At 40.8% G+C, this 64,065-nt stretch overlaps 7 protein-coding genes across 7 annotated transcripts; 1 reads left to right on the forward strand and 6 right to left on the reverse strand.

Moving 5' to 3' along the window:
* Positions 1–8,532: 8,532 nt before the first annotated feature.
* On the reverse strand, positions 8,533–15,686 carry LOC135476958 (glycine N-acyltransferase-like protein 3). The gene is made up of 5 exons (XM_064757105.1): positions 15,609–15,686; positions 14,199–14,303; positions 12,457–12,568; positions 11,949–12,072; positions 8,533–10,238 (listed from the first exon to the last, which is right to left on the reverse strand). Exons 1-5 carry the CDS (start codon positions 15,684–15,686, stop codon positions 9,791–9,793), a joined length of 867 nt encoding a protein of 288 aa, XP_064613175.1. The 3' UTR covers positions 8,533–9,790.
* Positions 15,687–22,052: 6,366 nt separating this feature from the next.
* Positions 22,053–28,861, forward strand: LOC135476960 (glycine N-acyltransferase-like). The gene is made up of 4 exons (XM_064757106.1): positions 22,053–22,133; positions 26,648–26,759; positions 27,277–27,400; positions 28,441–28,861. Exons 1-4 carry the CDS (start codon positions 22,053–22,055, stop codon positions 28,859–28,861), a joined length of 738 nt encoding a protein of 245 aa, XP_064613176.1.
* A 1,731-nt stretch (positions 28,862–30,592) lies between these two features.
* On the reverse strand, positions 30,593–33,162 carry LOC135476961 (potassium voltage-gated channel subfamily D member 1-like). Its single transcript, XM_064757107.1, has 2 exons — positions 32,674–33,162; positions 30,593–31,600 (listed from the first exon to the last, which is right to left on the reverse strand). Exons 1-2 carry the CDS (start codon positions 33,160–33,162, stop codon positions 30,593–30,595), a joined length of 1,497 nt encoding a protein of 498 aa, XP_064613177.1.
* A 6,264-nt stretch (positions 33,163–39,426) lies between these two features.
* LOC135476272 (heat shock protein 70 B2-like) lies at positions 39,427–41,975 on the reverse strand. The gene has a single exon (XM_064756253.1). It carries the CDS (start codon positions 41,765–41,767, stop codon positions 39,854–39,856), a length of 1,914 nt encoding a protein of 637 aa, XP_064612323.1. The 5' UTR covers positions 41,768–41,975; the 3' UTR covers positions 39,427–39,853.
* Positions 41,976–44,886: 2,911 nt separating this feature from the next.
* LOC135476273 (heat shock protein 70 B2-like) lies at positions 44,887–47,345 on the reverse strand. Its single transcript, XM_064756254.1, has one exon. It carries the CDS (start codon positions 47,244–47,246, stop codon positions 45,333–45,335), a length of 1,914 nt encoding a protein of 637 aa, XP_064612324.1. The 5' UTR covers positions 47,247–47,345; the 3' UTR covers positions 44,887–45,332.
* Positions 47,346–50,336: 2,991 nt separating this feature from the next.
* Positions 50,337–52,856, reverse strand: LOC135476553 (heat shock protein 70 B2-like). The gene has a single exon (XM_064756608.1). The coding sequence runs from the start codon at positions 52,703–52,705 to the stop codon at positions 50,792–50,794; it is 1,914 nt and encodes a 637-aa protein (XP_064612678.1). The 5' UTR covers positions 52,706–52,856; the 3' UTR covers positions 50,337–50,791.
* A 4,985-nt stretch (positions 52,857–57,841) lies between these two features.
* LOC135476962 (uncharacterized) lies at positions 57,842–63,286 on the reverse strand. The gene is made up of 6 exons (XM_064757108.1): positions 63,243–63,286; positions 62,901–62,984; positions 62,392–62,592; positions 61,202–61,330; positions 60,599–60,790; positions 57,842–59,475 (listed from the first exon to the last, which is right to left on the reverse strand). The coding sequence occupies exons 1-6, from the start codon at positions 63,284–63,286 to the stop codon at positions 59,406–59,408; spliced, it is 720 nt and encodes a 239-aa protein (XP_064613178.1). The 3' UTR covers positions 57,842–59,405.
* Positions 63,287–64,065: the final 779 nt, after the last annotated feature.

Raw genomic sequence — 64,065 nt, forward strand, 5'->3', positions numbered from 1 at the left:
AACGACGATAAAAGAATACGGTGCTAACAGGATTTTCATTTTCCCAACGACGATAAACAAATACGGTGCTAAAAGGATTTTCATTTTTCCAACGACGATAAACGAATACGGTGCTAACAGGATTTTCATTATTCCAACGACGATAAACGAATACGGTGCTAACAGGATTTTCATTTTTCCAACGACGATAAACGAATACGGTGCTAACAGGATTTTCATTATTCCAACGACGATAAACGAATACGGTGTTAACAGGATTTTCATTATTCCAACCACGATAAACGAATATGGTGCAAGGTTCTATAGCCATCAAGTCAATGAAGAACCGAATAACGAAAAACGTCGTGACAGAATATTTGAGTAAATTTCTTATAGGGCATCTGAATAATGAATAACGTGCCAGCGCCAGAATCGAACCAGCAAGTTTCAGGAGATATAAATTCAGTTAAGGAATCTTCTGCTGAATTCTGTACGTCCAGCAGGGTTAATCATCAATCATCAAAATGGTCAGGGACATTTCCGGTCTAAACAAGTCGGTCTCCAAGCTGGTTAAAAACGCATCATTTTCTCCAGTAATGCTGTAACAGGTAACTTGTGAAGTACATCTTTATTCGAGCTACACAGAAAGTGTGGCGAGCACTGTGTCCCTTATTGATACTGAATTACTCAAAACCACGCGGTCTGCCCTATGTCCATCACGGTTCCTGTCCCTTATCCACGGAGTCTGTCGCGTATCCAAGGGGTCTAGCCGTTATCCAAGCTGTCTGGCAGCAATCTGCCTTCTGGAAGCCGGCCTTGTGAAGCTCGATGGAGGCCCTGTTGAAGCTCTCCAAATAGGCGAATGGCCTTTTCCCCATGGTCAGAAGTGTGTTGGCCAGAGTTGAAACGACATAACTGCCGTAACCTTTTCTCCTATGTTCAGGAAGCACATACAGGCTACCAAGGGCACCGTTCTGCAACTTATTTGAAGGCAACCAGGTCTCCTTGGTCAGTGAATAACCCCAGACTTGGATAAGTGTCGACGAGATGCATAACGTACGGAAAACATCCCGGACTCGTTTTCAATTTCCCGGAACATGTGACTAACTGCACATGCGCTGAGGACAATTTGGCAGTTTTCGTGCCGTCAGGAAGGTCTCTGAAATGTATAAGTCAAAAATGTCAAGTATACATATAGAGTGTTAATTAAACTGGGTTAGCCTGTGCACGAACATGCTCCGTGTTACAGATGGGAAGCCTTATAGCCCCATGCAAAAACACTCAGAATAAAACCTAAGTGAAATATATTAGAAAATACCGGTACGCTTTGTTTTTAAATCAATTGAGTATGATCGTATAAAACTTACACTATTTTCAAATTTTCTTTCTTCACGAAATAGATATTGGACCAGATAGCTTCACGCGTTTCCAGGTGGCAGCCATGTTTGTTAGCAACCTCTTCAATTATGGGGAGCTGGTCTGCAAATGTGCTTGTTTGAACTGCAACCGCAAATCAAAAACATTTTTATTAACGACAGATAATGATAAAATATATTTCCATATTCTCACAAAAAAAGCACAGCTAACAATTTATACAATTTTCAAACTTCAATGTAACCATATAATGTCGATAATTTTTCTTGTGTTTCCATATTTCCATATACAGTATTTTCTTGTGATTTTTTATCGAATGATGGAATGGCATTATCACAGCAAATCACTCATTTGCAGTTTTCTCTTAAGTTATTAAATTTATAAAAATAAAATAAAACAACTCAAAACAGAGAAAATGTCACCAGACACAAGTAAATGCCACCAACTTATATTAAACATTTATGGAAAAGTCCATTACACTAAAATATAAGCGGTGTGTGCCAGTCAACAATTCCGTCTGTGTCCAATAGATTCCCCAAAGCCGATTGGTCTAATCCAAACACGTCATATCTGTTAGCTAGATAATCGTACAACTGTCGCAAGGTACCATCATGTATAACAGACACGTATACAGCAAAATCCTGTGTATTAACAGACACAAATACAGCACCATGCTGTATAACCTACATATATACAGCACCATCCTGTATATTAACAGACACATATACAGCACCATCCTGTATATTAACAGACATATATACAGCACCATCCTGTATAACAGACACGTATACAGCACCTTCCTGTATAACAGACACGTATACATCACCACCCTGTATAACAGACACGTACACATCATCATCCTGTATGAAAGACACATATACAGCACCATCCTGTATAACAAACATATACAACACCATCCTGTATAACAGACATATATACAGCACCATCCTGTATATTAACAGACACATACACAGCACCATCGTGTATAACAGACACGTATCCATCACCATCCTGTATAACAGACACACATACAGCACCATCCTGTATAACAGACACATATACAGCATCATGCTGTATAAGGCACATATACAGAACCATCCTGTATAACAGACACATATACAGTACCATGCTGTATAACATACACATGTACAGTACCATCCTGTATAAGACACATATATAGCGCTATCCTGTATAACAGACACATATACAGCATCATGCTGTATAGTACACACATATACAGCACCATGCTGTGTTTGATAAACACGCATACAACACGATCCTATGTATAACAAACACGTATACAGCACCATCCTGTATAACATAGACGTATACAGTGCCATCCTGTATAACAGACACATATATACAGTGCTATCCTGCATAAGACACATATATATGATACATATACAGTACAATTCTGCATATGATAAACACTCATACAACACTATCCTATGTATAATAAACCCGTATACAGTACCATCTTGTATATAATAAACACGTATACATCACGATCCTGTATATAACAAACACGTATACAGCACCATCCTGTATATAACAAACACGTATACAGCACCATCCTGTATATAACAAACACGTATAAAGCACTATTCTGTATAACAGACACGTAAACAGCACTACCCTGTATAAGAGACACATATACAGCACCATCCTGTATAACAGACATGTATACAGCACCATCCTATGTATAATAAACACGTATACAGCTCCATCCTGTATAACCAACATGTATATAGCACCATCCTGTATATAACAAACTCGTATATGCATCATCCTGTATAACCAACATGTATGCAGCACCATCCTGTATATAACAAACACGTATACAGCACCATCCTGTATAACATACTGGTATACAACACCATCCTCTGTATAACAGATGTGTGTATAGCGTAACATAACAAAACGAACATTTTTTTCCACAAATTTTCTGAAATTGGCATTGTAAAGATATAAGGCTTATTGTTCATGGAATACCTCGTTGCCCATATCGTTGCTTGAATTTCTCATTATCACAGCACATCGCACATTTCCACTGGTCTCATAAAACAATTCAAAATAGGGGGAAAATGTCACAAGACACAATTAAAATGTCTCCAGCCGATAAGGTTATATTTATATTTACCTTATTTATTTTTTTTTCACTTCTCGCAATAAAATCATGCGTTGTCTACTGAAATAAACAAAGTTAAAATTTCACCAGTATGAGGTTACACAGCCGTTGAAACGTTGAATTATCAAGTCACAAGAATCTCACTACTCCTTTTTAATATGACAAAACTCTCGGACAGGGAATTTGTGGATACCATCACTGGGGCCTGGGGCCAGGGGCCTGGGGTCTGCTGGGTGACAATAAGCAGGCAATGACGCTTGTGTGAACTTTGGCACGTTCATTGAAGACCACTTTCTCTTCCGCCAATAATGTGTGCATATCTGTACGCCGCAAGTGGAAACGATCGTCAGTAGCTTGCCGAAGGTCTGAGGTTTACCCCGGGGTCACTTTGGTTATTCTCCATCCATAGAAAGGCCCACCATATTATAAGTGAAACATTCTTGAGTATACGGCGTTAAACAACAATCAAATAAATACATAAGTGTATAAATAGATAGAAAACTATAAACAGTCTCCACATGCCAGGGGGTGCATGTCGAAAGCAATCCACACTGACGTAACCCTGCAGTATCAACCGAACATTCTCTTTTCGATTCCTATTAAAAAAAAACAGGGCTCATCAAATTCATTGACTGGAGGCTGACATTATGACGTCATGTCGTCACAACTTGACAAAAATTAGTGCTTGACAAAATGTTTGGGACAAGCTGTTCGATAGTGCATTAAATTTAAACCAGCCTTAAATCATAACACCAGTCTTATCACAACACAAAATAAATGTCGCTTTAGTTTGGACTTGAGTTCATACCGGGCCAAGTTCTAATACAGTGTTGAACACCCGGGCGTTGTGTGCTAAGCATGCAGTGTGGTTACCAACGGATTCAACCTGAAACACTAGTGGAGCAGAGACAGTTTATACGTCACATTATATTCCATCTGGGTATGACACAGTATCAACCACCCTTACCTCTACCTTTCCCCCCGACACATTCTTAGCAAGGAAGGCTTGGGGATCGGGCCAGGTATCCACCCAGAACTCCTGCCGATATTTACCATCAATGACATTCAGTGCATTGTCATACAGCTGAAAGAGAAGAAAATGTCAAAAATAACCGTCAAGACGAGTCTAGGAAATTAGTGGTGCTGATGGCTAAACTTTTTCTAAATGGGGGTGAAGCAAATTAACATTTGCCCCAACTACAAGAGTAGTTAAAACGTTTCCCTTGTACAGCCAAAGATCCAGGTTCAGTTCCTACAGAATTCTGTGACAACATCGAAAACAACCATAATTTGACATCATTAATTCCTCGTTAAGTCTTAACGACGTGGTACATATTACAAGTCCAGGAATTTGAAACAATAGCTCGCTGTTTAAAGTTCATGCAGACGCAATTTATGGGGTACGGCTCGTTTACATGGCAAAGTCCCTGTTCATGTAGTACAGACACTGTCTATGTGGTACAGACGCTGGTTATGTGGTATAAGCATTGTCTATGTGGTACAATCGCTTTATATCGGGTAGAGCCACTCCACGTGAGGTACAGCTGCTGCTTGTATGACACACCCGTTGCTTATGTGGTACAGCCGATACTGGCGTGGCACAGCCGATATTCATCTAGTACATCCGCTGCATGTCTGTTGAAGCCGAGGTAAATGTGGTACAAACAATGCTTACGCGTTTCAGGCGGTGCTTATGTGGTACAGTCGGTGTTTATGTGGTACAATCGTTGGTTATAATGTACAACCTATTTGTGTGTTTGATACAGCCGATGTATACGAGGTGTAACCGCTTTATATGTGGTACAACCGTTGATTACGTAGTACTGTCAATGTATATGTTGGGGACAGCCGCTTGGATAACACGGCAAACATGAGATCACACTCGAAGTCGGGGAACCCCGGGACTAAAGACTTCAAAATGGTAGACCTACTTGCTGTTGCCTGGCTGGGCGCTCAGTACAGAGAGGTTACAGCAAGGAAGCGTGACTGTAATGTGGCTGGGTGGGATGTCATGCCTGGTGTCTTCGGCATGAAACGTATGTGGCGGCAGCACTTTGGCGGCATGAACTCGCTCTGCCGCAAGGAGACACAATATATGCACTGACACCTAATGACTCCTCGTCATATGACTGAAAACTTGTTACGTACGAGGTTAAACCCCAAGTATACATACATATGACCATGCAGTACACTCTAAATGTGGAGTGGAGGCTTAACAAGCATCTTTGACGCCTGAAAAAGTTTGACATGTCACACAATGTATCAAGATGCTAAACGCGTTTAGCAAATACCCCCCGAAGTATGTTTTATAATGTTTAATTGCTAAACACGATTAATGTAAACAAGTATTTGTCGCTTATTGACCACAGAGCATTTGTATGAGCATATCCGAACTAAACACAAAGTTGACACAAAACTAGGCACTTATCTACCTGAAAATGTGCAACTGCTTCACGCAAAAGTTAACACATTATTAAGAACACACGTAACAGCTAAATGTCTACATGATGATTTTTATGGCGCTATTATTAAGTTCAATTGTCAACTGAACGTGTTTAGTGCAAACGTGTGTAGGCCTCCACACGTTCCAATTGCGCATGATCGCCATAGTACACGAGATCTTGTTGAAAACGAGGCTGGTAGTCTGCTCATTTTTGGAAGAGATGTCAAGAAGTGTCTCTGTATTTGGCGCTGCGGTACTGTTGCGTACTTTTTATACGTGCGATGTTGTTGTAGGCCTAGTTGTAAGTTACATGCGGATTTTCTATTCTGTGCAGTTTCTCGTGGTAAACCTGTCATCTTTGACAATACGTAGGCCATACATCCGTAAGCTATCGCGTGGTAAACCTACTATTCCATACCATCACATGTACCTTGCACTTTTCTTTATAACAAATATCGAAAATTCAATCTAACACGACGGCCACTTTTTTCACTATTAGTATCACTTCCGCTCACAGGAACACGGTAACTCGAGGCCTGTATGCACTGGGTACTTCTCTACATTATAATATAGTCTAGATTTAATACAGTGTTTAGGCAAACAAGTCCCGATTGCTAGTCTTACCGCGTGCTAGTGTTACCGTGTGCTAGTGTTACCATGTGCAAGTGTTACCGTGTGTCTGTGTAACTGCTACTTGTGCCAGCCTAGCAGTTATCATCCATGATCATGATCATCTCTGTAGGAGTGGGTAATAAACTCTGGACAAACAGTTTCCAATTTTGTTCAAATCAGGCAAAAAGCTGATATATTTTAAACTTTAAACTGTCATCAATATGCAGCCACATGCGGCGTAAAGTTGAATTGAAGAGAAATCCTAGCTACAATGTAGAATGTAACAACATACATTAAATGCTGTTTGTTCATATTAACATACATTAACTGAATGCCATTTCAAAGTTATATGTAACATATTGCGCACTCTTGGGCGAACATGAATTATCCCATGCAGGGGATGTAAAACCTGACTAATGGTAGGTACAGGGCATCCTAGATACATTCACAAGTGCTATATATTACTTTGATTTTTATATAATATATACATTTATATGTTTATTTATTATTTTCTTTTCGTTTCTAAAGGCGTGAAGTGACATTTTGCGCATGGATAATATAAATATAGGTATAAAATGGATGTAAACCATTCAGTTTATGTATGCCTGTTTATGTAGGTGCACACTTACAAAAGTTCAGTTTCAGAAAATTACATCTGACGTCTAAACCAGTTCCACTGTTTGAAAATAAATGAACTCACTAATTTGTGTTTCAGATGAACTGATGTTAATGAATGCCTGGAGAAGACAAAGTGGAGAAGTCCAACAAACTTCTCCCACTTATGACCATTGTGCAGGTAATACAGATTGACATATTATATTGCCCTTATACAATTGTATATCATTATGACTCATTGCGTTTCTTCTTTGAAAAGAATATTTCATGAGTGAAAGAGAGTTAAGGAAAGAAACATTCAACATGTTAAATTCTAATGCTGGTAACTGGCTCAGTATATGTCTACAGCATAATGTAATTACTGACAAAATTCATTATACTTTTATCTTGTTTACATTGACAGTACTTTAGCACAAGCATTGCGCTGCAAATTTTTAAGGTTATACTCCTTCATCTGTTCAGGGTCGACTCCGGCATCATCCGTGGTGGGGGTGGGGGGTGGGGCTGGGGGGTCATGGCTCTGTGGCACTGTTGGTTAGCGCGCTAGCGCAGCGTAATGACCCTGGAGTCTCTCACCAATGCGGTCGAGTCCAGCTCCAGCAAGTAATACGTGGAGGTTTTCAGCTGCTTTGTGCATAAGTATTCAACATGTTTAGTATACCACGTGTTTTGGAGGTAAACATTGAATTGAACTGAATTGAATTGAATCTGAATTGAATGTTTATTCACCATACGTAAATATATGTATAAGTACATATCTCGTAAATGGCCGGAACAAAGTTCGTGGGAATTGTTCTATCCCTAAGTCATTATTATCAAATAACAACAATACATGCTTGATGAGGAGCGATAATTACTGAACAACTGTATTAACAAAAAAAAATTTACTTGAGAAAAAACGAACATAGAAATGTGAGTTTTCCTACAAAAACCTAACTTAACTATACAATAGTGTGAATAACATTTTGTGTGACACCTTCTGTCTCGTAGATTGTATGACTAATATGAATCAAGTATTGTTAATTAAAAAATCTTTTAACCGGGATGTGAATAAAGACATGACATTGATTACTTTGAGATGGAGGAAGCCTACCCTTGGGGCTGATGATCTGATGAAATGTGTGGATAGATTTGAAGTCAGAAAAGGTACATGGAGATTGAAAGAATAGGACCTGGTTGGGTAATTGTGAACGTTAGATTGTCTTTTGAACAGCTGTTCAAATTTGTGAAACATGTTTAGGATTCCCAGTCAAACAATAGCTTGTGCCCTCCACACGTTAAATGCCTCCACATTTCGACCTAAACACCTTTTTTCAATACATGTTTAGCAAACCATGTGCTCAAAAATTGAAAGCGAGAATGTGTGGAGCTTTGTGTTCAGGTTCTAAACACATATCTTGGTCTTTCTCTCTGTGTGAATACCAAGTAGCGCACCAAGTACCAACCGTTTGCAGTTTCAAAGGTCTGAGTATGATCATATTCAGACTTGAACCCGGGTCTCGACTACCGCCGTGCGGCCGTTGTGTATAGGTGAATGCTATGTATATGGTATTTGTAATGTATCGCGGCATCCACAATAAAAAATCTTCATTTCATCACGCTAGCGATGCCCGACATCATCTGCCATGATTTACTGAGTCATATTAACTCTTCAATGCCCTAAACTTTCCTTCATTAATATACATGATTCATGCTACAATCATATTCCACCGGAGTTAATGACACTGACAGGAGTTCAAAAGAAAGAAGTATGCCGTATATGGAATATCTTCATTTCACACTAGATGCAGAAGTGCTAGCGCAAAAATAACTCCTGCACATGAACGTGTTAAAAATCATCGGTGGGATGGTTATTTTGTGGCAAAATAGGCTTGATGGAAAATAGTGGCAAAACAATAACAACATAGGCTACATCGATCGGCTGTTCGACCTCTTTCGCCATCACCGGTATTACCTGGTGCGCAGTGACCCTCCACTTCCAGTTTGTTAAAATAAAATCACATCGATTACCGTTCATAGCACTGTTCATTGCTGTTGTATAATGTTGTGTCAAGGGATAAATCGGATCCGAATGTACTAACATTTGCTTCGAAACAAGGAAATGCACACTTATAAGGGACGATCAATGATTGGCTGAAAATGCTCTGGTGGTAAATCCATTGGCTGTCGAAAGAGTGGGTTTCTGCACGCTGTTATATGTAGGCCTACAGTAAAGAAAGGGTGATTTCTATGCCTATAGCAAGTATCAACCTTGTTGACAGGAAGATGCGATAGCAGCTAAATCTCATTTTTCTGTTTTTTGGTTTTCTGACAGCTTAATTTCCAATCCTGTGTGACAAATTAAGTTTCATCTTGCCTGATTTCCCATCCTGACTTTCGGTTTCGTCCCCCATCCTGTCTGATAATTTCGTCCCTCATCATGTCTGACAATTTCATTTTCTATCCTCTCTGACAGTTTATTCCCCCATCCAGTCTGACAAATCCATTTTCGATCCTGTCTGGTACTTTTTCCACCCATCCCATCGGACAAATCCATTTTCGATCCTGTCTGATAGTTTCTTTTCCCCATCAAGTCCGACAAATCCATTCCCCATCTTGTCTGAAAACCCCAACACCCTTATTATCAGCTATCATCTGCATCACGTGCAGCATTTGTTGGATGTTTCTACAGATCCACAGCCTTTTCTTTCCATTTTCATCCAAGCTACACGACCACATGACGCTTTCCTGAATCCCAACTTTTCGTGAAACAAAATCGAGGATTCATTGCATTGTTCCAGAATCACAAATGGCGTTCTTCTTTTATCGAAGCACTTTTGCGCCAGAGCGGAAGTAATGTATTTTGCGTAGCCTTTCCTCCTGTGTTCAGGCATGACGTAAAGGCTTCCCATCAAACCGCAATGTGTCATCAGTTCAAAACCAACCGGTTGATTTTTGGCGTCAAACAGACCAATGCTAGGGTATCTCTCAATACACGATTCTATATAGCTGACTGAACCCCCGCCAGAGTTGAATTTCCAAGAGTCGTTCACCAAACACGCATTCTCCGGGGATAAGTCACGCACGCGCATGCCCTCGGGCAAATCTCTGAAATAAAAAAATAAGGCAGATATTATTTTCATATTTTGTCGTATATAAGTTGTCGATTGATTGACTGATTATGGTTTAACGTCATACTCAAGAATGTTTCCCCTTACATGATGGCGGCCATTTTCATGAATGGAGGAGTGTCCGCGGTAATCCACTGGCCTTGGGGAAGTTACTGACGAATCTTTCCACGTGTAACGTACACACTTACACGCCAGATTAATGAAAGATCCATGATCTTCAACGAAAGCAAGACTGCGCTAATGGTCCTTGATCGCATAATGTTACCATGGCCCATACGAACACTAAGAGCGGGCGAATGTACACATTTTCTGTCTAAAGTCGGGGTTGAACCCGCACCGCGTGTGTCCTGGTGATTGAAACAACACCAAAAAAGAAGTAATATGCAAAGAAAGCCTGTTCTCATGCAGCAAAGAAAGAAGTAATTAAAGTATTGAACACAATAGTCTTACATCAATAGAAACGACAACATAATAAAAGAGTCAACAGTTAACTTTACGTTTTGAGCGCTCTACTGTACAAAATTTGAGGTCACAAATAAGCGTAAATCATGTTATTTCAGCATATTCTAATTGTACGTGTACGACACATAACTACGAACAATGATGAACAGTGACAATATACGTTTGATCTGAATCGAAGGTGTCCTGTGACAAGTCCAGAACTGTATCCCACGTATTGAACTGACTGGTAGAACTGACGATATTTAAATCTGTACCGGCGGGTACAATCCCCGTAATCTTCAAATTTTCAAGAAGCTAGACACACTACCGTCTCTAACAAGAAGGCCAAGTCAGTGCACATTTCTTCCTCGCTTACAATAGTCTATTTCTTTTACAGAGTCGCCTATATTCAGCTGTCTGTAAAATCAGTCTTACTCACTACCAAAATTGCCTTTAGTTAGTGGTAACACAAGCTCTACTCTACGAATAAGTCCATATTCTTGCAAAGAAAATCAAATTAGAACACTTTTTAAAATTCATAATGTTAAACTCCATCAGTTCAGTTTCGACGCCAAGAACTTATTGCCTCAGGTGACGTCATCATTATTCAAAAACAGTGGCATTTTGGGGACTGGGCGTGGAGAATAATTTGTTTTACAACAGGTGCACCAACATGCGGTCAGAACAAACGCAGCCTACACGACACTCTCAGCGAATAGAGTACATTGTTTTTTATAACAAAATTTCCTAACATCCAGCTCTAAAACCGTACTGCTGTGAGATCATATACTACAACAGATAAAATTAAATTCATTTATTAAAGTTGTATTATACTAACACGTGTAAACATTTTCAAATATGGCCTGTCAGAAACAGGGTTTACAGTAAAATCGATAGCACTTTTGGTACCTGGTGTCGCCCTCCGTCAAAAAATGTCGAACTCCATTCAACATCCAGCATGTCACTAGTTTTTGAATAATTATGACGTCACTCGAGGCAATGGGCTCTTGTCGTCCAAACCGAGCTTATGGACTTTAACATTATGAATTGGAAAAATTGTTGTAACTACATTTTCCTTACAATACTGTGCACTTCAAACATATCAATTGTTACGTGTCACAGACTAAAGGCAATTTTGGTAGCAAGAATGATTGATTTTACCGACAGCTGGAAATAGGCGACTTTCTAAAAGAAATAGACTATAATCGCTAAAAATAGTATCGGAACCCTCTGCACTCGTACTTACCCAATATCTAGATGTTTCTTATCCAAGTAATAGAGATCTCCCCAGTATGGGTTACTTGTGTCAAAATACCAGTCATGCCTGCTCGCCACTTCGACTAATGTGGGAAAGTAGTCTTCAGCAACAGCTAAAACAACAATGACAAAAGTTGCTATGACGACAAACTTTGGTACACTCCTATATATCTCACAAAGCAAGAGATTGCTACAAAACAGATTTACAAAAAAAAGAAAAAAAAGAAAGAAAAACCGTGGATCTATTAATCAGTGAAGTCCGCTGAACTTTTGTTCAAATGTCAACTTACGTTCAAATGTCAACTTCATGAAACATGTGCATGTGTATATATACCCTGTTGATACACATGTCTCCAACAGCGGCACAGGCTAAATTACGATACCAAACTACCAAACCGTAGATGTTGTTTTTTTTTTCCGCTGGGTTCCACGGAATTTGTGTTTAAAGGTGACCTCTCTGCCAAAAAATCCACGTGAATATGCCCCTTTCCTCTCACCTGCAAAGACAACTGGATTCTCCCAAGTCATTACGCCATCCTCTTCCAGCAGGTTCGTTAATGCTGATTGGCTGACCGCAAATATATTGTACACGTTTGAGATGTACTCGATCTGCACGGAACAGACAAAAATGTTGAACTTATTACACGACTACAGGTTTAAACTGAGGATCACAGAAAGCAGAAAGGAAACCTTGTCACTATTTCCTTTAAATTTTTCAAGGAAATGCACCTTTCAGAAAGCATTCGGTGAGTATCACGGAAGCAGTACATGTCTCGTACAGTTTTGAACCATCAGAATAGCTATGTGTAGAGGCTACAGTACTAACACAGCCCATGATGCCATCTTACCTGTGGCACATAGAACATATACTTCAAACACTTTGATGAGATTGACACATTGACAGACTGACACTGACAGACCGACACTCCACTCACCATAATGCTGGCTGCCGTCGTATGTGAAATATTCTTGAGTACGACGTAAAACACCAAATAAATAAATGAATAAATAAGTCACTGACTGACACACGGGCAGACTGACCCTGACTCATTGACAGACTGACAATGTCCGGCTAACAACTGACACTGAGGGACTAACATACTGACGGAATGACGGATTAACACACTGACGGACAGACACACTGACGGAATGACGGACTGACACACTGACATTGACGGACTGACACAAACTGACACTGACGGACTAACATACTGACGGAATGACGGATTAACTCACTGACACTGACGGAATGACGGACTGACACAAACTGACACTGACGGACTGACACACTCAAAGAATGACGGACTGACACACTGACGGAATAACGGACCGACACACTGACACTTACGGACTGACACACACTGACATTGACGGACTCACTTAACTGAATAACACATGTTGCAAGATAGGACGTCACAAAAATTAACGACCGACCGACAGTCAGAGCGACTTATACAGAACGGCTTGTCGCAGCTAAAAAGGAATATATACTGCATGTTTAATTCATAAATTTCAAGGGCCGTATTTTGTTACAAGCGTCCCCTGGAGGAGTGTACTTGCACGTCCGTTTGACATATCATTTCTAAATTATTTATTTATTTGATTGTGTTTTACGCCGTACTCAGGAATATTTCACTTATATGACGGCGACCAACATTATAGTGGGAGGAAACCGGGCAGAGTCCGGCGGAAACTCACGACCATCCGCAGGTTGCTGGCAGACCTTCTCAATTAAGGCCGGAGACGAAGCCAGCATGAGCTGGGCTTGAACTCACAGCGACCACATTGGTGAGAGGCTGCTGGGTCATTACGCTGCGCTAGCGCGCTAACCGACTGAGCCACGGAGGCTCCCCTTTAAATTAGATGGCTTTCATTTATAAAATGGCTGACTTCCTCTCCGATCGTGCGTAAGAAGGTCTGTCACCAACTTGCGGATGACCGTGGGTTTCCCCTGGACTCTACCTGGTTTCCTCCAACCACAATGCTTGCCGCCGTCATACAAGCGAAATTTTATTGAGTGCAGGGTAAAACGCCAATCCAAGAAATAAATACATAAAATGTTACGAAAAAAACAACCAGAGAACATTGAATGAGTGAAAACAGTTTACAGACACCTGGTAATTTTGAGATAATGTTTACTTAATTCTTCTGAGCGATTTATAATTGTAACATCCTCTTAAGTACAGAAAATAATGTACTTACATTTCGCGGATTATAGAAACGTGTGTCTGTGTCTTACCTCCATTACGGGTGTAGCCACGACGGCCTTTGGGTCCGGCCACGTGTCTACCCAGAACTCCTGACGTATTTTACCATCTATTACATTCAACAGCGCTCCATGTAACTTAATAAAAAAAAAGATATGAATTTCATTTATCTACAGTGTATGTATATGATCGAAGTGTAAATCCGTTTCGCATTCAGATCACATGAATATCCACCCAACCTAATGGTTGACTGTAGCCGAAAAGTTCATACAGAGGAAACCACCGATCCTGTAATGGAAACTATGTGTTCCTCGATAAGAAACGACGGATGAAACCAGTATTCATCGCCATAGAGTATTTCTCTGTAATAAACTACGAAGGAAACCAGTAATCCTCAGCGACAAACAATGCTGGAAACCAGCACCCTTCGACAAGAAAACAGGGAGGAGACCACCTTTCCCCGGCAAGAAACTACAGAAGAAACCAGTATTTAATACTCGGCAATAAACTACGGAAGAAACCAGTATTTCTCGGCAAGAAACTACGGAAGAAAAAAGTATTTCTCGGCTATAAACTGTGTTAGAAACTGCTGCTTTCGGCAAGCAAGGTCGGAGGAAAACACTGTTCCTGGGCAAAGTAGAAACTATGGAGGGTACCAGCATTCCTTCGGGGAGAAACTACGGAGGGAACCATTATTTCTTGCCATCCAGGGGCATTAGTCAGAGATTAACCACCTGCGGCGGGCTTATCTGGCTTCCATACAGGGGCTTGGTGCCCAGTTGTTCGAAAGTGTATTATAGCTATTATTGATATAAAGTCATATTTTACATTTTAAATTTTAGCCAAACTCAGCAGCCAATGCAACTATCCTAAGTCAAAGTATAACAACAGCAGTTTTAGTTTATATTTAATAAGTTACACTGAAGACTTAATTGGCTTCAAGTCTGGTATTAAGTCTTAAGCCAGTTTTGAACAACCAGGGGCAGGATACATGCAGGTTAATTCTGTATCGACACCTACTGATCCTACTGATTCCCGTGGCTAAAAATAGGCAGGCGAAATGCAAATATGGCGGGTTGCGAATACACCATTCTCACATGGCCGAGACTCTCTAGCCCCGTCATCGCTTACCGGACGGCTTCGATAGATCATCATCCTATCTCTGTGCACGTACCTACTTAACGAACTCCACACATCAACACCTTCTTCTGTCATCCAAAGCAATCAGATTTACTACAGTAAAATTTCGATTAATAATTCGTATATCTCTCTGTAAGTTAACAAAAGCAGAATAAGTTTCACATAAGCAGAAGCTTTCGCATTACTCGACAACGGTGAAGCTGAACACAGCAGAAGGTCTGTCCCCAACCCTCCCCCTCCCACGGGCTATGGGTTTTATACGCCTCATGTGCTGGACAGTTCACATCAATAACCGCATGTACCTTAAAAGCCTCAGGCAGATGTCCTGATAGGAAACCGGCCAGCTGCGGAAGCTCGTCCTTGTCCAAACGTTTCGCCATCGTCTTACTCCGGGCGTTCGCCCAGTGCGGTACGTGTACAACATATATCTTGCCCAGTTATTTAGGTCATTTCCAGGGGGCGCTGTATTTCACGTGACTCAGTTAAGGCATTCGAGATCATATTTGAAGGTTTCCATGAAAATGTTTGTTTATTACTTTGGAAGTATTAAATGCTCCATTTATGATATATTTTGGTCAGTTTTATTTTCTTACTGCATTGATTATTACATTACTATATGAAAACAGAAGCCCAATGGAAAAACAACACACTGTGTTTGGACATTGGTTGGAGTACAATAATGCTTGTAGGTCTTGTCAAAGAAATGTTTGTTTGCTACCGTTAATATCATTTTCAACATTACTGCAACGCTTTCCACTGAACAGTTAAATGCTGCATACGTATACAGATCTTCCACAGTAGAGCAAGCTTAGGACCTCCTTTCTAATACAGGTTTAGATGACATGTCAAAAAAGTGGAAGCAAGTAATACGTGGAGGTTTTCAGCTGCTCTGTGCATAGGTATTCAACATGTTTAGCATACCACGTGTTTTGGAGGTAAACATGTTTAGGATTCCCAGTCAAAAAATAGCTTGTGCCCTCCACACGTTTAATGCCTCCACATTTCAACCTAAATAGCTTTTCTCATTACATGTTTAGCAAACCCATGTGCTCAAATATTGAAACCAAGAATGTGTGGAGTGTTTAGGTTCTAAACACATATCTTGGTCTTTCTCTCTATGTGAATACCAAGTAGCGCACCACGTACCACCCGTTTGCAGTTTCAAAGGTCTGAATATGATCATATTCAGACTTGAACCCGGGTCTCGACTACCGCCCTGCGGCCGTTGTGTATAGAAGAATTCCATGTATATCGTATTTGTAATGTATAGCGGCATCCACGGTGGCAAATCTTCGTATCATCTCGCTAGCGATGCCCGACATCATCTGCCATGATTTATTGAGCCATATTAACTCTTCAATGCCCTGAACTTTCCTTCATTAATATGCATGGTTCATGCTACAATCATATTCCACCGGAGTTAATGACACTGACAGGAGTTCAAAAGAAAGATGTACGCCCGCTTCCTGAGGTAGAAGTGTGTATCAGAGTATGTACGCCCGTTTCCTGTAGGTAGTAGTGTCTATCACAGTATGTCCGCCCACTTCCTGTAGGTAGTAGTGTGTATTAGAGTAGGTACGCCCGCTTCCTGTAGGTAGTAGTGTGTATCAGAGTATGTACGCAGATTTCCTGTAGGTAGTAGTGTGTATCAGAGTATGTACGCCCACTTCCTGTAGGTAGTAGTGTGTATCACAGTATGTATGCCCACCTCCCGTAGGTAGTTGTGTGTATCAGAGTATACACGCCCACTTCCTGTAAGTTTCCGTTGGTCATTTTATCTTTCCTCTGCCGGCGCTAAGTGGTCACGAATGATACGTGGCGGTTTGACTAGTTAATTATGTATTGTATATATGTTGTTATGGTATGTACGTTTTAAAAGTGGACTGCAGTGTAACTGTATATCTAGCGGGCCTATACGCCTCTTGTCTTGACACAGGCCTAAATAATTGCTGACCACTGGTGTGGTCAAGGTAGAAGTAATCCAAGTGATCTGACCTTGGTTTTTGTGCGTGCATGGTACATGAACTCATGTCAAGTGTGTACCTCTTAAGAAGAAATGAATAAAAGAAATGGGAAGCCTGCAGTCCGGAGACTTAACATCTCGTGTCCGACTGATCTCGTTTCAGTGTTGTTTTTCTGTTAACTGTTCTTTAAAGTCAGTACCCAATCCAATACTGGGACGAGCCTGAAGTTTAGTGGGTATATGCAAAGAGCGCTCCCAACTTACTCAAGTGACAAGCCCTAAAATCCAACACGAAAAGGTTGTAAAAGTTTGCAGTGTGTAATAGCCGTGATACCACTACGTACGGCTGAACGAGACAATACAGTAAAAGAATAGGTTATATATTAGCTTACTTTGAACGAGCGAAATTGATTGGTCTGGGCCGGGAAAGCTGACAGTGACCAACTGACCAGAGGTAGTGGTGGTGGTATGGACAAATACGCATTGAGTGGACATCCCTTGACAGCGTCTGTTCGTCGGAATCAATGCTGCGAAACAGAAAACTGTTGTTAGTGGCGGTTTCATTTGTGTGTCCTTCTTCAAGATTAATACAAGAAGCACAAAATCTCACTGAAGATCTATTTCTAAATTACAAGTATCTGAAAAACCAAGCTATTACGGATATATGCATGCAATAAGCAATTAAGCGATATTTCGATTGGGCTTTTTATTGTTTATTTTTTTATGGAATATGAGGACAAATAAAGGTTATATTCAGATGTCAAAGGTATAGTTTATTACGCCGGGCAAATGTAGAAATCAGATTGATGTTTTGTGTTAGAAATGTTTATTTTCTTGTATAAATTATCTTTGTGCAGACGTTTGACAAAAAATGCCAAGTTCCTTGTTCACCATAAATAGCATAAGAAAATGAAATGAGAAGGAAAAGTTGATCAGCCAGTCCAAACTAGCGTTGTATCCGTCTATGGCGAAGTATTCCCTCCCAAGCAAGTTGGTCCAGACTGTATAAAAACACATTCTCTGCTGTTATGCAATAGTGCTTGAGAACTACGACATTTGCATTGTGAGCACACGATAAAAAAAAACACTATATTTATTTATTAGTATTTATTTTCACTGGTGCGACAGCGCCAAGCATTGTGGTGGGATGAAAAACGGCAGAGGCTGGGGGAAACAAACAACCGTGCATCCGCTGGTTGCTGGAAGACCTTTTCAAGCACAACCGGAACGAAAGAGAGCATGAGCTGGACTTGAACTCACAGCAGTGAAATATTACAGAAACGAATAAAACAGTACACCACATGGACCGACATGTTTTATGCGAGTGATTTTGATTTTGATTTATTTGATTGGTGTTTTACGCCGTACTCAAGAATATTTCACTTATACGACGGCGGTCAGCATTATGGTGGGTGGAAACCGGGCACAGCCCGGGGGAAACCCACGACCATCCTCAGGTTGCTCAAAGACCTTCCCACGTACGGCCAGCTTGAGCTTTTTAGGTGAGTGATGTGTTAAAACATTATTTTTAAGTAACGCTAATCGATATATTTTTTGCCAGGATTTAAACTACAGGCTAATGTAATGCAAATAGCCGATTTGGCTGATTTAATCTAAAATCTAAAATATATTTTAAAGCATATGTACCGGGACCTTAAATATAGAACACATATTCTATTAACTCTACATAAAGACTGTACAGTATATTAGTCTAAATGGATATTATCTTATAATAACAAAATACATTACCCATCAATTATTCAACAGAATTTCTGCTAAAATTAACGGATTATGTTTTGAGTGTTTACTGAGTGCTTACCCAGTTTCCTCATGAACCGGTATAAGTCTTGATCGGCTCCGAAGATTGAATTCGGCATATACTATTTTTTTATCCTTCTTCAAAGCATTTTGAATTTCGACGCTGAAATAAAGAGTTGTTTTACGTCGTGCTCAATAACTTTTCACTTTTGACTCACGGGGGCGGTAGATCCAGGGTCAATGCTGGGTCGGGTCACACTCTAAGACCTTAAAAGAGGAAGTTGTAGCTTCTCTGCTTAGCGTTCAGCATTAAGAGGAGACTGCATAGACTGGTTGACCGGTATCAATGTATGGCTCGGGTGGGCGGCTTACTTGCCTTCTGTAGGTCGTCTTAATGAGGCAGCACTAGATGAAAGAGCGATGGAAATCCATCCTGCAACAAGGAGGCACATTTCACATATAAGGACTCTAAGGACCCATTCGTCGTCATATGACTGAAAAATTGCTTAAGGAAAAGATCTCTAAAATCGAGTGCGAGTGAGATTGGGGTTTAACCTCGTACTTAACAATTTTTCAGTCATATGACGACGAAGAAATGCATAGAGTGCATGTAATGCGCCCCCTTGTTGCAGGACGGAATTCCACCGCTCTTTTATCTAGTGCTGCTTCACTAAGACGCCTTACCGAAGGCAAGTAAGGCGCCCCGCCCGAGCCATTATACTGATATGGGTCAACCAGTCGTTGCACTATCCTCTTCATGTTGAACGCCCAGCGAGGTTCTATTTAAAACTATTCATAAATGTACTTTCATTAAATTTTTTTTAGACTTTTTTGAAAAGAATTAAAGGCGCTCAAACATTTAAATTTGTAAGGGGGTCTTTGTGGACCACACTATTAGAGATTAGGAACTCTGGCATCACAGGAAGTTTTGGCAACTCTAATCACGACACAGAATGTTGGAACACCCATGAGTAAAAGATTACTGAAATAATGTTCCCAAGACTTCCAGCCATATGGTGAACATCAGGGAAAAAAAGGTTATGTGACTTCTGAGTTCTTAGATACAGTCAGCATGGCCCATAAAATCCATCATAGTTTTCAAATATTTGGATGCCTTGTAACACTTTTTAAAAAAGCTGAAAAAATAAATGAAAGTATATTTACGCATAGTTCGTATTTGTCTGTATGACGAAGATTACTTCATATTTTAGCTTTCTTTTACTTTAAGTACGACACTAAACCCTTAACACTCACTCACTCACGCACTCTGACATGGTTAATTTGTAATGCCGATGTTTCCGGAACCAACAAGCGATGTTAACAAATAAACGTTTCTGTCTTTGACGATGCGAAAAAAAGCTGAAGATGTGTTCCATCTGTCGTCAAAAAAGAATGGCTTGTATATAGCGACCGCGCGTCTTGGAGTGCCTCTTCCAACGCTGCTGGAATGTATTTTCTTTTGTTTCTCCTAAGAAAATTACATTCGCTTTCGTTTGTGCCATCTTTTCCGGTTTGTTATCAAGGAAACTCTGAATCTCATCGCTATGCTCCCATCGAATTGCTGGCCGCTGGCGTATAAGTGAGATATTCTTGAGTACGGCTTAAAACACCACTCAGTTAAATAAGTAAATCATTTCGACTCGTTTATGAAATAGCTACTGTTAAAAAAAATAAAAAAATGTACAAGAATCACAATAAAATTCAACAGAATTCAGAAATTTAAACGAAATCGTCTAGGTCTACTTCACAAATGCTGTGTATGATTTTATGTATCTATTTTCGCCTTTGCCTCAGTAGATTTTGATCTATAGCCCTACTCATGCAGTCTGGGTAGTTCTCTGTCAAATCTCCAAGCACTAAAACAACTGTATCACAGCTTCGTGTTGCTGAGAGTGGGTGTGCACATCAGGAAAAGCATGGGCAAAACACCAACGGCCAAACGCTGATATGTATGTAAGCAATGTGCATATTAACAGTTTAACATTTAGTTGGCGTTTTCTTTATTGGGATATAGTCCACAGGACACAAATGCCTTTGTATTAAGTACAGTAGACTCGATCAACATCACGGGAATTAACCATACAGCAAAACCGTGTTCAAGACAATATATCGGATAGTTTTGGTAAAACGTCGATCAACGCAGATCCAATCGAACTTTGCCATTTATTTAGAACAGCCCAAATAATTACCTCACAAAATATTAGTCTCGTCTGTGCGCGTGTTACTATTCAAAATGGATAATACAGTTCCTATAATTTCTAACTCGGGTCGCACTATAAATTTCCCAGTCATAAGGATCATTTCAACACTATAAATAGTTCAACCGCGTCAGCCTAATGGTTAGAGAGTACGACTCGAACTCAGGAGGCGAGTGACCCAACCCAGGTTGGGCCATACCTGACTTTAAAAATTGACGCTCAGCAAGGAAACAGACTGGTTGGCCCGGTGTCAGTATAATGTGACTGGGTAGAGTGTCATGTTTGGTGTCTTCGGCATGATGCATCAGTGGTGGCAGCATTTTGGAGGCATGGACTCGCCCTGCCGCACCGAGTAACAGCATATCTACACACATATATAATAACTCCTCAATCTCCTTTATGAATGAAAAATTGTTAAGTTCGACCTAAAACCCTTGTCAATGGTCTCTAGCGCCTTCCACCACTTGGCCAGGGAGTCCTTTTGTATATGCAGCTCATATCACTGGGCCATGCCCTCACTACACATTCCTATCACAGATGTGTATAGCTCGGGTATTTAGAATGTATGATTTTAATTGTTGGCAGCACTCCTGCAGCTGGTGGAAAACCAGTCAGATCTCAAATCACTAATTGAAAAATAAATTCAAATAACAAAGAAACAGTTTAATTGGTTTGTATGATCAGAAATGTTGATCCACTTCAGATAGTTACTACGAGGCTAAGACATTCATGAGCCTCATTTTGACGCGCATATCATTAAGGGCGTGAGATAATGATAGAACCATCGGGGAGAGAGCAAATTTTATGAAAACTGGAAGAAGCTTATAATGACGCCAGCTAGATTAGAAAGGGCCGAGTTACCGGAGCTAGCCTGCTACCTGACTCAGCAGCTACCCTCTGGCATTAAGGTAAGGATGTCTACATGTCTGCAGTCGATGTGTACGTTAGTACGTGTAGCCCGGGGTGGCTTTCTTATATTTGGACTGGCGCTCGCATACTCCTGGATGACAGTTACTTCGCTTTTCGATGTTTAGACTGGCGCTCGCCAGTCCTGGATTGCTCCCATTCACTTTTAAGTGAAGCATCGAAAACAGTCGATTACGAACGTCAGCAAGGCAGCTGGTTTCAGGGTCTCGCGGCTGCAAACGGTAGCCATGAACCCAGATGGTGTTTATGGTGGGCGGTCACCTTTGTGAACTTCAAGCGAACGGAGAAGTTGAACTTGCTGGTTACTGTATCAGGTTTTTAAATGGAGCGAGCTTGATAATAAAAATTTATGAAAGAAGAATGGGAGCTGAAACCGTATCACGTACTTAATACATAGCCTGATCTCCCAGCGCGTGGGACATTGCACTTTTTTGTACCATACTCGTTACTACGCATGCGCCCCTCTACGCTCGCATCTCACTGCCACATGCACTAGCCAAGTTTGACCTTTTGCGACCCACGCAAGCTTGTCCAGGCCTGGCATAACCACTGACGTCTTTGTGCAGAGCTATTATCAGCATTTTTTAATAAAATTACTTAAGGTATCCGCTGGAATGATGTTGTGTATAACTAAATAAGTTCACTTCCATGCAGTGACCTACTGTTGTTCAACATTTCTGTACAGAATTTATTAGTAGGAAGACTGATATATAGTGAGAGTAATGGAGTATCAGTGGTCTTACCGTGTATGGATACACGCCTGTCGTTATTTATTGTATCCGCAAGTCGTAGCTGAAAGTAGATAGGCTTACTTAGCTGGTGACCTTGTTCTCCAGTGAGCAGTGACCTGTATAGGACAGAATACGATAGGGCGGTCGGTTTCATGGGTAGAAGAAACCGGAGTGCCTAGGGTAAAGCACCGTTACTAACGAACTGATCTCTGACCAATGACCTGTAAGACTGATCTGGGACACATTCCCTTTAAAGTACGAACAAACGCAATTTTTATCATTTGGCTTGTACATAAATTTTTATTTATTTATATATTTATTGGTTTCTTTAAGATCAATAGTTCACCTATGCACTCAAACAATTAACCCGCTCTGTCGGTCGTTCTGTCTGTCGCTCGCTCCAACGGTCGTTCGCTTTGTATGCCCATCATTTTGTCCACATGTGTATTGGTTGTTTTCTTTCACTCGTTCTGTCTGCCGCCCGCTTTGTCGATCATTCTGTCACTTTGTATGTCGGTCGTTCTGTCTGTCTGTTGGTCAGTTGGCCGGTCGACATGCATGCATGTCGGTTACTTTATCGGTCGCTGTCTGTTTATCGGTTCGTCGCACAAGAAGTGTGTAGGTCGTGCTGTTGGTCGTTTTGTATATCGGTCGGCCAATTGTTTGACAACCTTAGTTGATGTATTCTTTCTTTGTATATAGTAGGCAGGAAATATATAATTTGCCTTTATATCCATAGTGGGTTCGATCCGCACCACTCCAAAATTGTTTATCTTTTAATCTAACCCAGGTCGAGAAATACCAAAGACTTTAAAAATGGTACTTGTGGATGCTTCGCTTGGCCCTCAGCATTGAGAGGTTAGAGCAAGGAAACTGACCGGTTGACCCGGTGTCAGTATAGTGTGACTTTGTGTCATGTCTGGTGTCTTCGATACTTCAGAGGTGGCTGCATTTTGGCCAAATGGACTCATAGGAAATGCTTTGAATTACTATTCTTGGTAAATACAAAAAAGTGATTTGATCAGCGGATATAACGTCTTTAACAAACACCCTGATAATGTTAGCCAATCGCTAAAGTTAAATTCGAATACACGATCTTGCTGTTGTCAATGGTCTCGAGCGCCTTCTGTCACTTAGCCAGGGAAGGCCTTTTGTTCACCCAGTCACATATCCTTGGGCCCTGCCTTTCAAGATACATGTTGTTTAGAGATGTGTAGCTGGCGTGTATGATTTTATGATTTTATGTATGATTTTAATTTAATTTAACAGGACAACCCTCCTGTAGCTAGCGGAAATCCTTGCATGCATAAATAAGTACGTCATTATAAAACAGCCAGTAATATTTGAGCTTTAATTACGCTACACCAGTACTTATGAATAATTCATGCCAAGCCCTCTTACATCAGCTTACAAGAAAGTGTTCTGAAATATTACAGAAATATTGCATTTAAGTACAATCAGCTCTTTATAATCCTATCTCCATCCTTCTACATATTCCAGAGTCACTAATAAACATTGAGTTTCTGGTCCTTATGATAATCGCGAATCTCCTATACAGACGAGGAGCTCTGTAATTTAGAGCTTTCATTACATATCACATTTAAACGTCTTTTCAATAAAATATTGAAATTAATGATGATTAACTACGTATAAATACATATATTCAAGTATTAGAGGAAAAGACTAACCATCAACACGTGGATTTAACGTATGACCCGTGTACGTATACACTTACTAACTATACCATGAATCTCGGACATGAGGTGAGAGGTTGAGGCAGGCCTCGGTGAGCTCAGCTTGGCAGTGATACATGGTAAAGACTAAGCTACAAGTTAATAAGTGTTTGATTATATACCGACTTCCCTGTAAGTTGCGCTGGGGTGGGTATATCTTCAAATCCCCAATGGGCTCTCTAGTTTGAGGTAAGACCTCATCACGCAGATCCGGCAGTTAAGTGATGTCAGAAAACACAAAATACAATCATTTGTTTCTGTTCTTAGTACATTCGGCCATTCCCTTTACTTACAGCATTTAATACTTTTCTAGCTAGCCCGAGATTGCTCTGACGCTGGGTCAGGCAAACAGGACTGGTACGCTAAGGCGGATAATCGGCCCAAGAGAGGTACGATAAGAATGTGCACATTTCAAAATCCCAGCACAATTCTGTAATTCCCAAATCAATACAAAAGTACAAAACTTGGTCAAATCACCAATAAAATTTATATGGCCATAAAAGGAATTATTGCTTAGTAATTGCTCGCCAAAAACACACTCTCATTCAAGAACGCCAAATTGTTCGCTTAAACGAGGGAGTGTCCTTGATTTACAATATGAAGATCAACGTTAACCAGAAAAATATCTTCACTAAAAGTTTCATGTGTGTATTTCTACGTGCTGCCAAAGTTTCGCTTTGGTTAACGTTTGTCTTCATATGTGAAAAGTAAACTTTATAATGTGATGAATTTTAGCATATTTTGCCGTGTTTAACATGCGTATTTCGGATATGGTGGTTCATGCATCCTTCATGGTACAGTGAACTAACGAAAAAAGTGGTGGAGTGATTTTCCCCACTCTACATTGTCTAATGCAAAAAACATATATTCCCATCGGACCAGCCTACCACTTTTCGATTTTAAGATCCCATACATTGCTTAAATGCAAGCTTGTCATATAACAGGAAAAGAAATGTAAAACAGAACTGAAAAAAGAAATAGCCTTACGAGTGTGTCGGCAGCCTTCAGTCACAACTATAGTCAGTTTCGCTTGTTGATGTGCACAGTCTCTTGCACTGGGGCCGATTCCCCGCCTTACCATACCAGGTCTTTTTATTCCACCAAGGATGGTTTGGATCTTACCTTGACCGAAGAAATTTTTGTGAGAATAAATTAGAACTAAATTCTAGGATAATATTCCGCCACATAGACATTATAGGTTGTTTTTTTTTACACTATAAATTTCTCCACTCCAATATTGCACCCAGTCAAAATATATCAAGATTTTGTCTCACCCTGGACAGAACTGAAAACGCTTTTTCCAGTATTACTTATTATCATTCAATCAATCAGCTTATATACTACTTCTGTATGTCTTGGTAATATTTTCGTTTTTATCTCCTACTGAAGGTACGTGGGTTATTGCTGAGCGTGATGGAGGGTAAAACCCATCAGGATTTTTGGGTGGACGCATGGCCCCACCCCAAGGCTGTCGTTGCCACACCTGTTAACGGGGTGGGTTAAACTTTTTGCACTTACATAATGCCTGAACAATCTATAGTGGCTCCACTAGACAATTAGATCGCATCGGTGGTCTTATGGTTACAGCGTTCGCCTTGAAGTGGGGAAGCCTTGGACCAAAGCCGGTTCGAACCCGTTTTTTCGATGGGTCATCTATGTCTTTGGCGATCTTTTGGTCACAGTTAAATGATGTGACGTCACAGCAGCTTAGTATAATATTTACAGATTAAATGTATGAACTGCACGCTACACGCCATACTGGTGGTTACTATGGTGATAGAATCCGATGACCTCGTTTCCAGTACCAATAGCGAAAAAAATGGTGGTCATGATAGGTTGAACTTTTTACTGGTTGTGGGGAAAGTTCAAGGAGTCTGGATTTCACCGGTCTCGCGTGACCATTTACCAACTATCATTCTGTGGTTGCTGCTCTGGTTTTGCTTTCCACTCTGTAGTGCGTTACATTACAAGGTATCTCGCGACTGTTTAATGATATATATGTTTTGTTGTGTTCATTTTAATGTCATACAGGACGATTACCTGTCACACGAGTATGATGTATTTGCGGTTGACCAATCAGCACTGAAGGCCATATTGGACGACAATGATGTCATAACTTGGACAAGGCCTGTGGAATTTCCATGTGAGTCTAGTTATACGTGTCTAGATTCTTCTTTTTTTATACCTAATTCTGCTAAATCCATGGTACTAGAGGGCGTGTAATTTGCTACTATCTGAACATTTAAGTGAACAGTTAGAATAAAACCCAACTGAGGTAAACTTACAAGAAAACCGTATTTCACAGTTTACCTGTGACAATTTGCCATCTCTCACACTGTCGTCGATGCTCTGATTTTGCTCTCCATGCTGTATGTCTTTTATTATATGGTATACTTGCGTTGTAATTGGTGTAGGGGTTCATTTATTTACCGGCCTTCGTACCTGACAACCCTTCTGACTTAAGTATGACGTTTTAGTAAGCCAACCCTAAACATACAAATCTGCGTTGTGTAGGCCTACTATATAGTAGTATTGAGTGCACATGAAGTAATATGGAAAGCTCGTTAAGTCGATCAAAAATGCAACGATGCCATCCATCAATCAATCAATCGATCGATCAATAAATCAATTCGAGGGTTATTCTGTTCCTTTTACTGAAGGCGTCTCTGAAGCTAGCTGTTCAACAATAAAGGAATTGGCAGGAAGACATGGCTGGAATGTTAACACTTACGGTCCGCAGTGGACAGAAATGTACTGTGTGGAACGAGAAAACTTAAAATTAATGTAAGCAGTAAATAAGATCAGTTATTAACCTGTACAGGTTATGTTTATAAATGGTCGCCGTTTAAGGGAATCGTATATATTTATCCACGAGCCTCTCGTCAATTTGATCGCTGTGAGTTCAAGTCCAGCCCGTGCTGGCTCCCTCTCCAGGCTTACGTAGGAAAGTCTACCAGCAGCCTGCGGATGGTCATGGAATTCTCCCGGGCTTTGCCCGGTTTCCTGACATCTTATACTAGCTGCTGTCGTATAAGTGAAATATTCTTGAATACGGCGTGAAAGTCCAATCAAAATATATAAATTTGTCTTGAACACCCAAGCATAAATAAATAAATAAATAAATAACTCACTGACACCCTTATTCCCACAATGCTTTTCTGGCATGGTTGCCATCTTGATATTTCGGACCTTGAGATCACCTGCAGAGGCAGTTCAGTTCACAACATGTCTTATTCCTAAACACGATCTACCGTTTCGCCTTAACACAGCGTGACGTGGTTGGAGACTTCCGTCTATGCATGAACGGTGTGCCAGACTGGGATGTTCGGAACGTCGGAGTTGTGGGTGAGATTTGGTGGGATCCGCACCGTGCATGATATTAGTCATGATGATGATGATGATGTTTCATGATATGGTAATAATCGTGATGACGTTAAGCCAAACTTACCTAACGTTCCGTGGCACAATCCAGTAAGTCAGGACGAAGTCAAACTATGCCGTCAGCAGATGACATCATTGCAATACAGGACAACATAAATTTAAAAATGGGGCCTCCATGACCTGGTGGTTAGTGTGCTAGTGCAGCGCAATGACACAGGAGCCTCTCACCAATGCGGTTGCCGTGAGTCCAGCTCACGCTGGCTTTCTCTCTTGACGCACGTTGGAAGGTCTTTCAGTGAGCTGCGGATGGTCGTGGGTTTCCCCGGGCTCTACCGTCGTATAAGTGAAATATTCTTGAGTGCGGCGTGAAACACCAATCAAGAAAATAAATAAATTTACATATTAGTGTGTGACGATGTTTATCTGTGTTACTATTGTTTTAGAAATCCTCCTAAGGGAATCACCGTGGCCGAATTGTCTTCAAAAGATGCGGAAGTTGTAAACTCCCGGTGGAAATTCAACTCTGGGCGCCAATCAATGTCTGTCTTTAAATTCTGGATTGAAAATTATCCTAGCGTTGCTCTTTTTGACGCAGAAGGACAGCTGGTGGCCTGGGAACTGACGACCCATTTCGGCATCATGGGAAGGCTTTACGTCATGCCTGAACACAGAGGAAAGGGCTACGCTAAATACATCATTTCCACTTTGGCCCAAAAGTGTTTTGCGAAGGATATAAAGCCTGTCGCTAATTTGGAACTCTGTAATTATCGCTCTATCCGGCTTCACCAGAAAATGGGCTTCACGAAAGTGTCGAGTTCTCCTTTAACGTTTATAAAGACAGAGAAGAAGAACTGTGCATCCTGATCGAGACACAATGGTTTTCGATTCCTCAAGGTCATTTCCGATTTTTTTGGGGTAAAAAAATTAAACTTCGCCCGAGTGCTTACTTTTGTATATAAAAGTTGAAAATTTGTCCCGTTTGTTTTGAGATAACCTGTATGCGGAAGCCAGTTTCTTAGGCTCAGAATAATTAAGTTCTAAATTCTGATTTTAAATCTAGACTGCAGTCAGAAATGGTCTGGTGGTATCGACCCCGAAAGACTCGCTTCTATTTGGATGGGAACGGAGTTCATGTCGTGCACGTCCTATGTACAAGTCTGGAAGTGCTGTATATACATGTATCTATACTGTTAGCTTCAGTACTTATAGAATAACGACATAGCCGAAGTGAAAAAAATTACATGATCTTAGTTCATCAGTCATATGACGTGAAACGACACCAGTTGTGTCACTATACTCACAGCTGTTTCCAGACCCTCTTTAAAGTGTGTTTTTTGTGTTGTAATCATATCGATACCTCTATCCCCGCACCACCAAACACACTCGCATACGACCCCAGGCACCCACATCCAAAAACTCCCAGGAAAACTCCCACTGTTCGTATATAGGGGCTTTGGTAGAAACAATAAGCGATCAACGGCACTCGTTAGGCAGTTTGCCCAGCCTTTTATAAATCTTTGAAATTGACGCCCAGATTAATTAAATCAAAATCATGATTATGATGTTCAACACTAATGAAATAAATGGAGAGTGGCACTCGCCAGTAGTGTGGTCATCGGCCTCAAGCTCACGAGAAGTATGGATATTGTGGACTGTGGCCTCAAACTCCCCACTAGTATGGCCTTCGGCCTCAAACTCGCCAATAATGTGGAATGTGGCCTCATGCACCCCAGGGATTTTGGTGGTTAGTTTAAAAGTTGCATTGAGAGGAGGAAAGAGGAGGAAAATTGCGATTGTTAAAAGCTGAATGGACATAAAACAGATGCAAAACAAGGAAAAACTTCTACAACAAATCCACAAATAAAGAAGTAAATAATACTTGCTACTGTAATACATTGTATTATAAGTGATGGTTCTAAACATTGACCCCTATAACCCCTTGATAGAACAATGAAGCAGATGACCACAAGGTACTCTGGATTAAAAAAATTAGAAGTTTAGATAACAACGTAGAAACCAGTTGGAAACCAAAGCTGGAGATGAAAACCACCATCTGCAATCCCGGGTTTTATTTCAGATCGAACGGTTAGAATCACACATGAAGCTGGAACGCAATCTATTCCTTCATAGTTAGGATATGATCTAGGGAATAGTATGTTCTTTTTTTCTTCAGTCGCTTTAACGTGCGGCCTGACAGGAATGAATCGCTTAAAACTGCCTTCTAATCCAAAACTCATCGCATTAAAGTTCAATGACATCTGTTATCAACAAATTAAATGACAGTTTGAATGGGGCTGCAAATAACGGTGGCGTTGAGTGACAAGATTATTTCCGAGAACACACGAATCATTTACATATGTCCCTTCTCCTTTTTCCAGAAATCTGTCTGGTGCTCTATGGAGGTTGTCTCCTGGCTGTGTTCAAATCTTTCAGGCCGTACCATCAGAGCAGGAGAATTATGATCAATCAATGGTTTGATGTTCTTGCTAAATAGGATATGACCGATTTTGTACAATATCTCTCCCAAGGCTGCATTTCTCTCATTGCCTGTAACACGAGTAGCAATTAGAACTTTGTTTAGCCCAGTTTTACGCATTATACGTAAATAAATTGTCCTTCGATCGTTTTTTCCTCTTCAATCTGAACGTCATCGTTTGTTTCATTGGACGCCGGTTTGTTCAACTTCTCAGTCGGCACGATTGGCCTCTCTTTGTATCCGTAGTAAAGGAGGAAATTTCCCGACACAATGGGAACGAAGAAAGCAATGATTATCGGTCCAAGTAGAACGCACAGACCGCCTATTGCGTAACCTAATAAGGTGACGGGGTAGAAGTCGCCATATCCCACCGTTGACATCGTAACTAAAGCCCACCAATAGCCAACGGAAATGTTCTGAAATCTGTCATGTTCAAGATTCTCCACTTTGCGGACCATGTCCACGAGAACCGTTGCAAAGATGAGCAACACGAACAACAACAGTGCCAAGATGGGTATACTGGCTTTCAGGGTCAGCAGGAAATACTTCAGGCCTTTCACGTTACGCGCCATTTGGAAGATGCGCAGAACGCGAAAGCAAGAGAATATCTGAAAGATGCGATGGATGACGAAGCTGACGTCATAGTCTAGGATGACAGGAACCAGGGTGTTAGTAAGAACATACCCCCAGCGCGAGCCCAGATACAGCAGGTCAATGATGGTCATCAGGCACTTGAGGAGCTCCAGGCGATTCGGGCAGACGGCAAAGCGAGCGATGAGCTCCAGAGTGAAGAAGGTGATACAGAAGCCATCCAAAGCGATGAGCAGATCGTTCGGGCGACTGACGATGAACTGGATTTCCCTGAGAGGCCTCATGAGGTCCTTGTCGGAGAGTCCTGTGTGACAAAAGTCGTGTCCCTCAGACAGGGAGTAGTTTGTGTTGACCACTTCTTTGTACCGCTCCTCGGCGTAGGCGATGAAAGGCATCTCGGAGGTGTCGACGGTGTCATTCTTATTGAAACCACACTTGACCAGGATGTCCCGCCATTCCTGATACTCAGGGCATTCCTCCAACAGAGAGCAGACGACGGACACGACAATCAGGAAATACACCAGTAACGCCCAGGCCTGTGGGAATAGCACAAACACGACAATCATTGACTATTCATTTGATTTGGTTTGATTTTTACGCGGCACTCAAGAATACTTTACTTATACGGCGGCGGCCAGCATTATGGTGGAGCCCGGGGAAAACCCACGGCCATCCACAGGTTGCTGGGAGATCTTCATGCCGATAATCACTGAATAATTGAACAATAATTTGATCATAATCACTGAGCATTCAGAACATTCGTTTGAATCAAGGCTTCGAAAGAGACATTGGTATACCAGCCGTCATCAAAAATGACGTTGCGGGTCAATAATCACAAGAGCAATGTCCATAACAACACGGAACATAAAACACCAAATAACTAAGAAAGTAAGGAAATCAGGACGGATTCATGCAAAGAAAACCAGTTTTAAGTTGTCAGTGATGTAAGAAAGCATATTCTAGGCAACTGAATTAGTTGATTGATTGTACGATTGGATTTGCATGATTGTCTTTACTGAAGTTTAAACCCTGGCATGAGAACTGTTTATTTGATATCTACTTAACACCATACTTATATTTTAAAGGAGGAGAACGTAGGGGTGCACGAGACAAATGACTGACCTTTGGCAAGCTACTGACGATGTGGATTACAGACTAGCGCGCCATATTGATGTAGAAACATGACTGGTCTTCAACGAACGTCACACAACCGGGTGCCAAAAATTGGAAGTCGAACATTTTACCTGTGTGCCACGTTTCTTTAATCAGTACCAGCCACTTTGTCCCAAAGACGGAGAAAAAGATTTAAAGCTAAAACGACGAATAAGCACTCCACACTAAATAACTCATCGCCGTCTTACAACTGAAAACTTGTTACGTACGACGTAAAACCGCAAGCATACATACATCCATACGAAGAGCACTCGACGACCGACGCTTCTAAAATTCAACTCAGAAAACCACAGGTCCTTCACTACTGGCGAGCAGGACAAGTCTCAGTGCGTGGGTTCTAACTATATGAGGTACACGGGTTGCCGGTTCTATCCCGACTTTGAAAAGAGATTTTGCAAATACCGACAATCTCAATGTTCCATATACCAAGGTATACCTTAGCCACTCTGGTTGAAGTGCTGTAATACAGAATGCGCCATATCCGCTGTTTGACTCCTTCCACAGCCGTGATTGGCTCGCGGGTGTACGCCATTCCGTCGTCTCCTTGCAGTTCCTTCTCCACACGCTCTCGTTGTTCCACTTCCACCGTCATGTCTACGTAAGTTCGCCAACAGCACGGACCAATGCTCGACTCGGGGATTCCCCAGAACTCCAGCTCTTTCTTCATTGTCGCACCGCAAACGTTGCGAGGCATGTGCAGTTTCCCGAAGCGGTAGAAGGTCAGAATGTAACCGAACAGGCTGGGATCTCTGTCAAAAAACCATTCCGGTCCGACAAGGGACGTCCGAGTGCTCACCATAGACGCATGTTCCAATGCGGTCTGAGGAATTTTGTCAAAGTTTGACTTGGACACCTGGAAAATTTTCCCTCCAACATTCAACGTGTAAACCGACGGTGTTGATGACAAAAGTTTCTTCACCGCCATTTTTTTGTCCTTGGTTTTGGCGTCGACACACTCCTTTGTGGACTTATCGTTTTTTTCTTCTCTCGAACGGTTGTAACAGCAACACTTTCAGGTCATGGTCTTCTTGTCATCCGACCTTCACCTCCAAATGAATCGCTAAAAATGATTTCCGCAGTTATACAACGAGACCTGTAGCTCTCACAGTAAATCCATAGTTAAATGTTGTTTTAGATGGATACCGCAATATGATGGTCACTCATTGTTCTGTGTTGACGTACAGGAGTAACACCTGTTCACCTTCAGTGTGAATACCGAAAAACAACCATGTGTAGAATTCTATACAAATCGATAAACGACCACGCAAATACATGGTGGCGTGAACGATTGACTGTTTACAACACACAGACCGCTTGTTGAGTTTGGTTGGTTCATTGACCATAGACGCCTTTTGCCACTAAAATCTTCAAAACAGAGACTTCGATTCATTTAAACTTACATATCCAAGCCTATAAACGGTTTCCTTTCAGTATGTATGTAAGTATGTAATAAATAAACAAATATCATGAATAAGTTCAAATTTCGCCATTTGTATAAATGTAAATGTGACATTTTGTTTATAATGCCTGCGGTTTTATTGTTGGATTGGTTCAATGACAAAACAAAGCCTGCTGATTTATCATTGCCTGATCCATCCTGTCACTGCTGAGCACCAAGCGAGGCAGTAAAAAGCACATTTTTTGAAGTCTTTTGGTATGACCCGATCCGGGTTTGATCCCTGATCTCCCGACTTCGAAGCGTACGCTCTAACCATTAAGCCGCCGACACTCCCAACTTGTATGTCTATATAGGTATAAGACCAAACACATATTGTTGCTTTGTTTTGTGTCTATATCGACAAATGCAAATTTTAATTTGGGCAACATTTTAGTATGGCAATTTGGGCTAGACCATGTTCACATATTAGCAACCAGAACATAATGCTTTGTGTACCACATAAAAGTGTCAAAACTTCTTACAAATATTTATACATTCAGCGAACTTGAATATATAAATTTTTCAAACACTTCAGTTGAATTTACCAGACAAGAGTCTGGTATAATTTTAGATTTTCATGGTGTGCTGTAATTGAGCGCATGTAAAGGGTATCATATTGTGTTTGTATCTGACCCTTACTCTAAAAACTAAATTTAACATAACATTATATGTTTTCTGAATGATAGTAGAATAGATTATGTTAATAAAGTGTAACAAAATAACATTATGATATGGCCAACCCAATGGCCTCGAACAACAGCAATATTGAGCTGGAACAACCGAACAAATCTGCTATATGTAACAAAACGGTTTGTAGCAACAACATGATGTACGCTGCCATCACTTATATACCTGATTAATTTGACAAATTAGTTTTTAGAATGTAGTATTTGATTCTGCCATCACTTGCACACCTAACCAATTTAAAAATTAGTTTTTAGAGTGTAGTATTTGATGCTGCCATCACTCATATACCTAATCAATTTAACAAATTAGTTTTTGGAGTGTAGTATTTGAGACACGTCTAGAGCCAGTTGTTCATTTTATTTATTTGATTGGTGTTTTACGCGTACTCAAGAATATTTCACTTAAACAACGGCAGCCAGCGTTATGGTCGCTAATGACACCGTGTGTATGTCGAGCTATTGTTGTTCTGTCTGGTAGCCCCAAACATTCCCCATTACAAGGTCGACACTCACCGTCGTTGTGTACTAAGTCAAAACTTCTTGCGTACGGTGTTAAACATCAAATAAATAAATAAATAAATAAATAAATAAATAAACACAAGGTTGACTCTTGAATTATATTGCCTTCACGTATCAGGAGCCGCAACAGAGTCGTATAATTTAAATATTCTTGAGTACGACGTAAAACAGTACAATATAACAGGATGTAAACGGTAATTCTGGCAAGTTCCGGTCTGTTGAAATGAAATCTAGTTTTGCCCATGCACCTCTTAAGAAGCAGGGAACGTGAGATATTGAATCCCATGTGCATTTGATTGTTACTTTATGCCGTGTTGACGGAAGCCGAGTGTTGGGATGATGTATTTGGGACGCAATCATGATAAATCAGTAGCCTATACGTCTTAGGTGTCTCTGTCATATGGTCGCTACAGCCACTCTACAACTACCATAAAATCGGGGAACCTATGATGTAGGACATAAAAATATCAGATCGCTGTGAAGATGTATTGAGGAGGCCTCGCTGGCTCACATTTATTTATATATTTATTTATTTGACTGGTGTTTTACACACTCAATTATACCACGGCAGCTAGCATTATGGTGGGAGGAAAATTCGCTCACGACCATCCCTGGTAATCCTTTACGTTACGACCGGCACGGAATCGAGCATGAGCTGGAGATAAACTAACACCGATCGCATTGGCGAGAGGCCTCTGGGTTACTGTGCTGCGATAACATGTCAACTAGCCTACTCCAGGCCACGGAGGCCTCCTGATACAGTCGCAAAGAACCAACGCTTTAACTGTGCGAATCAGCTAGGAGCCTCCGTGACACAGTAGTTTAGTGAGCTTTCGTCCAATAAACTAACGATGTTCAGTGAGCGAACAGAGCTCTCGATGTTTCAGTTGCGGCTCCGAGTTAGGAGGTCTGTTAGGTACCAAGCGAAGGTTGGTCGTTTACTCCAGGTACTCAATATTTGGATGTTGTTTGTATTGAAACCACCAAAATGAGCCTAAGGACATTTTAAACAGGAATAACTTTAGATGGTTTGTCTGAAGCTTTTAATTACATAAGTTCGTACGATACTTGGCGAAGGGCGGTCGTGATCACTCAGAGCGCGGGTAAAATCAAAAGCCCTTGTGTGCGGGTCAAAGAGAGGGATCCGGTTCTATCCCAACATATAGGATAAGGATACAGGATTTCGAGGTTCCCCAGCTCTCACAGTTCTTATCATTGAGTTTGGCGACAAGCGTTGACGGTGTTCGTTGTTTCAGTTTGAGCAGTCTAATAAACGTTGATGACCAGTTATTTTCCACCAGTCCAGTGAACACTTACGTTTGTCACAGGTGTGAAAGTTAGTCAGTAACTTTATCTCATGCAGGCACTTCAATTTGCTCACCCATAAAAACCCGTCATCATTTTAAGTAGAAAATTCTCAAGCGCGCCTTCACACATAGTGTAAAACAACAATCAGTCAGTTTGAAGTATCTTTGAGGCGTTATCTTCCCGCCGCGAGCCAAGCACTGGTTACGTACGCCATCCAGAGTGCTTTTTCAATTTTTCAACATTTTTGCATGCAAATTATCAACTTCAAATGTTATAAATGTATCGTAGCAGATCTATATTTATTTGATTTGATTTATTTGAATAGTGATTTACGCCGTGCTCAAGAATATTTCACTTATACCACGGCGGTCAGAATTATGGTAGGAGGAAACCAGGCAGAGCATAATTTCGTTTACATCACTGCCACAAATTGCAAAATTGGTAACGAATCTTGAACAACGCCGTGGTCACCGGGGTAACGGTGATGAGGCAGAAAGTCTCAACCTTTGTTTCTCATTCTACTTTATACACAAGAATTCTCTTTATCTACAGTGTGTACAACACGATTCGAACCAACAAATGAAACAAGATTACTGAAGAATGCTGATTCAGACACCTGTGATGAGGTTTAGCCTAAGCAAGCCTACGTGTCTGAGGATCCAAAGATCAAGCTTGTCGTCAACTGGTAGCAGTGATGTAAAGAGAGTAGAGAGCGGTACATGCGTTGTTACAAGTATGGCCTTGAATACACAAGTGTAACACTGGGTTACAAACTCACACAACCACAAATCAATTCATTTAAAAGTGAGAGTTTATTCACGGTCAACAATAAAAATAAAAACGTTTTGTATTAAAATAAATCCTTGTTTTATACGCAGGAAATACGTCATTGAGATCTTTTACAGTCCTTCACAAATTTGAAAATAAATACTAAACATTCTGCTCCTACATAATGCTGTATTAACGTGCGACATATCACACATACCCGTTATAAGTTTGACTTCCACAGTAACATTTACAAAACATTTTTCTCTTATCTGATGTAGTTTACATGTATTATTCTACGGTACATGTATTATTATTTGGTACAAATACTGCGGAATTTCATTTCGATTAACAAAAATAAATTAATAAATTCTATTAAGTGTTTAACATTAGGGTGGTATGAAAAATGACATCAAGTGCAGTGACTTAAAAATTATCCATCTGCATATAGCAAATCAAGTCACATCTTTAGTCAACTTCCTATACTGTGGAACCGTCATGGAAAGAGCCATTGCTACCAGGGTTACCACATTTGGACTCTTTGACATGACTGGAGAGCAAACGTTCTGAACCTCCTTAAGTTTTTATTCTAACTCCTGATTTTTAGCCAAGGAACTACCATCCATCCACTTGAGAGCCATCAGACCCGCTGGCCAGGCGGGGCCTTGAAACGTTCATGCTATACATACATGCTAAACGATGCACTGTGATGGCTGAAGATCTAGAGTGTCTGCTTTGTTGGCAGGAGATCAGAGTTCAATCCTCAGTCCAGCCAAAGACATGTTAACCATTTTTGCTTCTCCTTTAATTCTCTTTTAATACTCGCTTGGCACTTAGCATAATTATTTATTTATTTTATTTTATTTGATTGGTGTTTTACACCATACTCAAGAATATTTCACTTATACGACGGCGGCCAACATTATGGTTGTTGGACACCGGGCAGAGCCAGGCGGAAACCCACAACCGTCCACAGGCTGCTGGCAGACCTTCCCACTTACCTTAGCATAATTAAGTGATACACCAGTTACAGGTCACTCCAGTGTCACAACACTGTGAGAGAATAAACCAGTTACAGGTCACTCCAGTGTCATGACAGTGTGAGAGAATAAAGCATCATGTCAGGCGTCTTCTTCAGGGTTGTCCATTGAGGAAGCACTGTATTTAATAAATTAATTTATTTGATTGGAGTTTTACACTGCATTCAAAAGTATTTCACTCATACTATGCCTGTCATTATATTGAGGGAGAAAATGGGCAGAGCCATAGGCAGGTTGCTAGCAGACCTTCCCCTGTACAGCTGGAGACAAAGCCAGCATGACCTGGACTTGAAGTCACAGCCACCACATTGGTGAGGGACTCGCGAATCATTCTGATACACCAGCACAATAACCAAGCCAACCGCTCGGCCAACAAAGACTGTTCACTATTTATTGGGTCTCATTTTAGCCCACCTGATTTCAGGAGATACTGCTATGATATCACTGAAAAAATATTGAATTTATTTATTTAATTGATTGATGTTTTATGCCGTGTGGAAAAATATTTCACTTATATAACAATGACCAGTATTGTTGTGGGAGGCAAACGGGCAGAGAAGGGAAACCCCGTGACATTTGTAAGTTGACGCTAGACATTCCCACGCACCACAGGAGAGAAATAATGTTGAAATCAGCTTAATAAAACTACTCGGGGACATATGCCGTACACGTCAATGAAACATCAACAATAAACACTATGACTATATACTGAAGTAACTTATAAGAGCAGATCAGAAAGTTGAGGTTGTGGTCGAGTTGCCAAATTCAAGGTGCCTGCCTTTCTACTGCCAAGTTTAATTTACCAGTGTACATGTTTACGTGTGTCTGAGCTTACCCGCTGGGAATTTGACCCAGCATTCTCTGCATTACGAATCCACACGTTTTTTACTACATTACGGGGCGGTTCCCTCTTGGAGGTAGATAGTGTTACATCAACTACTCTATGCTATATTCATCCTAATGGGGTTTATACCTGACTCGGGATTTCACTTACTCAGAGTTGGTCAGGAGACTGAGGGAGAGGAAACCAGCGATGTCAACAGCGATGTCAACGATGTCATGGCAGCTGGTACATCTGGAGCAGACCGTACTACTTGCACAAGTTGGGGGTCTGCAGGCAGAAAGCATAAAATAGATCTCAGCCAACTAAATTCTTCCATCTCTGTCACACAAGGGCAACTATCATTTCTCAACATTGTGACATACATGTATACAGCAGAACTTTGAGTATATCAATTAAGCGCCAAACTGCAACTCCAGTACACAACCAAAAGGTATATCACAACACTATAAAAGACACACTTGTCTGCATACACATACACAAAAATGTTGAGAAACTAAAATAGCCAATCCTCATGAATTATGTCAAACAAAGCTTTGTTCCTTATATACACAAACTCTAAACGGCTTTAAAAATACACACCAACAAATCTTGTAACTTCATTGAGAATGCTTATTTATTCTCCACAATAAATTAAATAAATACACACATTTAAACATTTGATATCACAAACAATGAGATCTTTTCATCCTGGTTCAGTGACACAACTGGATGGAACTTGAGCTTTTCTTAATACTGAACATAAAAATGAATGATGAACATATACACATCCACACTAAATACTACAGCAAGTTTGACTTAAACAGTAGCATTTTCATAATGTCTCTTTTACACCATCAAACAACATACACATTAACCGCGTTGTATATTGCACCAAAGAATAATTCAGCAATCTTCTGTATGTTCACCATAGCAGAGAGCCAAATTTCCATCACAAAAACATAAAAATTTCACAAAAATATGTGGTTTACAAAAACATTAATTTTATCTGCATCACAATAAATTAAAAAATTGTATCATTAATCAACTTCCTCCACTGTGGGACCATTATGTGCAGTGCCACTGTTACCAGGGTTATCAGATTTTGGCTCCCCGTGTAACTTTGACATGATCGGAGAGCAAATGTTCTGAACCTCCTTAAGTTTGTATTCTAACTCCTCCTTTTCAGCCAAGGAATTACCATCCATCCACTTCAGAATCTCATCACACGTGCTTATCACAGTGTTCTTGTCATTCTCAGAGAGCTTACTGCCATGCTCACTCACCACCTGTTTCACATTGAAGACATATCCCTCCAGCTGATTCCTGGCAGAAACACGTTCTCTGTGTTTTGCATCATCGTCTTTGTATTTCTCCGCCTCAGCCAACATTCTCTCAATGTCCTCTTTACTCAGCCTGCCCTTGTCATTTGTGATGGTGATTTTGTTTTGCTTTCCAGTGCTCTTATCCTGCGCAGACACGTTCAAAATGCCATTGGCATCGATATCAAAAGTAACCTCTATCTGAGGCACCCCTCTTGGTGCGGGTGGAATGCCATTCAACTCGAAGGTGCCAAGTTTGTTGTTGTCCTTGGTCATGGCTCGCTCTCCCTCATACACCTGGATGGTCACAGCTGGCTGGTTATCTGCATAAGTGGTGAAGATCTGGGAGGTTTTCATCGGGATTCTGGTGTTCCTTTCAATCAGGTTAGTCATGACTCCACCAGCTGTCTCAATTCCCAATGACAATGGTGCCACATCCACAAGTAGCACATCTTTGATCACCTCGCTCTGTTCCCCGGTCAAAATTGCAGCCTGGACAGCAGCGCCATAAGCCACAGCCTCGTCAGGGTTGATCGACTTGTTCAGCACTTTTCCATTCATGAAGTCCTTCAACAATTTCTGGATTTTTGGAATCCTGGTAGAGCCCCCAACAAGGACAATTTCGTGGATTTGTGACTTGTCCATCTTGGCATCTCGCAAAGCTTTCTCCACAGGTTCCAGGGTTCCCCTGAACAAATCTGAACACAACTCCTCAAACCTTGCCCGTGTGATTTTGGTGTAATAGTCAATGCCCTCAAACAGGGAGTCGATCTCGATGTTGGCATCGGCACTGCTGGACAGCGTTCTCTTGGCTCGCTCGCATGCTGTACGCAGACGGCGAAGTGAGCGTTTATTACCACTGATGTCTTTGTGGTGTTTTCTCTTGAACTCCTGAACAAAATGGTTCACAAGTCGGTTGTCGAAGTCTTCCCCTCCCAAGTGAGTGTCTCCAGCTGTTGACCGAACCTCAAACATGGATCCTTCGTCTATGGTGAGGATGGACACATCAAACGTTCCACCTCCTAAATCAAAAATAAGTACATTTTTCTCACCTTTAAGGTTTTTATCCAGTCCGTAAGCCAGAGCTGCTGCCGTGGGTTCATTGATAATCCTCAGCACATTAAGTCCTGCGATGGCACCGGCATCTTTGGTGGCTTGTCTCTGGGAATCGTTGAAGTATGCAGGAACTGTTATCACCGCATCCTTCACTTTCTGACCCAGGTAAGCCTCGGCCGTCTCCTTCATTTTGGTGAGCACCATGGAACTGATTTCTTCAGGTGCAAATGTCTTTTCTTCTGATTTGTACTCCACCTGGATCCGTGGTTTCCCCAATTTGTTCACTACAGTAAACGGCCAGTGTTTTTTATCCGCCTGAACGACAGGATCGTTAAAATCCCGACCGATCAATCGCTTGGCGTCAAAGACGGTGTTTTTAGGGTTGAGAGCCACCTGATTTTTGGCCGCATCGCCGATCAGTCTCTCGCTGTCAGTAAAGGCCACATAACTAGGCGTTGTTCTGTTTCCCTGGTCGTTGGCGATGATTTCCACCTTACCATGCTGGAAAACACCTACACAGGAATATGTTGTGCCCAAATCTATGCCAATCGCTGGTGATTTCGTTGAAACTCCCATATTTCAGTCGCGTTGTTGTTGTATAGTCAAATTTTCTAGCAATATCGCTGTTAACGGCGAATAAAGTTGACGAATAATGTGGGTTTATCTCTCGCTATGAGTTTGTGTAACGTTGAACTTCTCTGATTCTGACAGGCATTGACGATGGGAGTCATATTTATACCCATCTGCAGAAATTTCTCGATTTCATCGAACGTGCTCGATCTAAAGAAATAGCGTTGTGGAGAGTTGTTTACATCACGTGGTAGAAAACGAGGTCAAATCGTCGTTCGGGAGATTTCGGGACTGGTGGAATGTTCCGGAAAAAGATAACTGGCTATTTCTGGAGCAACGTTTGCTGCATTTAAATACATTCTACATACACAATGTCTTCAGGACATTGCGTTTATTAATGAAAAAAAAAATTTAAAAAAATCCAGATACCTGTTGTTTTTATTTCTTAGTAAAATATTAAGAATATCGTGTTTTGTGTAAATATTCAGAGAGGCTTTTGCAGTAAACATGTACATGGAAAAGGGACCTCACTGCACAGCGTGTGGATGTTCTCTATCTGTCAGAACTCATCTAGCGCTCATTTATATTTATGACCAAAACAGATTAGTCACAGTTTTTGTTTGTCGTATTGTTATACCTTTCATTTGCATATATTGACTGCGTAGTATAAATACGTGCATAAGACAACATCCCCTTCTACATTTACCTGTGGTGCGCTAATGATATACTGAATATTTAACCGTAGGCTACATACAAGTACTTAAGTGATTAAACTGTAGATAGATAATGGGTTTACAAATATATTGCATCGGCCTACTGATGGTGTCAGACTTTTCAGTCTTACTGGTAATGATGGCAAAGGTGCAAAGATTCGTTTGCAATAGACCGTTACGCAGGGTATATTATGACCAATACCTGGGCTATATCCAAAGCTGCTGAAAAGCGCCCCATATTACAAATGATACAATAACATAACAATATAACAGTTTAGGCCTAATGTACTACTTGTATAAAAAGTTTGATGAAACTGACTTGTATATTTTTAAATGAAGAAGAGCATAACTTTGACATGGAAATGTAGACATGCATGTGTGAACTAAAGGATAATAACGGGCATCTTAACTGAGTAAAAAAAAAATAATAATAATAATAATTTTAGCTTTTTATCCACAGCCACCATATCTGCTGGGCATATATGTACTCAATTTCATCTTATATCCACAGCTGTTGGATACATATAAGTACTGAATTTGAGTTTATATCCACAGCCACTGGATTTAGCCTATAAGTAAAGGATTCTAGTTACATCCACAGCTGCTGGGTATATGATGTCTGTCTTATTTAATTGGTGAACTGTTTTATGCTGTACAGAAGAAACATTTTACCATTAAATGTATGATGGTTATCACTTTTATGCATGGAGAAAAGTGCCTTAAAACCTGGATAAACCCCATTACCCTGCTTACATGTACAAGGCTTGGCCAAACACTGGTTTTGAACCTGCAGCCATATACAATTCCAAAGTCAGTGACCTGCTAGAAACCATCAGACCTGTTGGCCAGACGGGACCTCGAAACATTCATAGTATACATGTATGCCAAATGATGCACTGTGATGGCTGAGGGGCTAGTATGTCTGCTTTGTTGGCAGAGGATCCCTGTTCAGTCCTTAGTCCAGTCAGGGATATGTCAGCCATTTTTGTTTCTCCCTTTTCAGGCTCCCTTTGCACTTAACATAATTAAGTGACACACCAGTTACTGGTCACACAAGTGTCACGACACTGTGACAGAATGAAGCATCATGTCAGGTGTTTTCTCCATGGTTATCCACTGAGTCAGCACTATATTTAATTAATTTATTTATTTGATTGGAGCTTTACACCGTACTCAAAAGTATTTCACTTATACTATGCCAGCCATTATAATGGAGGGAAACGGGGCAGAGCCATAGGCAGGTTGCTAGCAGACCTTCCCATGTACAGCTGGAGACAAAGCCAGCATGACCTGGACTTGAAGTCACAGCCACCACATTGGTGAGGGATTCCCGAATCATTCTGATACACCAGCACAATAACCAAGCCAACCGCTCGGCCAACAAAGACTGTTTACTATTTATTGGGTCTCATTATAGCCCACCTGATCTCAGGAGATACTGCTATGATATCACTGAAATAATATTGAATTCATTTATTTATGTATTTAATTGATTGCTGTTTTATGCTGTGTGCAAGATTATTTCACTTATACAAGAATGACCAGCATTATTTTGGGAGGAAACCGGGCAGAGAAGGGAAAATCCATGACCATCTGTAAGTTGCCGCGAGACATTCCCACGCACGACCAGAGAGAAATAATGTTGAAATCAGCTTAATAAACTCCTCTAGAACATATATGCCATAAATGAGACATCATCAATAAATACTATGACTAACTGAAGTGGCTTATAAGAGCAGATAAGAAAGATGATGCTCTGGTCGAGTTGCCAACTCAAGGTGCCTGCCTTTCTACTGCCAAGTTTATTTTTGTAGTGTACGTGTTTATACATCTGAGCTTACCAGCAGGGAATTTGAACCAGCAATCTCTGCATTACGAATCCACACATTTTCTACTACACTACAGGGCAGTTCCCTCTTGGAGGTAGATAGTGTTACATACACTATTCTATGCTATATTCATCCTAATGGGGTTTATACCTGACTCGGGATTTCTCTTACTCAGAGCTGGTCAGGAGACAGAGGGAGAGGAAACCAGCGATGCCAACGATGTCATGGCAGCTGGTACATCTGGAGCAGACCGTACTACTTGCACAAGTTGGGGGTCTGCAGGCAGAAAGCATAAAATATATCTCCGCCAACTGAATTCTTCCACCTCTATCACACAAGGCCTACTCTCATTTCTCAACATTGTGACATACATGTATACAGTGGTATTTTAAGAGGTATATCAATTAAAAGCCAAACTGCAACTCCAGAACACAACCAATAGGTATATCATAACACTCTAAAGATACACTTTTCTGCATACACATTTGCAAACATGTCAAGACACCAGAGCAGCCAATCCTCATGAATTATGTCAAACAAAACTTTGTTCTTTATATATACACAAACTCTAAAAGGCTTTAGAAAATACACAACAACAGTTCTTGTAACTTCACCGTGAATGTTTATTCACTCTCAACAATATAATAAATAAATAAACACATTTAAAAACTTGATATCACAAACAATGAGGTTTCATAGTCCTTGATCAATGCCAGAAGTAGATGGAATTTGAGCTTTTCTTAATACTGAATGAAAAACGAGTGATGCACAGTTACACATTTACACTACATACTACAGTAAGTTTAACTTAAACAGTAGCATTTTCGTAATGTCTCTTCTGCACGATCAACAAACATACACATTAACCGCGTTGTATATTGCACCAAAGAATAATTCAGCAATCTTCTGTATGTTCACCATAGCACAGAGCCAAATTTACATCACAAATACATAAAAACTTTACAAAAATATGTGCTTTACAAAAACATTAATTTTATCTGCATCACAATAAATTAAAAAATTATATCATTAATCAACTTCCTCCACTGTGGGACCATTATGTGCAGTGCCACTGTTACCAGGGTTACCAGAATTTGACTCCCCGTGTAACTTTGACATGATCGGAGAGCAAATGTTCTGAACCTCCTTAAGTTTGTATTCTAACTCCTCCTTTTCAGCCAAGGAATTACCATCCATCCACTTCAGAGTCTCATCACACGTGCTTATCACAGTGTTTCTGTCATTCTCAGAGAGCTTACTGCCATGCTCACTCACCACCTGTTTCACATTGAAGACATATCCCTCCAGCTGATTCCTGGCAGAAACACGTTCTCTGTGTTTTGCATCATCGTCTTTGTATTTTTCTGCCTCAGCCAACATTCTCTCTATGTCCTCTTTACTCAGCCTGCCCTTGTCATTTGTGATGGTGATTTTGTTTTGCTTTCCAGTGCTCTTATCCTGCGCAGACACGTTCAAAATGCCGTTGGCATCGATATCAAAGGTAACCTCTATCTGAGGCACCCCTCTTGGTGCGGGTGGAATGCCATTCAACTCGAAGGTGCCAAGTTTGTTGTTGTCCTTGGTCATGGCTCGCTCTCCCTCATACACCTGGATGGTCACAGCTGGCTGGTTATCTGCATAAGTGGTGAAGATCTGGGAGGTTTTCATCGGGATTCTGGTGTTCCTTTCAATCAGGTTAGTCATGACTCCACCAGCTGTCTCAATTCCCAATGACAATGGCGCCACATCCACCAGTAGCACATCTTTGATCACCTCGCTCTGTTCTCCGGTCAAAATTGCAGCCTGGACAGCAGCGCCATAGGCCACAGCCTCGTCAGGGTTGATCGACTTGTTCAGCTCTTTTCCATTCATGAAGTCCTTCAACAGTTTCTGGATTTTTGGAATCCTGGTAGAGCCCCCAACAAGGACAATTTCATGGATTTGTGACTTGTCCATCTTGGCATCTCGCAAAGCTTTCTCCACAGGTTCCAGGGTTCCCCTGAACAAATCTGAACACAACTCCTCAAACCTTGCCCGTGTGATTTTGGTGTAATAGTCAATGCCCTCAAACAGGGAGTCGATCTCGATGTTGGCATCGGCACTGCTGGACAGCGTCCTCTTGGCTCGCTCACATGCTGTGCGCAGACGGCGAAGTGAGCGTTTATTACCACTGATGTCTTTGTGGTGTTTTCTCTTGAACTCCTGAACAAAATGGTTCACAAGTCGGTTGTCGAAGTCTTCCCCTCCCAAGTGAGTGTCTCCAGCTGTTGACCGAACCTCAAACATGGATCCTTCGTCTATGGTGAGGATGGACACATCAAACGTTCCACCTCCTAAATCAAAAATAAGTACATTTTTCTCACCTTTCAGATTTTTATCCAGTCCGTAAGCCAGAGCTGCTGCCGTGGGTTCATTGATAATCCTCAGCACATTAAGTCCTGCGATGGCACCGGCATCTTTGGTAGCTTGTCTCTGGGAATCGTTGAAGTATGCAGGAACTGTTATCACCGCATCCTTCACTTTCTGACCCAGGTAAGCCTCGGCCGTCTCCTTCATTTTGGTGAGCACCATGGAACTGATTTCTTCAGGTGCAAATGTCTTTTCTTCTGATTTGTACTCCACCTGGATCCGTGGTTTCCCCAATTTGTTCACTACAGTAAACGGCCAGTGTTTTTTATCCGCCTGAACGACAGGGTCGTTAAAATCCCGACCGATCAATCGCTTGGCGTCAAACACAGTGTTTTTAGGGTTGAGAGCCACCTGATTTTTGGCCGCATCGCCGATCAGTCTCTCGCTGTCTGTAAAAGCCACATAACTAGGCGTTGTTCTATTTCCTTGGTCGTTGGCGATGATTTCCACCTTACCATGCTGGAAAACACCTACACAGGAATATGTTGTGCCCAAATCTATGCCAATCGCTGGTGATTTCGTTGAAACTCCCATATTTCAGACGCGTTGTTGTTGTATACTCAAATTTTCTAGCAATATCGCTGTTAAAGGCGAATAAAGTTGACGAATAATGTGGGTTTATCTCTCGCTATGAGTTTTTGTAACGTCGAACTTCTCTGATTCTGACAGGCATTGACGATGGGAGTCATATTTATACCCATCTGCAGAAATTTCTCGATTTCATCGAACGTGCTCGATCTAAACAAATAACGTTGTGGAGAGTTGTTTACATCACGTGGTAGAAAACGAGGTCAAATCGTCGTTCGGAAGATTTCGGGACCCGTGGAATGTTCCGGAAAAAGATAACTGGCTATTTCTGGAGCACCGTTTGCTGCTTTTCAATACATTGTACATACACGATGTCTTCAGGACATTGCGTTTATTAATGAAAAAAAAAAAAAAATGCAGATACCTGTTGCTTTTATTTCTTAGTAAAATATTAAAAATATCGTGTTTTGTGTAAATATTCAGACAGGCTTTTGCAGTAAACATGTACATGGAAAAGCAACCTCACTGTAGAGCGTGTGGATGTTCTCTATCTGTCAGAACTCATCCAGCGCTCATTTATATTTATGACCAAAACAATTAGTCACAATTTTTGTTTGTCGTATTGTTATACCTTTCATTTGCATATATTGACTGCGTAGTATAAATACGTGCAGAAAACAACATCCCCTTCTACATTTACCTGAGGTGCGCTAATGATATATTGAACATTTAACCGTAGGCTACATACAAGTACTTAAGTCATTAGACTGTAGACAGATAATGGATTTACAAATATATTGCATTGGCTTACTGATGGTGTCAGATTTTTCTGGCTTAATGGTAATGATGGCAAAGGTGCAAAGATTCGTTTGCAATAGACCGTTACGCAGGGTATATTATGACCAATACCTGGGCTATATCCACAGCTGCTGAAAAGTGCCTCTTATTACAAATGATACAATAACATAACAATATAACATTTTAAGCCTACTGTACCACTTGTACACAAAATTTTATGGAACTGACTTGGATATATTTAAATGAAGAAGAGCATAACTTTGACATGGCAATGTACAGACATGCATGTGTGAACTAAAGGAGAAAAGCCGGCATCTTCGTGGAGTAAAAAAAAAATAATAACAATCATAATTTCAGCTTTTTATCCACAGCCACCATAACTGCTGGGCATATATGTAGTGAATTTCATCTTATATCCACAGCTGTTGGGTACATATAAGTACTGAATTTGAGTTTATATCCACAGCCACTGGGTTTAGCCTATAAGTAAAGGATCCTAGTTACATCCACAGCTGCTGGGTATATGATGTCTGTCTTATTTAATTGGTGAACTGTTTTATGCTGTACAGAAGAAACATTTCACCATTAAATGTATGATGGTTATCACTTTTATGCATGGAGAAAAGTGCCTCAAAACCTGGATAAACCCCATTACCCTGCTTACATGTACAAGGCTTGGCCAAACACTGGTTTTGAACCTGCAGCCATATACAATTCCAAAGTCAGTGACCTGCTAGAAACCATCAGACCTGTTGGCCAGACGGGACCTTGAAACATTCATGTTATACATGTATGCCAAATGATGCACTGTGATGGCTGAGGGGCTAGTATGTCTGCTTTGTTGGCATAAGATCCCTGTTCAGTCCTTAGTTCAGTCAGGGATATGTCAGCCACTTGCACTTAGCATAATTAAGTGACACACCAGTTACTGGTCACAGAAGTGTCACGACACTGTGCCAGAATGAAGCATCATGTCAGGTGTATTCTCCATGGTTGTCCAGTGAGGCAGCACTATATTTAATTGATTTATTTATTTGATTGGAGCTTTACACCGTACTCAAAAGTATTTCACTTATACTATGCCAGCCATTATAATGGAGGGAAACGGGGCAGAGCCATAGGCAGGTTGCTAGAAGACCTTCCCATGTACAGCTGGAGACAAAGCCAGCATGACCTGGACTTGAAGTCACAGCCACCACATTGGTGAGGGACTCCCAAATCATTCTGATACACCAGCACAATAACCAAGCCAACCGCTCGGCTAACAAAGACTGTTTACTATTTACTGGGTCTCATTACACCCCAACTGTTTTCAGGAGATACTGTTGTGATATCACTGATATAATGTTGAATTTATTTATTTATGTATTTAATTGATTGCTGTTTTATGCTCTATGCAAGATTATTTCACTTATACAAGAATGACCAGCATTATTTTTGGAGAAATCCGGGCAGAGAAGGAAAAACCCATGACCATCTGTAAGTTGCCGCCAGACATTCCCACACACGACCGGAGAGAAATAATGTTGAAATCAGCTTAATAAACTCCTCTAGAACATATGCCATAAATGAGACATCATCAATAAATACCATGACTAACTGAAGTGGCTTATAAAGAGCAGATAAGAAAGATGACGCTCTGGTCGAGTTGCCAACTCAAGGTGACTGCCTTTCTACTGCCAAGTTTATTTTTGTAGTGTACGTGTTTATACATCTGAGCTTACCAGCAGGGAATTTGAACCAGCAATCTCTGCATTACGAATCCGCACATTTTCTACTACACTACAGGACAGTTCCCGCTTGAAGGTAGATAGTGTTACATACACTATTCTATGCTATATTCATCCTAATGGGGTTTATACCTGACTCGGGATTTCACTTACTCAGAGCTGGTCAGGAGACAGAGGGAGAGGAAACCAGCGATGTCAACAGCGATGTCAATGATGTCATGGCAGCTGGTACATCTGGAGCGGACCGTACTACTTGCACAAGTTGGGGGTCTGCAGGCAGAAAGCATAAAATATATCCCCGCCAACTAAATTCTTCCATCTCTGTCACACAAGGCCTACTCTCATTTCTCAACATTATGACATACATGTACACAGCAGTACTTTAAGAAGTATATCAATTAAAAGCCAAACTGCAACTCCAGAACACAACCAATAGGTATATCATAACACTCTAAAGATACACTTTTCTGCATACACATTTGCAAAAATGTCAAGACACCAGAGCAGCCAATCCTCATGAATTATGTCAAACAAAGCTTTGTTCTTTATATATACACAAACTCTAAAACGCTTTAGAAAATACACAACAACAGTTCTTGTAACTTCACCGTGAATGTTTATTCACTCTCAACAATATAATAAATAAATAAACACATTTAAACATTTGATATCACAAACAATGAGGTTTCATAGTCCTTGATCAATGCCAGAAGTAGATGGAATTTGAGCTTTTCTTAATACTGAATGAAAAACGAGTGATGCACAGTTACACATTTACACTACATACTACAGTAAGTTTAACTTAAACAGTAGCATTTTCGTAATGTCTCTTCTGCACGATCAAAAAACATACACATTAACCTCGTTGAATATTGCACCAAAGAATAATTCAGCAATCTTCTGTATGTTCACTATAACACAGAGCCAAATTTACATCACAAAAACATAAAAATTTTACAAAAATATGTAGTTTACAAAAACATTAATTTTATCTGCAACACAATGAATTATGAAATTGTATCATTAATCAACTTCCTCCACTGTGGGACCATTATGTGCAGCGCTACTGTTACCAGGGTTACCAGAATTTGACTCCCCGTGTAACTTTGACATGATCGGAGAGCAAATGTTCTGAACCTCCTTAAGTTTGTATTCTAACTCCTCCTTTTCAGCCAAGGAATTACCATCCATCCACTTCAGAGTCTCATCACACGTGCTTATCACAGTGTTTCTGTCATTCTCAGAGAGCTTACTGCCATGCTCACTCACCACCTGTTTCACATTGAAGACATATCCCTCCAGCTGATTCCTGGCAGAAACACGTTCTCTGTGTTTTGCATCATCATCTTTGTATTTCTCCGCCTCAGCCAACATTCTCTCAATGTCCTCTTTACTCAGCCTGCCCTTGTCATTTGTGATGGTGATTTTGTTTTGCTTTCCAGTGCTCTTATCCTGCGCAGACACGTTCAAAATGCCGTTGGCGTCAATATCAAAGGTAACCTCTATCTGAGGCACCCCTCTCGGTGCAGGTGGGATACCATTCAGCTCGAAGGTGCCAAGTTTGTTGTTGTCCTTGGTCATGGCTCGCTCTCCCTCATACACCTGGATGGTCACAGCTGGCTGGTTATCTGCATAAGTGGTGAAGATCTGGGAGGTTTTCATCGGGATTCTGGTGTTCCTTTCAATCAGGTTAGTCATGACTCCACCAGCTGTCTCAATTCCCAATGACAATGGCGCCACATCCACAAGTAGCACATCTTTGATCACCTCGCTCTGTTCTCCAGTCAAAATTGCAGCCTGGACAGCAGCGCCATAAGCCACAGCCTCGTCAGGGTTGATCGACTTGTTCAGCTCTTTTCCATTCATAAAGTCCTTCAACAATTTCTGGATTTTTGGAATCCTGGTAGAGCCCCCAACAAGGACAATTTCGTGGATTTGTGACTTGTCCATCTTGGCATCTCGCAAAGCTTTCTCCACAGGTTCCAGGGTTCCCCTGAACAAATCTGAACACAACTCCTCAAACCTTGCCCGTGTGATTTTGGTATAATAGTCAATGCCCTCAAACAGGGAGTCGATCTCGATGTTGGCATCGGCACTGCTGGACAGTGTTCTTTTAGCTCGCTCGCATGCTGTACGCAGACGGCGAAGTGAGCGTTTATTACCACTGATGTCTTTGTGGTGTTTTCTCTTAAACTCCTGAACAAAATGGTTCACAAGTCGGTTGTCGAAGTCTTCCCCTCCCAAGTGAGTGTCTCCAGCTGTTGACCGAACCTCAAACATGGATCCTTCGTCTATGGTGAGGATGGACACATCAAACGTTCCACCTCCTAAATCAAAAATAAGTACATTTTTCTCACCTTTAAGATTTTTATCCAGTCCGTAAGCCAGAGCTGCTGCCGTGGGTTCATTGATAATCCTCAGCACATTAAGTCCTGCGATGGCACCGGCATCTTTGGTGGCTTGTCTCTGGGAATCGTTGAAGTATGCAGGAACAGTTATCACCGCATCCTTCACTTTCTGACCCAGGTAAGCCTCGGCCGTCTCCTTCATTTTGGTGAGCACCATGGAACTGATTTCTTCAGATGCAAATGTCTTTTCTTCTGATTTGTACTCCACCTGGATCCGTGGTTTCCCCAATTTGTTAACTACAGTAAACGGCCAGTGTTTTTTATCCGCCTGAACGACAGGGTCGTTAAAATCCCGACCAATCAATCGCTTGGCGTCAAACACAGTGTTTTTCGGGTTGAGAGCCACCTGATTTTTGGCCGCATCGCCAATCAGTCTCTCGCTGTCTGTAAAAGCCACATAACTAGGCGTTGTTCTGTTTCCCTGGTCGTTGGCGATGATTTCCACCTTACCATGCTGGAAAACACCTACACAGGAATATGTTGTGCCCAAATCTATGCCAATCGCTGGTGATTTCGTTGAAACTCCCATATTTCTGTCGCGTTGTTGTTGTATACAGTCAAATTTTGTGGCACTATCGCTGTTAATGACGAATAAAGTTGATGAATAACGTGGACTTATCTCTCGCTATGAGTTTGTGTAACGTTGAACTTCTCTTCTCTGATTCTAACAGGCATTGGCGGTGCGAGTCATATTTATACCCATCTGCAGAAATTTCTCGATTTCATTGAACGTGCTCGATCTGCGCAAACAACGCTGTTGTGGAGAGTTGTTTACATCACGTGGTAGAAAACGAGGTCAAATCGTCGTTCGGGAGATTTCGGGACCCGTGGAATGTTCCGGAAAAATACGAGTGGCTATTTTTGGAGCTTTCAAATACGTACACAAGATCTTCAGGGCATCGCCTTTATTTAAAATGCACATACCAGTTGTTTGTTTTTTTTTAAAAGAAAATATCATGTTTTATGTAAATGTTCAAACAAGCTTTGGCAGTAAACATGTACATGGAAAAGGGACCTCACTGCACAGCGTGTGGATGTTCTCTATCTGTCAGAATTCATCCCGTGCTAATTTATATTTATGACCGAAACAGATTAGTCACAGTTTTTGTTTGTCGTATTGTGATACCTTTCAATTGCATATATTGACTGCATAGTATAAATAAACATCCCCTTCCCCAGAAAACAACATCCCTTTCTACATTTACCTGAAGTGCGCTAATGATATATTGAACATTTAACCGTAGGCTACATACAAGTACTTAAGTGATTAGACTGTAGATAGATAATGGGTTTACAACTATATTGCATTGGCTTACTGAAGGTGTCAGATTTTTCTGGCTTACTGGTAATGATAGCAAAGGTGCAAAGATTCGTTTGCAATAGACCGTTACGCAGGGTATATTATGGCCAATACCTTGGCTGTATCCAAAGCTGCTGAAAAGTGCCCAAAAGGTGCTAAAAGCGCTCCATATTACAAATGATAGAATAACATAACAATATAACATTTTAGGCCTACTGTACCACTTGTATACGAAATTTGATGAAACTGACTTGGATATATTTAAATGAAGAAAAGCATGATGTTGACATGGCAATGTAGAAATACATGTGTGAACTAAAGGAGAATAACTGGCATACTAATTGAGTAAAAAAAAAATTAATTAATAATTTTAGCTTTTTGTCCACAGGTACCATAACTACTGGTCATATATGTACTGAATTTCGTCTGATATCTACAGCTGTTGGGTACATATAAGTAATGAATTTGAGTTTATATCCACAGCCACTGGGTTTAGCCTATATAACTAAAGGATTCTAGTTACATCCACAGCCGCTGGGTATATGCTGTCTGTCTTATTTAATTGGTGTACCGTTTTATGCTGTACAGAAGAAACATTTTACCATTAAATGTATGATGTTTGTGATTTTTATGCATGGAGAAAGTACCTTAAAACCTGGACAAAACCTATTACTCCACTTCCATGTACTTCAAGGCTTGTCCAAATACTGGTTTGAACCTGCAGCCATATAAAATTTCAGGGTCAATGACCTGCTAGAAACCATCAGACCCATTGGGCAGATGGAGCCTTGAAAAATCCATGTTATATATGTATGTCAAATGATGCACTGTGATGGCTGAGGGGCTAGAGTGTCTGCTTTGTTGGCAGGAGATCAGAGTTCATCTCTTAGTCCATCGAAAGATATGTCAGCCACTTTTGTTTCTCCTTTTTTGGTTCTTTTAAGACTCACTTTGTGGATAATTACAAATTATCAGATCCTTCCACGATTTTTAAAAACTTGGACACCACGTGGCTGCTGTTGAAGGAATAGCTGGACAACAGGACGTAAAATTTCATCCACGTAACGTTGAGGCTGTTAGGTTCCTGTAGGATGATGACCAGTGGTGTCGGTTCCTCTCCACAAACCCCACCCCACACCATCACGCTGCTGGCACCAAGCGGTACACCTCCTGGACGCATGATACAGCCGTTCGTTCGCCTCTTCGACGGTAAACCCGCTGTCTGCCATCGGCTCGGAACAGGCAGAAGCGGCTCTCATCCGTGAAAAGACCATCGCAACCTCTGGCGACGATGTTGGGCTTTCAACAACTACCCTCTGAATGGTCGATAGGCCCTAATTCCATGAGCCATGTGTCTCCTGGACACGGTCTGCCGACAGACCCGTTGACCTAAGGCATTGATTGACGATGACGTCACTGTCAAGAAGTGGTTCCTCACGTGTAAGGTACGCATGTACCCATCTTCTCAGGGCGTAGTTACCACATGCCTGCATGTTCTTGGACTGTCCGATGTCTGCCCTGTCTGTAACGTTGCATCAAGTTTGACACAGTTACATAAGAGCAGCCGAAGGCCCTTGTAATGTGGACATGTGTGGCTCCCATGGATACCATACCCAGGGCCCTCTGGTGTTGTTCTGGAGTCAATCGAGGCATTACTATGGTGGTTTTTAGTCAGTGCGCAAGTCCAGCACACTGTGTGTAACGTTTTTATACACTTATTACATGTGCACTTGCGGCCATCCATGGGTAATGTGATTTTTTAACTTTCTTTGTTGTCTCAAAACAAATTCATTTGGGCGTATATGACGCTTGTCGCATATGGGAATATGCTTCGTATAATGTTTTCCTACAATAATTGGGTATTAATTTGCTGAAAAGGCTGGTTAAATTTTATTTACGTTCAATCTTACTCGCAATAACGTTGGTGAACGGCTTTTTGCGTAAGGCAGTCTCTGACACACCGATGAACTTTCCGCCTGGGACGCAGAGATATGCACACTATGTTGGTGGAACACAAATGGTCTTCAACGAACGTTTCACTGTGTAAACGGCCACACAATCACAGTACACAAACGTCGTCGACTGGTTATTGTAATAGTACGTAGACGTCGTCGGTCGGTTATTGTAACAGTGCGTAAGCGTCGTCGGTCGGTTATTGTCACAGTACACAAGCGTCGTCGGCCCGTTATTTTTACAGTACATAAGCATCGTCGGTCGGTTATTGTTACCGTACACAAGCGTCGTCGGTCGGTTATTGTCACAGTATATAAGCGTAGTTTGCGGAATATTGTCACAGTACACAAGCGTCGTTTGCCGAATATTGTCACAGTATATAAGCATCGTCGGTCGGTTATTGTCACAGCACGCAAGCGTCGTCGGTCGGTATCGTCGGTCGGTTACTGTCACAGCACACAAGCGTCGTCGGTCGGTTATTGACACAGTACACAAGCGTCTTTTGCCAGATACAGTCACCGTACACAAGCGTCGTCGGTAGGTTATTGTCACAGTACACAAGCGTGGTCGACTGGTTATTGTCACAGTACACAAGGGTCGTCGGTCGGTTATTGTCATAGTACAAGGCTCCACGAACAAGGAGAGTAGGCGAATCTGCAAATTTCCTGTTCATGCATACAAAGCTTAACCCGAAATGATTAAGTACAAAAAGTTAGTGAAGTGGGTCTCTAACTTTCATATTGTTTTCAACATATACAAATATGTATACATATACGCATCAAAGAACAACAATACAAAAGAATATGATCGAAAATATACCACGTGATCTCAACGAGCTTAATGATATGCCAGATGCAACGTTAATTGTACATAAATGCACCAACTCACAGAAATGACTAATATTCTTTAAGAGACAAATAAAAATGGAATCTCTGACCTCATTATGAAGACGTTGTTGACAAACAGATTCAATGTTCGCTTAGGTCAGATTTTCATATCAAGCACAGATAGCACGCAAGACATATGAAATGGTTAAAAAAAATCAGATTTACAGACTTTTTAGCAATATGTTACCATGACAAAGGTACATGCTGGGTAAGAACATAATGATGCCTTGTTCACAGGCTATGCGCAGGAGAATGCTACAGTTATCCTAGAAAGCAGAACTTGGCATAAGGAAAGAGCAACGCGGAGAAAGGAATAGGTGACGCTTCCCTAACCCTACACAGCTGTTTTAACAGGTTCTGGAAGTGATACCGATGTATATACAATAAACATATTCAAACAATTAACGTTACATAAATAACGAACAAGTCATTCACTCTACACACAAAACCGCGGAAAACACATCCTCTCCTTCGTTTTTATCAGTTTTAACTGGCAGTGTTGAGGAGATGCATCATGGTAATATGTCACGTTCATCGTACTTTGTCAGTATACTAGTATAAGACTACTCAGACGAGCAAATGTTTGAATTATATCATACCATACATTTCCCGATTCTCTCTTTAATTCTTACAGCTTCTTACACACAAGTTTACACTTTCAAATCATTTTTTCCTTTTAACTCCCCCCCCCCCACCAAAGAAAAAAAAACGGTATTAATGCACAAATATGACAAAATATGACACATTCCAAAAAACAGTGTCCTTCTACACAGCATAAAGCGCATGTGCACTGCTTGAATATTTAAAACCATTTAGACAAATCTATCTCAACACATTGCCAACTTACAACTCACTCAAGGACAAAGGAGTTTGCCCCAGGCTCTGTCAGGTTTCCTCCCACCATCATTCTGACCGCCAGCGTGTAAGTGAAATATTCTTGAGTACGGCGTAAAACACCAATCAAATAAATAGATAAAACAAGGAAAATGTAAATCTTTTTCACATCACCTTATAACAATATTTACATAGTGTGTTTTTTTTTTTTTTGGATACGCAAACAGAGATAATAGTCATTGTACTCAAAATACTGTTTCGAACTCTTAACCAAAAATACGACAAAGAGGAGCTGTGTAACACCCCAAACATTCACATACGAGGACGACAGAAAAAGAGACACAGCTGAAAATAATACGCACTGATCACATCAATCGTTATTTGAATCTTGGAAAATACTGACTCTTTCGTCAAATCGTACAAGCGTATACACGTACTACAAAAAAACAAAACGTACCCATTACAAGGTTTACAAAGTTGCTGATTACAAACGTATTGTGACCTTACAAAACAGAAAACCTTACCAACCATACACGTTTCAATCACCGAAGTATTTACCCTAAATAAATTTCAGACCTTATCAACAAAAATGTTTCAAGGAGTTCAGTTTTCCCAAAGCTGTAGATTACAAAAGTATTGTAATCTCACGAAACAGAAAACCGTACCACAAAACAGAAAACCGTACCACAAAACAGAAAACCGTACCACCCAAATCTTTCCACCAGTTCAGTTGGCGCACAAGTTTGTGGGTACATGTGGATAATTACAAAAGTTGACTGCACACAATAGCAAACCTTACCATCCAGATCCTTCCACGATTTTTAAAAACTTTGGTAAAGTTGTTGACTTATCTATTCGGTCAGACGCTATAATTACAAGGCCGTTCTGATGAACGGTTACCACTACACGTAGCTTATCCATCTCTCCCAAAATCGTGATTGAATAATCAGAAAAACACGTCACATCTGCATGGAGTTTGTTTAGAGTAAAAACTTGGCATTACTTGCGCCTATAATTCTACGTGACACTTCAAATCCAGCTGGTCTTGTAAATCAATGTTTGCAGCTTTTTTGTAATTGTGTTGTATTTTTAACAAAGACAATGTCATTTATGATTTCCCCAAAAAAAAGTATACGAAAATGGCTTTACGGAGTTCTGTATCAGTAGGCCTAGTAATGATACTTGAGATCAGGTGTAAAGTTCTCGACGAATATTTGAGTTTTATTGGCATGTATTTTGTCTCTAACAGGGTTCAAAAACTCTAAGCTCTAAACGCATTTGTTATACATCTAGTTCTCAACAACAATCAGTCAAGAAAACAAATCAACTTCGTGCAAAATATCTTTGCATACAAGAATCAAAATGGCTGACATGGCATTAAGTCGTGCAAAAATGTATACAGGCTGACAATTCTGAATGAAACAGCAGTGGAATGTAAAGATGGCCATCAGATGATAAGAAGCACATCTCCAAACAGGAGACAGAAAGTTGTATAGGGTGGTTACCAAACATAAAAGAAAATATATTTCAACGAGTTTCAAGGACCTGAAATTTCTTGTTTGCAGCACTTTCAATGGCCATTTATTTTAAGTCTTCGTCTTCATGCGGAGATAACAGATACCATTTTGGTTACTCATTTAACGAGTCTCTTTTGAATTTAATGTAATATGAAATTTAACATTTAAAAGTCAAAAACTATCTAGCACTAATTCCAAAATAAACTCATTTTCAATGACTTTCAAAGATTTCAAGTATGAGAAAGGACACTTTGTTCTTGACTTGATTCTAAAATTACAAACCAGTAAGTTCAGCACTTCCGTCATTTTGAGGGCAATTTTAGGGCACATCATTTACAGCCTGTAAACTTACTGGAAAATTCTAAACTCTATCAGAGCTAGCTTTCAGTAATAGCACATCATGATTTCATCTAAAAATGCGCAGATCATGATTAAATTCCTGGTAGTTTACATGATTCGCTTATGTTCTCAGTCTGACCTATTTGGACCTCTCTACAGTCACACTGCATGGATCTCTCACAGGTACACAACATGTAAATTTGTAAGCTTTCCTTAACAACCCTAAAATGTGTGATTTAACGGTTTCCTTAAGTCCAGGAACAGAATGAAGACTGTTCTGCAGTCTGCCAGTGCGGCAATCTTAATGAGTGAATGAATACTTCGGACAAAATGACGCAATCTGCATCTTGTAAACAATTTAAGTGCCCTATAGATGTTGAAACCTTGTTGTTGTTGTCGTCATAACTCCATGGCGGAGTCCTCCTCTTCACAGTCCATTGAGCTCAGAGCAGTCACGTCTGGCTGTTGCCTGGGAAAACCAATAAATAACAGAAAATAAGATATTGGAACTATTCAACGAGGGTAACCAAAGTATGATGCGCAGAGTACATGTATTTATTTAACAAATGCATTGTTTTTAGTTTTTATTCATGTTTAGAATCTAGTCTCAAGCTTGGAGCAGGCTGTGGAGTGGCACCTTTCAATAGCTAGAGCAAACAAGGTGTAGGTTCAAACCTGGCATTTGACAGGGATTTTGCAGATTTCCGCGCTCTTACTGTTTGTGGGGATTTGGTGAGAATACGCGGTCAATGGCACTCTAACATTCACTGAAGTGAAGAACACTCGTCCTGTTGAACATATCTGTACGCCACACACAGGACTGTTTGTCAGTAGCATGAAACAGGTGGTTTACGGTGTTTACCTGGGGCACTTCAGCTTTCATCACCAATCTAACTCACCACCACACAGTTCGAATATCATAGTCTTAAACAATAATCACGTGTCAAATGTAGTATCAAATTAGCCTGGGTATGTGGGAAGGTCTGCCAGTAAAATGTGGATGGTTTCCTCTGGGCTCTGTCCCGTTTCCTCCCACCATACTTCTGGCTGCCGTTGTATAAGTGAAATATTCTTGAGTACGGCGTAAAACACCAATCAAATAAATAAATAAATAAATTAGCCTAGTGTCAACTCTAACCCTCAATACAGGTCACTGAAGCTACTGGTACTCAAGGATTCTCTACCTTACAACACCTCTTCTTCGAAGGTGCCGTAAGTGTATTTAACATCACAGGTGTTAGCTCTACTGGCAGTACACCTTTCAGAAAGGCCGTAAAACCCGCCACAACCTGCAGGATGCTGGGAGACCTTTCCATGCATGTTAGGAGAAGAATCAAGCATGGCCTGCACTTGAACTCACAGCAATTGCATTGATGAGAGATTCCTGTGTCACAGTGCTGCGATAACACGCCAACCACTAGGCCATGAGATTTTGTTCTTCCCCTCCCACCCTCTTTAATACCTCAATTTTTTTCAAGATTCAAGTAAGAAGAAAAACTATTACCTACCAGCCTTCTCTACCTTTTCTGATACTCACAGTGGCATTACACCCAACAAATTAACTGTACCCGTTTCAATTTGTACAGACTTACCTGTTGTCTATAGCACATGTTGGGGTGGCGGTGGAGGTTCTGGACGTTGGGCTCCTCATGCCTGATTGGCCTGATGATTTCTGCTTTGAACTGTTGTTTTTCTGGCGATTCTTGTGGACATTTTCAGACACAATTTCACGGAGTTTATCCACAGGGGGTTTCCATAAAACCACTTGTAAACAGGGCTTGTTTCTGCAATGTATACAACCATACTTCACAGAATTACTCTTGCAAATTGCAATCATGTAATACAAGACATTGAAACTATCTGTATTTCCACATTTTTCTGTAAAAATAAAAAATAAATGTTCAACATCCACACATTTTGTAGGGCTGGTAGAAAACATCTAATCACGTTCAAGTAAATTTAAGGACAGTTTTAGGGTTTATCTGTGAAGGGGATTATGAGAAATCAACCACACCTGGCACACTGGGGTATGGGATCAGCAACATGCTAAAAATGTGTAAATTAAATTTAATCTTACCTGTTAAAAAATGAGAAATGTTTAATCAATAATGAAACAAGGTAATAAAATCCCCCAAACTTCTTTTACATATCTGACATATTTCCACAAGGTTCACTGTTGCAATACATGTACTTACATATTCTCCAGAACTGCCTTTGGTATGCTGGAACAGATGATACTATTGGCCACGGAGGTGTTTATGTGAACTTTGAACCCTGTGTTTTTCACTTCTGTAAGCTCTGTATCTATTTGTTCATCGGCCAGCCTACAAATTTGTCAGAAATAAGAAATGAATCACAAAACAGAATGAAAGAAATAACGTAGTGGGTTTACGGGCACATTTAGAATATAATTTAGAATATTATATTGGACCGTCCTAAATTTATTTCCTTTTTTGATTGGTGTTTTATGACGTTTCTCAAGAACATTTTCCTTACACGACAGGGACCAGCGTTATGGTGGGAGAAAACCAAAGCGCGGGGAATCCCACGACCATCTGCAGGTTGCTGACAGACCTTCCCACATACGGCCGAAGGGGAAGCCAGCAAGAGATGGACTCATACAGATCCCGTTGGTGAGAGGCTCCTGGGTCACTGAGCCGCATTGGCGTGCTAACACCCTGGGCCTCCCTGCTAAATTTATTTGACCGATACCATTCAACAAGGAAATACTTGTACCACAACTAAAATTATTTCACTTAGAAGACGGTGGTCAGGTTTTTATCTTTAAAAACAGGGCCCAATATAACAAGAACTGGTTTTGAAGAGACAACTATCTGATAAACATTGAATTAAAACACTCCAGCTTTTTAATACAATAAGGCTTTTTCTCATCATTCAAAACTCTCATACAGTTGGCAACATGCCCACGTTAGCATGCACACATACAAAACTCTCATACAGTTGGCAACATGCCCACGTTCACACGCACACATACAAAAGTCTCATACAGTTGGCAACATGCCCACATTCGCACTCAGACATACAAAACTCTCATACAGTTGGCAACACACCCACGTTCGCACGCAGACATACAAAACTCTCATACAGTTGGCAACATGCCCACGTTCGCACACAGACATACAAAACTTTCATACAGTTGGCAACATGCCCACATTCGCACTCAGACATACAAAACTTTCATTCAGTTGGCAACATGCCCACGTTTGCACACAGATATGCTAACCTCTCATACAGTTGGCAACATGCCCACGTTCGCACGCAGACATACAAAAACTCTCATACAGTTGGCAACAAGCCCATGTTCGCACAGACATACTGCCCACGTTCGCACAGACATACTAAACTCTTTGTACAAACCACTCACATGTCTTCGAGTTCCCTGAACTTCTGCCAGCTTCTTTCCACTGAGGACTGCATGGGAGTTAATGCCGTGGTGGAGGTGGTCGTGTTGTTGCTGTTGTGAACAAGGGCCTTGTCTGAAGACTCTGAGTGATTAAGGCTCAACTCTTGCATGCTGGCCATCATCTTCTCCTCTGTAATATACACTTTGCTGGGGGTCTCGCATCTGTCAAGGACCCCAATACAACTGATTAGTATGTACACCATGTATGTCAGTGGCTAAGCTCCATATGAAATGCTCCATGTAAATAAATTGGTATTCAAGGCCTCCGAATTTGAGGCATGCTATCACACCTTTGCATATGACTGTATTGTAATGATTATTTCGAAAACTGATTTTGATTTTATTACTGATGAGGTCCAACATGTGTGAACCGAGTTTTCAACAGCAAACAATGTGTTCCTTTTCCATAATGCATGCAAATAATGTCTTAGTTGTCTTTTCCTTCAAACACGCTGATAAAGGGAGCTTACCCTGCATCCAAGGCTGTTCTCTTTGGTCTCCTGATTGGTGCGCTGCAGGAAGCCACAGGTTCTCCAACAGGACAAGGCTGTATCCTGGCAAATAAAGAAAAAAGCTGTTAGAAGAAGACTGAAAAAAAAAAACAAAAACGCAGACACAAATTCGCAACAGCTGCGACATCCCCTACATACGATTTTGTGTTGTGAACTACATATACATGTACCAACACACAAGACAGTGTCGTCTAGTTGATTGTTTGATTGATATGTTTTAAGTTGCATTCAACATTACAATATTTTAGTAAAATAACAGTGTCTCCTGTTACTTGTAGCAGGCTGCTGGTGCCGACTCACTGGAATGACCTGTCAAAGTCACTCTCATACTCCTTAGAGTGCATGTGTCTACTTGTATACATGTGACATGTATCTCACTTTGAGTAAACAATCGTTTGGCTGGTTTTAACTGGGCTTTGCCTACCACCAGTAACTCATCAAAAGACTTACTTTTTCACTGGGTTACCTCCCCTTGTTGTCTAAACGACAGGAGAAGTTCAGCGAACTTCAAAATGTTAGAAATGGTATTGTGTTGTAATTATGCGGCCTACCATGTAACTTCAGTTCTGCCATACCGATCGATGGGATTTACGAATACTTTACAATACATAATCGATAGGGAGGAAGATGGCATTTGGTTTACTACACATATAATTCGCTTTAAGTCTATCACATTGTTTACATGCATCATCCATGAGTGAACACTATATTGTGGGAATCTTTGCGCAGCAAAGTATGCTGTGTACTAATTTCCATGCAGTATGCTTGCTACATTAGTTATCTGTTTTGTCGAAATTCGACACTGAAAATCCTATCCCAATTCACAGGAACTTGTACTAAAAGCAACGGACAAATGGAGAAAGTGTCATTTTGAAATGTGTCGATTTATTGGTCATGCAGGGAAAGCAGCTGCAGCCTCAGACTTCAAACGCCAATGTCCATGGTTACTGGGTGCTAATATGACCACTGCGGCTCTGTTGTGGAGAGTATAGTAGAGCGAAGCCTGGAATGCCAATGTGATTTATTCTCAAGTCTCAGGTATGACTTATCTCAACAACTGAACCCCAGGTCTACGACTTACAAGTGAGAATACTCTGTCAATTATACCATCACAGCCATCAAT

Source organism: Liolophura sinensis, chromosome 10 (assembly GCF_032854445.1).
Source record: "Liolophura sinensis isolate JHLJ2023 chromosome 10, CUHK_Ljap_v2, whole genome shotgun sequence".
In the NCBI taxonomy this organism is placed as follows: Eukaryota; Metazoa; Mollusca; class Polyplacophora; order Chitonida; family Chitonidae; genus Liolophura; species Liolophura sinensis.

Bases quoted from the DNA above. Each gene is read 5' to 3' on its own strand.
- LOC135476553 (XM_064756608.1), bottom strand. From the start codon at position 52,705: ATGGGAGTTTCAACGAAATCACCAGCGATTGGCATAGATTTGGGCACA.
- LOC135476961 (XM_064757107.1), bottom strand. From the start codon at position 33,162: ATGGCGGTGAAGAAACTTTTGTCATCAACACCGTCGGTTTACACGTTG. The intron at 31,601-32,673 runs GTATACCTTGGT...CTATTCCCACAG, and splicing joins CTTCAACCAGAGTGGCTAAG to GCCTGGGCGTTACTGGTGTA.
- LOC135476272 (XM_064756253.1), bottom strand. From the start codon at position 41,767: ATGGGAGTTTCAACGAAATCACCAGCGATTGGCATAGATTTGGGCACA.
- LOC135476962 (XM_064757108.1), bottom strand. From the start codon at position 63,286: ATGCACTCTAAGGAGTATGAGAGTGACTTTGACAGGTCATTCCA. The intron at 62,985-63,242 runs GTGAGTCGGCAC...TTTATTTGCCAG, and splicing joins GACTTTGACAGGTCATTCCA to GATACAGCCTTGTCCTGTTG. The intron at 59,476-60,598 runs GTAAGTCTGTAC...TGGTTTTCCCAG, and splicing joins ACATGTGCTATAGACAACAG to GCAACAGCCAGACGTGACTG.
- LOC135476960 (XM_064757106.1), top strand. From the start codon at position 22,053: ATGACGCCAGCTAGATTAGAAAGGGCCGAGTTACCGGAGCTAGCCTGC. The intron at 26,760-27,276 runs GTGAGTCTAGTT...CTTTTACTGAAG, and splicing joins AAGGCCTGTGGAATTTCCAT to GCGTCTCTGAAGCTAGCTGT. The intron at 27,401-28,440 runs GTAAGCAGTAAA...CTATTGTTTTAG, and splicing joins CGAGAAAACTTAAAATTAAT to AAATCCTCCTAAGGGAATCA.
- LOC135476958 (XM_064757105.1), bottom strand. From the start codon at position 15,686: ATGGCGAAACGTTTGGACAAGGACGAGCTTCCGCAGCTGGCCGGTTTC. The intron at 14,304-15,608 runs GTACATGCGGTT...TTTTTTATTAAG, and splicing joins ATCTGCCTGAGGCTTTTAAG to TTACATGGAGCGCTGTTGAA. The intron at 12,569-14,198 runs GTAAGACACAGA...TGTTCCGTGCAG, and splicing joins TGGCTACACCCGTAATGGAG to ATCGAGTACATCTCAAACGT.
- LOC135476273 (XM_064756254.1), bottom strand. From the start codon at position 47,246: ATGGGAGTTTCAACGAAATCACCAGCGATTGGCATAGATTTGGGCACA.